This window comes from Haemorhous mexicanus, chromosome Z (genome assembly GCF_027477595.1).
Source record: "Haemorhous mexicanus isolate bHaeMex1 chromosome Z, bHaeMex1.pri, whole genome shotgun sequence".
In the NCBI taxonomy this organism is placed as follows: Eukaryota; Metazoa; Chordata; class Aves; order Passeriformes; family Fringillidae; genus Haemorhous; species Haemorhous mexicanus.
The window spans coordinates 16,719,178-16,789,872 of NC_082381.1; the positions used below are offsets into that span (position 1 = coordinate 16,719,178).

A 70,695-nucleotide genomic window follows, 5' to 3' on the forward strand; every position below is an offset into this window, starting at 1 on the left:
TGAGTATCCTGCACCAATCAGTGGCAGCTTTGGTTGGTTCAGTTCAAAGCTCTGGTGCAGTGCAGGGCTGCAAGTTTCAGAGCAGGCAGCACTTGCCCTTTGTGGCTGAAAATGCCGTGGGCTGGAGTCCTGCCATGACCTAGCTCTTCAGCCCAGGCACTGAACACCTGTGGGGACTGGCATCTGAACTTTCACATGCAGGCATCATTGTCCTGGCATTCTCACAGGACTGTGAACTTCCCTTGGTGTCAGATAAGCGGTAGCATGATGTCCTTTAGTGGTACTGGTATGAAAGTCAGCCCCTCTGTGCACTGAGTCTGTGCAGGCTCCCTGCTGTCAGCAGAGAGAGAAGTCCCATGGCGCAGTTCACAGCCTTGTGGGGTGTGGAGGAGCCACTGTTGCCTCCAGGGACCTGCCCCCCCTCCACGCCCTACCTAGGTAGCTACAGTCACTGCTTGGACTGCACCCTTCACTTTGACCTGAGCCAAGTTTGTTGAGAAGACTCCTGAGCAGCTCTGCATGGCAGAGACAAGGTCTGTCTGTGAAGGGCTGGAATGCAGTTCCTGTTGGCTGCTCTCTAAGGCCTGAAATCCTGAGGGGAATCCACTTGACCAGAGCTGAGCAGAGAAATGTTCCCTGCTTCTACTCAGACACTTCAAGAACAATTGCAGGCTTAGTTAGAACATAAACACCACATACATACCACATGAACAGCCCCACACAACAGCTTTTGCCTTCAGGTCAGCTGTATCTCTGCTTGCTGCTTCTGCCAGTTCTCAGGAGGACACTTCCCAGGTCCTTATTGCTTGTTTGTGCTTTTTCCCTGCCCATTCCTTGCAGGTCCCGCTAGGAGAGGTTCTTGCCACTCAGGACTCCTCGGCCCAGGATGGAAAGGCTCAGCAGCAGGAGAGCATGGATAGAGTGCGCGGCATCCAGGAGTTCAGGTGTGTGTTACGCTTTCTCACTTTCTCTGAGCAGGGGTGGGCCTTGCTGGGCTTTAGGAGGCCCCGTGTCAAAGAACAGATTTGGCTTTCTCATCCTTTGACTTGCTCAGCACTGACAGGGGAAGGCAGCCCAGGGCAGGTCTGGCTGCCCACCGACCTAGAGCATAGCTGCCTCCTGGGACTCTCTTCTTAAACCTTGACAAAAAGCATTCCAAACTAGACCAGAGTAAAAGCAAGGGAGGTTCAGGCTGGGCTTAAGGACAGCAAAGCATTGAACTGCAAAGGCAATCAGGCAGAAAGAAGCGCCTCAGAGATATCCTGCAGTTTCCACCTCTGGAAATTCAGAAGCCCCAGGTGGATAGAGCCTTGAGCAGCCTGTCCAGATGCTGACCCCAAGTGCTTGGAACTGACGACTGGGCTAGAGGCTTCCTGGAGTCTCTGCCAACCTAAAGCATTCTTTGATAATGGAATTTGAAAATCTTACCCACCTCCTCCCCAAGCTATAGCTTGCAGGCTCTTTCACCACTGAATGAAAGAAGGATGGGAGTACTCATCTGGACTTCCCAAGCTCATCTTAACCAAGGAAAACTTTTGCAAGTCAGGTATCCACTGTAATCAGAAAGGAGCAGGCAGGAAGCTCTGTAATCAGCAGGTAGGAAGCTCTGATGCTGAGAGTACCTGAGCTTTCTGAAAGCGTTCTGTGGGTTCTGGAGGCTTGTTTGAATTTCTCAGTGGTGACTCTTTCACCTGCATGAACAACAATGAGAGATACTGGCCTAGGGAGGGAATTGCAGAATTCTCTTGAGGTGGAAGTAGAGGGCTGTGGGAAGCCCCTGAGACTGCCTTATGTGGGACATGGTATATATAGTCCTGGTTTTGCAAGGAGACCGTGTTGCCATTAAAGGCTTGTTTGTGTGTCTGCTTGTCGTAGATGGAAGGAGTTGGCTGCATTTGAGAGAAAGCACCACTCCTCCCTAGAGAGGGCGTCTGCAGTGGCGGCACAGACAGAGGAGGTGTGGCAGCCTCAGAGGGATCTGCTGAAGGAAGAGCTTCCTCTGGCAGTGCCAAAGGTATGCTCACCTTGTTCCTAGGCAGCACTTGTGGGAGAGGGATTTGTCCTAGCAAGACCCCCCCAAATGCTGCTTCTGGCAGCAAGCTAAGACCGAGACTCTGCTGCTGTTGTTGTGATTCCTTTTGGAAAATGGTGCCTCCCCCCTTCCAGGTTTGCCGCCGACAGCGGCCAGCCCGCAGGGGTCTGGAGAAGCTGCTCCAGGAATTCTCTCGCCAAGGGCACACACTGTCCCACGTGTGCAGAGAGAAGGCGGTGCTGGCGCAAGAGAACGCTGCCCTGGAAGCCCGACTGGCAGCCACGGAGCGGGACCTACGAGGCCTTTCAGAGCAGCTGGCAGAGGCCAGGTAAAGGCAGGGAGGAGATCCTGGGCGTGACATTATTGAAGGCCTGGAATTACAAAGGTGCTGGGTATCTTGTCCGGATTTACTTCCTGCTCTCTGCTCCCAAGATGTTTCTCGGACTGAGAAGCAAAGAGACACCGGTCAAAAGAAAAGGATCCTCTGGCCTGAATATTTTTTTCTGCCAGCTCAAGCTCTCCAAGCTCTTTTGTAGTCACATGCTCGGGACCCCTTGCACATTCCTGTGACAAGTGCAAAGCAAGCCAACTTGGCATTGAATTGAGTACCAGGGAAAGCGTACAGATCCTTGCTGTAACCAGAAGTTTCCCTCTGTTTTGCTTTCTCCTTGGGTGCATCTGACCATCAATCTTTCCTTGCCAAGTAGTTGGACATGGGATTTTCAAAATTCAAGGCTCTTCCATATGAATGTTGTAGGTATGGTGCTGATGCTTCAGGGGAAGCTGGAGAGTCATGCTGAAAATCTTGAGACCCTTCAGAGCTTACTCTTGTGAAGTATGGTGCAGGACCTAGATCTGCTTAGAAACAGCAGCAGCAGCAGAAGGGAAAGGTCTTGTGACTTCTTGACAGTGTCTGGGGACTCTTGCTAAGCACCGAATCCTGCCCACTGTCCACCCACCTCTGTAACCAGTCAAGGTCCCTTTGGCTGTTGCTTCTTCCTTTTTAAAGAGTGCCAAGATATTTGAGCACTGCTTGTTTAGTTAGTCAAAAATAAAGGAAGTGAGTGGTCTTGTTCATCAAATTCCAGTCATTTAAATGGCAGGAAATGGTCCATCACCCTGAGACAGTTCTTCTTCAGATAAAAACCTACTTCTGCTTTCCTACTCCTGCTGTTGGAATCTGGAGGATTCACTGTATCGTTTGGTGAATTCCCTTAGTCCCTTTTATTCAGAGAGTGCCTGGCGAACAAAGAAACGATACGTACACTAAGAATGGCATGAAACATGGACGAGTCAGCCAGGAGTGCCCTGTTCTGTCCCCTGCAGAGTGACTTGGGAGTGCTGATGAGCTCAGGGCAGTGAGCAGAGGCTGGGCTTTTGCTCCTTTGCAGATACTTGGTGGGCGTACGCGTGTGTGATAGGTCGGGCAACAGCAATTTGAGCTCTGGCTGCTGAGATCAAACTCAGCTGGGCTAGGTCATGAGGAAAGGCTGCCCAGTCACCTGGAGGACCTTGCTTTGCTATGTAAAGTGGTAGAATAGTCAAGCTCTATCTGAGTTTCCATGCATGCCATTTTCCATACTAAAGCGTAGGGATCTTAAGGCACATCTTTCTGGAGAAACTGCCCCTGTGTGCCAGGAACAATTGCTCTTCATGTTCACAACTTGTAGGTCAGAGAAGGAGAGCCTGCAAAGCAGCCTGCTGGAGGCTCAGCAGCACATATCGGAGCTGGAGATCGCCAGGAGCCGTGTGCAAGCCCAAGTGCGCGCAGCCACGCAGGCCAAGGAGGCGATACTCGGTGAGAGCCTCGTGCGCTTTGTTTCTGCTGGTGGCCCTGCCCTGTGCAGTTGCTCCCAAGCCAGCTCTGTCCGCAGGGCTTCTGTGGAGTGAAGCAGCTGAGGGCAGGGCCCTCCTTGCCTGAAACTGAAAGGGCTTAAGGTCAGTAGATTCCTCTGCTTGTGTAGTCTCTGATTCTGGCTGTGTGTCATGTTTGCAGAGGATGTGAGGGGCCTTCGTCGTGAGCTGCTAGCTGTAAGATCTCTCAGCCAGCAGCAATGTGAAGACATGGCTCAACAGCTCCGCTGGGCAGAGGAGCAGTTCAGGAAGGCTCTGAGACTCTGGCAATCTGCTCAGGAAGCAGAAAAAAGGCAGCTTGTGCAAAACCTGGTAAGAAGCAATACACAACTAAAGATTTCAGGCAAGTTTGTAAGGCTGGCTTAGCAGAAGAGCGGCCTGAGTATGTGACATGGCCTCAAGCATCAGGTGTGGGCTACACCTTCCTGAGCCAGGCAGCAGGGGGCTTCAAGGGCACATACTCAACAGCCTGGGAAGATCCAGAGGCCAATGCTGGGACAGTATATGCAGCCACAGGTTCAGGATGGGCATAAGCCAAGTTCCCCAGGAGGCTGGGTGGTCACCACCCAAAGCATGGCAGCGAAGGGGCAGGATCTTCCCCACAGCCTCGTGCCATGCAGCAGACTGCTGCTGACCTTGCTTCCAACAGCAGTCCCAGCAAGTGGGCTCCTTGCTTTCTGTCCTTCCATGGGGGACAGAGGCCTTCCCTTAGAGCTTGAAGCTGATGCAACAGGCCCCATGGTTCTAGTATTTCAGCTGGTGGCCTGCCTTGTGACTGGGTCATCGAGGTGTGCTGGCCTTGTCCTCATCCCGCAGTCCATCTGTAGCTCTTCCATGATCAAATGGCAGGGGCACTTGGAGAACAGAGCCTCTGAGAAGAGGCAGAAATCCTGAGGAGAGAGGGGCCAGAGAACAGGGAGCCATCGGAGCAGGGGAGGGAGGTGGCATTTCCTTCCTGCCACCTGCTGACACTCCTGCTAACTTCTGGGTAGGAACAGCATTGCTAGAGGGCAACGGGGGGTAAGGACTACTTGCAGGCACTGGAAGCACAGAGCCTGGCAGGCTCCAGCATTGAGCACCAGGAAGAACAGCTAGCATGGAAAGGTTAGATCTGGGTAGAGAAGCAGAAGGGAGTAGAGGAATAGAAGTGCTTTCGAGCCTGGAAAAGAGGGAATCTGAGCGTGATGGCATGTGCCTGCAAAATTTCTTTTGACCAAATATCAAGGACAAGCTGCAGGCAGAACTGCAGGAAGCTCAGAGGAAGATGAAGGCAATGGAGAAGAGCCACCAAGAAAACATGGAGAGGATGCGCAAGGTCCTGCTGCAGTACAAGCTGGCTGAACTAAAACAGGTGAGTGAAAGAACAGGAGGCACTGCAGTCACTCAATGAGTGGTCTCTGCCCTTGTTGCCTTTGCCCTGCAGAGCAGCAGGTGGATGGGGGCAACGTGTCTGACTGCCACGCTCTGAGGTCTCCATGGCAGCTGGTCAGTAGGACACTTACTGGGCCACTGAATCTCAGCTGCTGCCCTAGGCAGCAGGGCTTGTGCTTTGGCCGCTGGGCCAGCAATCCTGTGAATGTATTTCTGCTGGCCTCTTAGAGCTTGCTTTGTGTTTTGAGGGGTTTGTTCAGGTGAGCATGGAGACCCACACAGATTCTGAAGCACTTGTCCCTGTCCATGGTGAATGCAGTCCTCAGAAAGGGGTGAAATGTGCAGTTGTTCTTTCCCTTTCCCAGTCTCTACTATGGCTGGCTGTGACAAGCTCTAGTCTCTGACTGCTGTTTGGGTTGTCCTTGAGGAGGAAGACTTGACAGCTCAGCTTGCAGCCTAACACCAGTGTTGTTCCTAAGGGCTGGCCTTTGAAATGCTGTGTCTGGGGCATCTCTGCCAGGCACCTCTCTGACACAACCAAATTTCTTGTCCCAGATGGAGGCAGGATCTGCCATCAAAGCTGCCGCTGCAGCTGCATCCTCGGAAGCAGCCTCCTCTCCGCAGCCTGAAAACCGGAGCATGAGCAGTTCGCCCCGCTCGAGCCAGGAGAGAGAGAAGCAGTTCCTGAAGCTGCTGAGTACGTCCTGGGGATTTCTTGTGCAATCGAGCAGTGTATTATAGTGTGTGTGCCTCAGCATGAGCTGTAGCACATGTTCCTCCTCACTCTGGTGTCAGACAGACATTTTGGACTCCTTACAGAAGCCAGGGTTGTTCTTGGGGGCAGCCAGGGAGCACTTGGGGCGTTTCTCTTGCCTTTGAGGAAAAAGCTGAGAGTGGGAGGACTTTGCCTGAGCTTCCCTGTGCAGTAAAGACAAAAGCAGGGATTGTGTCCAGAACAGCAGTAGGCTGTGACCTAGCCAATGACTCAGGGAAGGTGTGTGTGCTAGTCTGGCCAAACTGATCAGAACATTTGGCTTCCTAGATTCCCTTTAGACTCCTGACTTGTCACCAGTCACTGGAGACAAAATACTTCGAAGAAATTGATTGGCTGTGTGGCTGGTTTAATAATGGTGTTGTTTTCATGACTGTCAATACTTCTACTATTCTTTCTACACTGTGGTTTGATAAGAATTTGACATTTTGGTTAGCCTGAACTCTTTGAAGAGAACATCAGGCAATAGCACAAAGAAGAGAGGAAGAGATCTTTTTCAGTACACCCTACAAGTTAAAAAGTTACATTCTTAGAACAATCCCAATTTATCAGAGAGGAAGAGTTGTTTTCAAAAAGCCCCAAAAAAGGAAAACCAGGACACATTTGTTACAATCCCTGTTTAATATTTTAGTTCTGTGCTTAGGAAGATGCATCAGAGACACACATCTGTGTGGCATGGTCAGATAAAAGTGCTCTGAGGCATTTCTCAGAAGGAAGCCTGCAGCCTCTCTGCTGCATGTTCCTCCAGTACCAGGCACTTTGTCACTGCTTGTGCCCAGCTGGTAAATATTCTTGGAATACTGAGCATTGGCCTCAATCCCTGCACAGATTCCTGCACTCCAGGAAATCACACCAAGGCCTTAATGACTCTTCAGTAGAACTGAATTGCTTCTTACAACTAGGAAGAGCTGCCAGTGCAGTGCTGTCAGAGAATATGGGGTCAGGTTATTCAGAACAGGGCCCAGTTGACTCAGTGTCTGCCATCAGCTGTTGGGACAAAAGGTGGATTGATCGACTCCTCCGTGGGTCTGAATTCAAAGACAATCATGTTCTGTCTTGAGTGGGGTCCACTGTAGCAGCGAGGGGGTTTAGATGGTGGTTGCTGCTACCTATTTCCCAAAAGGCATTTCCTGTGGAAAAGCCACTTGGGTAAGCATTCAGGAAGGCAGTCAAGTCCACACACACCACACTCACCACTGCAAGCTCAGTGCACCAAGGCCAAGAGGCCTTTTAGAAGGTCAGCTCCAGCAAGGTTTATTTGAGCACGCCAAAGGGGAACTAGAGACAAAAGATGAGCCATGTCCTCTGCACAATGTTTAAGTAAGGCTTGGTGCAGTGGCGGTACCAAAGGGCAGGGCAAAGGGAATTGGCTCTCAGGGAGGAAAGGGCCATCCACCAGGGGCCACACAACCAATGAGGAAACAGGGAAAGGAGAAAGCTGGGAAAGTTGGGACATTCCCCTCAAGGCAGCCCTTTAAAGGAGTATGGGAGAATCAGACTCTGTACAGGCCAGAGCTGCCTGTCTTGCTGAGGCTGCTGTTGCTGCTGTTCTCGTTGATGGTATTGTTAGCCAAGCGACCATAAATTGCTCAAAGCCCCAGAGAGTGGAGCTGGGTTTCAGATCTCCTGGAAGTCAGGATCTATGTTTTGAAGTTTGCTTCTTGCATTTTGTTTCTTTCAGGGCATGTGGTGAGTGTGGGAGATCCAGAGAAGAAGTACGCCAGGTGGAAACGTATTGGCAGTGGGTGAGTGCAGCCACGCTGACTTCTGCAGAACCACAGGCCAGGAATTTTGGTGGTGCAACATCACATGTAAAGTTAGGCAAGCTGCAAGCATCTTCAGACCTTGGCTCCAGATTGTCCCTGTCTCTGTGCTGTGGCAGTACAAGGCATCATCAAAGATAACCGAATGCTGACAATGTCTTGGCTGCCTGAAGGAGCAGGACCTGGAAGCCCTCCTGTCCCTCCAAGATGTAACACCAGTTTGCCTGTTTTCCAAGGATACATGGTTTTGTATGATTCAAAGCCATATGGCCAGACTCATGAATGAAAAAAACCTGAGAGAGCAGCTTCCCACCTGAGAGCTGTCAGATAACAGCTCTCAGTAGAATTCCTCAGCTGTATTGTGCTGGAAACCATATTCGGTGGCCAGGAAAATAAGAAAGGCTGTGTGGCATTGCCTGAGTTTGGCAGGTAGGATCAAAAGAGAGCGGTGAGAAGGCCCAGCAGGACTGTGTGTCTCATTGCCTGGAAAGGCACACCATAGGCACCGACCCAGGAAGGAAAAGGCAAAGAACAGCCCTGCATGCATCATCTAGTGTGTACATTTGAGATTTGTAGCAGCCCTTTTTCTTCCTGTTGGACCCAGCTTTTCTCTTGGACACTCTGCAGGGCAGAGGGCTACTGGGCTGCTGGGCCATTGGCTGAAGAGCAGACAAACCCCGGTGTTTTAGAGGCACTGCAGGCAGCAGAGAGCTCCTGCCTGGGCTGCCTTTTGCTTCTCAGCACTGAACAACTTCTCTGTTCTTGCCACTGCTCTGTTTCTAGGGGTTTTGGCACTGTTTATAAGGCCTTCAACGCTGCCACAGGACAAGCGGTAAGTGCCCATGCAGATTTTGCAGCTCTTGAGTGCTTTCCCTTGGCATGTGATTTGTGGCCAGAGTTTTGGGCCGCCTGTCTTTGCTGCAAAGGCTGTCCCGCAGGAGCATCCTGTATAGAGGCTGGCTGCAGAATGCATTTTGGAGAGACTTTGTCCTTTCTACTTACCTGAATGGATGTGAAGATGGCAGTGGTGTATTTCCGTAAAAGGACACCCTAGCTTGGACTTACTGGATAAATATGCATAGATTAGCTGATGGCAAGAGCTGTCATTCTGGCCCAATTCCTCTTAAGGCCAGGTTCAGAGACAGATAGTATTTCCCATTGTTTTCCATCACGTGGTTCCGTTTGAAAATATAATGCAAGACCTAAAGAAGGAGAGATCTTGTGTCGAGCACAGTTTTGCCTTTTACTCCTAGGGAACCTAGTTCACATACACAGACACCCACACAAACACAAACACGAACAGATAAATGAGAAGTTGATGAAGAGCCTTAAGTAATACAACCTTGTGTTGATCCTGTGTTGGTGACATTTCACTATGGAAATGCTGTTTGTACTGAAAGGACATGGAGGTGTTTTAAAGAATCACGCAGCTCTTTGAGGCTAAAAATTCAGAGTTCAGAATTCTGGTTTTTGGCTCTCAGGAAATGCATTCCATCTTCCTGACTAGTAAGGAATTAGATAAGGTAGTTCCTTCTCCACCAGTGGTGCTGAGATCAGGTACTTCCCTTGGAGGGAGGTCCAGGAGGTGTCCGAAAGCCCTAAGCCCTGTACTTAAAAGCTGGGATGCATCCATCGTGTACCATAAAGAGGGTTATTCATTGCTAAACACATGAAATAATTTCAAGTCTAAGCCATGGTCAAGATTGACCTTCAGAGTTATAAAACCCAAACTGCAGAAGTTAGGATGTGCTAAGATTGTATCTTTACTTTGAGTCGCTTTGGAGTTCTGTTTTGGACAGCATTTTCCCCATCATGTTTGTGCGTGTTTATTTGGCACACAATAGGAATGGCAGCTGTCGCTGAAACGCTGCTCAAAGCCCCTAGAAATGCTACCGCATTTTCAGTGGTTTCAATTTGTCTTCACAGGACCAAAATTACTTTTGGCTTGCAAGACGTGTGCAAATGATAGTAGTAGTGCTAAACAAAGTCTATTTGAGAAGTCTGGGGGTGCAGAGAGTGCTGTTAGCGCTTTGTGGTTGGTGGTCTAGAGTCCCTTTTGACCAAGGTGACAAGGCATCCAGGCCTGTGAGTGCACAGAGAAAGAGGCTCTGGTGATGTCTGTCCCTAAGAGCCTTTAATGTCATCGTAGGTGGCCGTAAAGCAACTTAATCTCCAGCACCAGGGCTGTGAGGAAGTGTTAAAGGAAATCCTGGTCATGCGAAAAAATAAGAACCCCAATATTGTCACCTACTTTGAAAGGTAAGTAGTTCTGGCAGAAAATGGATCTTTCAATGAACATCAATCCACTCCTGTATTAGACATGGGAGGAGATTGCATTTTGTTGCCAGGAATGGTTCCTGGCATAAACAGCTTGAAGATTGATCTCAGAAACCTGGCTCTCTTACTAAGGCAGCAGCCTGTATGTTCACTGGCTGTATGTTGTTTTGCTCTTTTGGGACGTGATTTTTTCCAAGTGTCAGAGGAGAAGTGCTGAGAAAGCATCCGCGAAATTATTTCCCTTGCGCTGTTCCCACTATTTTCCATTGCCTTGCATGCCAAAAGACTAGCGTGGGAGTCACTTGCAAGGTCGCCAATAGTTTTTCCTGTTTCTGACTGTTCTTCCTGCAAGGTTTTCCAAAGGGTGATGGCAGTGCTGCACACCCACCTGCCCTGAGTAAAAGGCGTGAAATCTGTGTCTCCTTGCTGCTGGAGTTCATGGTGCAATTTGTGTATGAAGATGAGGAAGCAGCTGCTGGGATGTGTCCACTTCCAGATTTATCTTTGCCCTCACAAAACTGCCTTTTCCCCCTGCTTGCCACCTAAGCCGTCTCCTTTTCCGTGGATTTGCCTTGCTCATTGAGGCGGCACAGTTGGCAGGCACTGGGTAGCCTGGCTGGAGTGTGAATTCATTTGATTCTGTCTTCACTTAGCAGTGACCTGGAAACAAAACTCAGCTGTAGTCTTTCTTCCATACGGCAATTTAGCTGTGCACATTCATCTCCATGCTGTTGCTTTCATCTTGCAGCTACCTTGTCAATGAGGCTGTCCTGCTGGTGTTGGAATATATGGATGGAGGCTCCTTAGCTGATGTGGTCTGCATGAGAAGGATGGCTGTAGGACACATGGCAACAGTGTGTCGGGAGGTAAGGGATCCCGCTTGTGCTTGGGATGGCTTGCACGGGCTTGTCCTTGGAATGTGTGGCTAAGGCAGAGATTCCATGTTCAGAGTTTTCTTTCTGGGTTGCTCTTACGCTTCAGAGAAGAAGGAGCATCTGCACTGAACTGCCTTTAGGTGTCCTTGCCCTTACGGTAGTCTGTTCTTTTACTCTTATCTACCATTGTTGAACTCCCTGTCTCTTTTTCATTTTAATTTTCTGTTCTGCCCTGTTGCTCTCCAAGCCTTTATCCAGAACCTTTCTGCATTGCCTGCTTTGCCTGTAAGCACAAAGGTGCTGGTGTGTGAGTATAAAACCAGTGGCAAAGCCAAAGAGAGACTCATCTGTCACAGGTCTCCAGAGACGGCATGGTGCTTGTTGCTGAACACTGACAAATGAGCTACGTCTAAGTCTTCTGTTAAGGCAGCCATAGAAGCCCTGTCCTGCAGTCTCCCACCCAAGAGTGATCCCCTTTGTACCCAGTGCAGGGACTTTTTCTCCTCTGGAAAACCGTTCTTCGTCCTCTAGAGGGGAGAGCGCATCCACTACAGCAGTGGTCATTCTGACTGGCTTTGCAGGGGACAGTCTTGAGGAGAGACTGATGTTTCCCCCTCAAAATCTTATGTGCCTCCTTTGGAAAGATCCTGCTCTCCTAGTGTTGCAGCAGCAAGCTCTTCCTCTTGCCAGCACTCACTGCTCCTTTGAGATCTGGGAATCTTCAGGAGCAGCCTCCTTTTGCGAGTGATGTGATCAGATCAGGGTAACTTTTGGCCTCCCGTTTCTTTTTTCTCTTGCAGTGCCTGCAAGGCCTGGCTTTCCTTCATGCCAACCAGGTGATCCACAGAGACATCAAAAGTGACAACATCCTTCTGGGCCGGGATGGCTCCGTCAAGTTGGGTGGGTATTCCCAGTCAGGCGCAGCTCTCCAGGGAGGTGGTGTGGGGCTGCTTGGGAGTGGCTGCCGGGTGCCAGCAGTTGGTGCTGGTGAGAGGGCAGGGAGCACTCTGCAATGCCAGGGTGCAGCTGTATGGTGCTGAGTGGTCTAGAGAGCAACAAGGTGTCAAGAGTAACTTTGGTTTGTGTGTGTTCCTTCCAAAGGGAGGGAGTTACAGTGTAAAAATTCAGTGCAATGAGGATAAGCCACTGTGGAAATGGTGGGTGGGGTTTTTACATGGACAATTGCCCATGTCCTTGGCCACAGCCCTGCGGAAAGAGAGAGCCCAGCTGCGTTTGCAGTTCCATTCAGCACTGCATTCTGGGACTGAGAGTGAGGAACCCTTTTCCTTGGTTTCCTACTTGAAGCAGTGTTTGTTTTTCTCCTCAGCTGATTTTGGCCTCTGTGCTCTGCTCAGCCCTGAGCAGAGTAAACGGAAGTCGATGGTCGGGACCCCCTGCTGGATGGCACCCGAGGTGGTGAGAGGAGAGCCATACGGCCCCAAAGTGGACACCTGGTCCCTTGGCATCGTGGGAATAGAAATGGCCAAAGGAGAGGCTCCTTATATTCGGGAAACCAGTGACAGGGTAAGGTGCAAATAGGTTCAGATAGCTGTGCCCGTCTGGTCCCTGTCCATTAGACAAAATCCCATTCCCACAGCTTGAAGTGGCTTCCACCAGGGCCCAATTCTAAAAATTTTCCTAGGGCTCACATCAGCTGTCAAGGCAAGACCTGGTGCAGCTTGGAATAGCTGGAGCTGCACTGGGACTTTCTTCTTTTGGGAGAGAAGGCTCATCTCTAACCGTCTGCAAAGGCAAGAACTTGCCACTGCAGACTAGAGCTGAAAAGATGGGGTCTAGGTGAGCCCTGAAGGATATGGAAGAGTCACGTAGAGTCTCATGTTTCCTTTTGCTTCAGGCTAATTACCTGATAGCCAAGCGAGGGGTGCCAAATCTGCACAAGCTCAGGCTACCCCGTGGCTTGTGTGAATTTCTGGGCTGCTGCCTGCAGATGGATGCGGACAGGCGAGGCTCTGCCAAGGAACTTCTGCAGGTACAAGGCAAAGGGGCTGCCGGACAAACAGCTGTTGCTGTCAGGGTTTGCTCCTCAGCAAAACTCCAGGGAATGAGATGGGCCCCCCACGAAGTAACCTCCACTCCAGTTGGTTTTCAAATGGGAACCAAGTAGGATCCAAGAGTGCTTGAGGTTAGAAGGGATCAGTGAAGGTCATTAAGTCCAACACCCAAGCAACCAGCAAGGACATCTCCAAGTAGATCAGGTTGCTCAGAGTCCCATCCAAGCGGACCTTGAATGTTGCTGGGCTTGGGGCTCCTCCCAGCTCTCTGGGCTGTTTGTGTCAGTGTTCCAGCACTCTCCACATGAACAGTTTCTTCCTTAGAGCCAATCTGGATCGAGTGTCTTTTAGCTTAAAAGGGTTCCCTCTTGTCCTCTTGCAATTGGCCCTGCTACAAGATATGCCCCCATTGTTCTTAGAAGCCCCTACAATTATTGAGAGGTCTCTTTGGGGTTTGCTCTTCTCCAGGCTAAACAAGCCCAACTCTCACAGCTGTTCCTCAGAAGAGAACTCCCACCTTCTGGTCATTTCTGTGGCCCTCTTTTGCTCTCGGCTGGAGCATTCAGGTTTACATGGTAGTAAAGGAACTGAAGTATTGCAATGCCAGGGAAAGGGAACTTGAAGAACACAATGAAAGCAATCCCTGCCAAGTGGTTTTAGATTGATCTGTAAAAGGCAGGGGCTTTGCGGGGGCTCACTGGGGGCATCCGAGGGCACCCAGCTTGTCCCTCCCAGCCCACTCTTAGAGGTTTCTGCCAGGCAAACGGGGACAGCTGTGCAGGATTTGTGCCAGCCCCATGTGCTGCCTGGCCAGGTCAAGACGATGAGAACGGCTGTGGCTTTGCTGCCAGGTTTTGTGGCAAACAAGGAGCTGGTGACCGGGCCGCTTCCTTGCCTGTGCCTGCTGTGAAGGAAGATGCCAGCCAGCACAGGAGGGGGGGCATGCCGAGGCAGACGCCGCTCTTCCTGCAAGCCAGAGCTGAGCACATCTGCGCCCTGCTGCTTGTGTCCTTGCTCCTGACTTGCTGCTGTAAACCTGCATGTCCAGCATCCTGAGAACAACATGTGGGATCAATACTTTTCAGAGCTCTCGGGAGTCTCTTGAGGAATGCCTTATGCTCCACATCTCCCTTGGACACCCATATAGCCCATGTCTCAAATATCAAAGAGGAGTAAAAGAATAAGTCTGTAGACTTTCCTAAAAGGAACAAAACCTTTGGACAGCAAGCAGCAATCCCTCAGTGATATCAGGACCAAAATCCCAGGAAGTGATGACACCTTGAGGAATGGACTAGTGCACTTCTGGGCCATGTTTCCTGCAATAGCAGCATCCTGGACATGAAGGCAGATTGGCTGATGGTGCTCTCAGTCCGATGTCTGTGTATTTCTGGGGGCTAGATGAATTCAGCTTGACCCTGTTAGGAACTCAGATTTTAAAAGAATGGTTCCTTTTTCCTTTGTCTCTTTTAATTTGGGTTGTTTTGTTTCTTTTTCCCTTTGGGCAGCATCCATTTCTCCAATCAGCGGAGCCTCTCTTAAGCCTCTTCTGACCGGCTGATTGCTGTCATCCCTGCAGCAAAGTAATGCAGGAAGCAAAGGTGATGACAAGGCCACTTCAGCACTTGGAGACCAGAGCCTCTGAGAGCAGGTAGAAATCCTGAGGAGAGAGGGGCCAGGAAACAGGCAGCCATCAGAGCAGGAAAGCAGGCATCTTCTTTTCTCCCACCTGCTGATCCTCCATCTGAATTTCTGCTTAGGATAGCATTTCTGGAGAGCACAAAGTCACTACTGATGTGCACTTTTCAGGTGGGTGGTGTGAAGCTTCCACTGATTTTTTGGGGCAGCTTGGCTGGGACTTCATGTGGAAGTGCCTTCCTCCCCTCACCAGGAGCCGGAAGGGCAGCGTTTGGAGGCACAGCAGCGGCTGGCACAAGGGGCAAACTTCCTTGCAGAGGTACAGAAGGAGCAGGAGAAGAGGCTGCTTGAGATGAAGCAGGAAGTTGCCAGCATGCAAGCTGTACAAGAAGAGGTATGAAGCAGAGCAAGTCAAAAGGCAAAAGGTGTAAAAAGAGAGCTTGTGTGTTGTTTTGGACTCCTCTGCCCTCCTTATGGGCACTGTTTCTCTGGACACTGTCTGTCAGGGTGGCATTGTCTCTTAGCTGGCCCTTGGGAAACAGTGCTGGAGAGACCTTGGTGCCAGGAGGCGGGAAAGCACCGGTCAGGTGAGAGGCTACCAGAGTGCAGGTTTGAGGAAGGCAGGGATGGTGTTTCAGGCCCAAATGGAATGGGGAAGCCAGAGCTTTGTCTCAGAAGGAGGGAGGTCCCACAGGAACCCCCCTGCAGAACCAGGCTAGAGCTGTGGGAGCGGGCTGGCTGAGGAGGTGCCTGAAGCTGCTGAGTACGTCCTGTGTATTGTTCTTTGTCTGATTGAGTAGTGTATGGTGTGTGTGCCTCAGCATGAGCTGTAGCACATGTATCTCCTCTCTTTGGTGTTGGGAGAGACATTTTGGACTCCCTTCAGAAGCATTGTGGTGCTTGGATGCAGGCAGGGAGCACTTGGGCGTTCCTTTTGCCTTTGAGGCAAAGGCTGGGTGTGGCTGGGCTTTGCCTGAGCTTTCCTGTGCAGTAAAGTCAAAAGCAGGGATTGTTTTGTGAGTAGCAGAAGGCTGTGACCTAGCCAATGTGATGGTGTGTGTGCTTGTCTGGCCAAACTGATGAGAACAGTTGGCTTCCTAGATTCCCTTCAGACTCCTGACTTGTCACCAGTCATTGGAGACAAAATACTTCAGAGAAATTGCTTGGCTGTTGTGCTGGTTTAATCCTGGTGTTGTTTACTAAGACTGTGCTTCTCTTATTCCTTCTCCAGACCACGTTGGCCCCTTGCCGTCTAAATCCCCACTCTAAGGACTTTTCAAATGAAAACAAAGGAATGGAAACAAATGAGCAGGACCACTTCAGGATTGCTTTTTGCAATGGCAGCTTGGAGCTGGACTCACAATAGTAATCCTATACAAGCTCAAGCCTGTTGGAAGATTCCCTTCCTTGTCAGCCAGGGCATAAGGCTCTACACTCCCTTGAGAACTGGCCATTGATTCTTGAAGTTGGAAAGTCCACCACCCAAAGGGCATCCTTGTTTGGTTTGGAATTGGGAACGATCTCCATCCATTATCAGCTCCAACATACACTGCCTTTGGAATGCTGCCCATTGGCCAGTTTTTGCCCAGCCGTGGACTTGGGGATGAGGAAAAAAGTGCAATTGCATTTCCATTGAAAACCCAGTGAAGAGCAGGGCAGCCTGTGAGAGACGGTCTGAAGTTCCTCTCATTTGCCTCTCAACCGTCTCAAGGACAGGCATCGGGACCCTGAGGAGCCTGATGGGAATTCTGGCCTGCCAGTGGTGGATGAACGCCAAACATCCTGAGGCCCCTGAGCAGAGCTCTGACCTGCCGAGAGATTGTTCGCAGCTGTGTCTACTGTGACTGCTCCTAGCAGGGCCTGCCAGGGGGCGAGGCGCCCCATATGCTTGAACTTGCTTGGTGACAATAGCCCAGGAATTTTGCCACCTCTTGGCCTGGTTGGACTTTTCTGGGGTCACCTTTGGTGGTCCAAAGAAGACCCGCATCTACTTTTCAGCCAGCGTGGCAGACCGACTGAGATGGAAGAAGCCTCTCTCTCATGGACTGAGACATGAGAGCCCTAGACGGAGAAGCTCCCCCCTCCCAAGGACTGAGACTGAAACCCCTAACAAGGGGGAGGTGTGTGGGGGAGCCGACCAAAAAAAAGGGACATATTTGCCTGCAAGTGTGGCCATTGGAGCAAGAAGACAATGGTCCTTGCCTACTGCTCAGAACATGGACTACCTGTTACATCTCTTCTTCATTGTCTCTTTTTCCCCCTCAACGATTTCAATAGACTTACTTCAAGATCTCTTCCCCCCTTCAGCAATGGACTTTATTAGAACCTTGAGATAACCAGAACCTTTGAGATCTCCCCTTGGGAAAGGGCTATAAGTGGGCCTGTTAGCTAAGGGAGGGAGAAGAAAGCTGAGAAGCAAGAAAAAACTGGCAAGGATCTCTCTCCAAGGCTGTAAGCAAGGAGACCAGGAGAAGTGAGGAATGGAAGAAAGACAAGGAGAGAACTTTGCAGCTGGACAAAGTATTTTTAGAAAGTTGAAGTCATTGTAACTTTTCAAGAATAGTATTATGTTGATTTATTGTGGCCAATAGTTAGGGTAAAAGAAGTCTAAAGAGGTAGGACGTGTATGAAAGGTCAGCCATGTTGGTTAATGAAGAGTTGTCATCTGAGACTGCTTGTGGTCTCTGCTTTGTGTGGGGACTGCCTCGACAGAGACACTCCCCAGAGTGACTAGGCGAACTCCTTTGGCTGGACTACGAGGACTTTGTCTTTCTATGTTTGCTAGCTATACCCCCTCTCTGTATCTCTCTCCCCCTTTATCTTTTTCCTCTCCCTAAATCTGTCTATCGCATTTGCTGTGTTCATTCAATAAAGGTGCATTTGTTTTGATTAATACTGAAATCCCCAGTGTGTTGTGTTTTGCACTCTGAGATCAGTAAAAAGAACCATCATGACTGCTCTCTTGTATGAGTGGATCTTGCCACAGCCAAAACATCCCGTGCAGATGCAGGCTTTCAGCAGAGCACATCGATGCTTTTGGTTCCTGCTCCATGTAGCTGGCACATCCCCCCTGTGACTGCCCCCCCCCCAGGGGGCCATGGCTAATAGGTTCAAGGCTCTGCAAGTGCAACGAAGAAGGTGGGCATGTCTGCTGGCAGTACAGGAGAGCAGAGAGGAAAGCGCCTGGCAGGACCCTGGCCAGCAAGGCAAAGCACCTGCTGCACCTGCTCCTTTTCATCAGATAAGGACTGCCGGGTGACACCACGCTTGGGGTTGTCTGGGGCCCATAAGTCATGAAAAGTGTCTCTGCTTGAGTGGCTTTGTCCCTCTTCCTGTGCCTTGTGTTGCCCCTGTGCTCCGCCGTATTTGCCCAGGGTTGTGTAGCTGTGTGGCACAGCTAAAGTGCAGGAGAGCTTCATTTGTCTGCCCTTTGAGGTGGCTGCTCACAGCAGCCTTTTCAATCTGCAAGCTCCGTCTGGAGAGTAAATTCCCTCCATGTTTGGTCCCGGAGGCCAGGGCCTGTCGTGTGCTGTCCCAGGTGGCACTGAGGGCTGCCCGGTGCCTCAGGCTGGTGTGACCCCAGCACAAACAAGAGGAGACAGTGGCAGGTGCTTGTTTCCAAAGCCACATTATTCAGAGGCAATGCGCCGTGTGTGTCCTTTGTCCTGGCCAGCCCCAGACCTGGGGATCCGATGCTGGCACTGCTGCTGCAGCTGAAGGCAGCGAGGATTTGGTGGTTGGTTTCCATCCCAGCAGAACTGGTCACTTATGAAGCCGGGTGCTGATGGTACCCTGAAGATCTCTGAGCTGCATGGCTGTGAGGGAACTGTCCCTTGTTGTTATTCTCCATCAGGGAAAGCTGTGCTTGCCAGGTTTGAGTCAAGAGAGCAAACAGGGACTGAGTGAGTCTCTTCTATCTGTGTCTGCTAAGAGCAGTGACCTTTGAGATTAAGTGGCACAAAGTCAATTGCTTGTGGTCCCTCTGTGAATCCCCATGTTTGGTAATGCTGCTTCTTTGGTAAATCTGCCTGTAGCACAGTAGCAGGGCAAAAAGCCTCTGCACTCTGCAGGTGCTATAAGCTGCCATTGATGCACACAAAAACTGTATGTTGTCTTTATGAGGAAGAGAAGAACTGGTTTAGCAGTGAGAGACATGGAATTATTCCTCTGATCTTTCCTTCTGTCTCATATAGGCAGATCTCTGTGGGTCACAGGTGTGCTCCTGACTGGAAGCAAACGGGGAAATCCTTGGCACCATAGCCTGGTGGGGGCCATGAGATGCAGGGACCGAGCAGGAGCCTGGCCCTGGATGGGCTCACCTGCAAAGTGTGGGCAGGCTGTGTCTTGGAGGTAGGTGCCACAGGCAAATCCATCAGTTTTCCCTCTCCGGTGGCCAGGTCACGGAGGATGTTCTCCGGTTTGATCTCCTAGTGCAGGACCCCACAGCTGATGCAGTGATGCACGGCCTCAGCACCTGGAGGAACAGCCCCTGCACCACCTTCTCTGACACGGAGCCCCCAAGGCAGAATGAAATCAAAGAGGTCCTGCGACCACTCAGGGCACTCCATCACTAACAAGAAGTTGTTAAGGAGCTCACACCAATCCGAGAGCTGAACAACACCATGGAACCCAGTGGACACCTTGTCCAGCACCTCCATCTCCCTGGGTTCATGGGTTCCGTCGGGCCGCAAGAAGACCACAATGCCGTCCGTGGCGCTAATGCCGTGCCAGGGGTCTGGAACCCCTCACCCAGCCCAGGATGCTCCGAGCCCTCCACTCTGCTCACGCCTGCTCTCCCTCCAGGCATCCTGGCGGCTTCCACTCTGTCAGGCCTCAGTTTACCCTGCCCGTCACGTGCCGGTTTCTGCCACTGGCCCTGGTCACTCACCAGCTCCCCCTAATAGCGGATGGAATCCCGTGGAACACTTTTGATGGCCAGCCGCGAGCCAAGGGGAGAGAAGGGCTGAACGCAGATCTCACCCTGCCAAGCCCCGTCCTCCCCCTCTGCCGCCCTCCTACCTCCTCTGCCCCCCTGCCAGCCCCTCCGTGCTGTTACATTTTAGTTCAGTGTTACACTCTGTCTCACCCCTCGAAAATGTACGGTTTATTCTAAGTCTGTGATCCTCCCTTGAAGTATCATGCATCTGTAATCCCATTGGCCCAAGTCTTATTCCGTTCCCCCTTTGAATCTCCCTGTTAAGATCTGCGAGGCAGGCGAGACACGGCCTTGGCCCATTTTCTCCCCAGGCTCTCCCTCTCTCCCCTCCCTTCCCCTTCCCCCCTTCTCTCTCAGAAACCATGCTGCTCCCGGGGGTGGCACCCCCAATAAACGCTCATCTCATAAGCAGGCTCAGAAGCCGTGTGGAATCTCCTTGCCTGCCTGCTGCTACCAGCGAACATACAGCTTAGGGGGCGCCCCGGGGACTCCGCAGGGAGCCTCGAACCAACCGCAACACCCCTCCTCCCACCGGGGCCCCGTCCGCCGCCACGTCCCCGAGTAGACGCTGCCATTCGAAGGCGCGGCGCAGCAGCAGTGAACCCAGAGGAATCGCTCTTGCAGGGCCTCCTGCGCTTTCCCTGCGGGCAAGATGCGGCTGTCAACATTCGGGCCAGGGCCGGGAACGGTCCCCGACCTCCCCACTCCAGCCCCCCAAGCGCCCCGGGCAGGGCATCCCCATTGGAAGGGGGCACCTGCGGCTCGGGCGGGCGGCTGCTCTGTGGAGCGGCGGAGCTCGGGCCGGGGAAAGCGCTGCCGACTCCTCTATGGACTCACTTCACCATTTGAGCAATACTGCAGCAGCCCGCAGATCATGAAACAAAAAGGGAGAAATCACCCACTTGCAAGAACGCCCAGAGCGTGCAGTGAAAAGAGGAAAAAAATGGACCCTTGCACAAATTCCAGACTTAGATGAAACTCAAATGAAAAAATAAGGACGCTTGCATGAGTTTGCAGACTATGCAAAAAAATGATAATGAAAAAACACTTTCATGAGTTCTTAGATTGTACAGCAAAATAGGGGGGATAAAGGGATACCTGCACAAATCTACAGACTCTACAAGAGTAAAAGGCACACCTGCATGTGTTTGCAGACTCTACAATTGCAGAGAACAAAGAAAGGATGCCTACACACACCATGCTGGGCAGGAGACATCCACTTTTTAGCTGAAGCTGTTGGCAGGAGCTTTACCAAACATTTGGCATCTCCATGCCATTTTTCTTTCAATATGCTGCCCCAACAAAAAAACTTCTATACACCCATCGAACCATTAACAACTCTGCAGGATGACACCAACAAATAAGCGCTGCCAACTGCTCGATGCTCTCACTTTATCATTTTACCAGTGGTGCATGAGTCTGCAGGCCAGGAAACAAAAACAGAACAAGAACCCACTTGCACAAGTCCCCTGACTGTGCAAGGAAAGGGGGAAAAGGGCACACCCGCAGTAATTGGCCAACTGTATAGGAAGAAGGCAAAAATAAAAAACACCCGCACATGTCTGCAAACCTTACAATTGCAGAGGCAAAAAAAATGGATGCCTGCATTTGGCCAACGACTTTACAACATCAGGTGACAAAAAGGACTCCTTTGGCAGGACACACACTTCCTCAAAGCAGTGCTAAGCCCTCTTACAGTGCATAACCAATAGCTCAGAAGATCCAAGAGTAACAAAGAACAGGCACCAAGCCCACACACCCTGTACTTTGGCCACCAAGGCTTCTGACTAAAACTAGTTCCCTAAATTGCAATGCCTGTCATTCCTGCCCATTCCCTACATGGCTAACATCAACCATCGTAGGATTCACCGAAAGAAGAACGATTTTTTAGTGAGGAAAAAATGACAACTAACAAACCACCCATATGTGTTTGCATGACACTGGAGCAGCGTTTGTGTTGTCAATATGGCAGGGACACGTCCTGTGCACGGGGCAGTGCCCATGTCCTGTGCATGGCAGGGGGTGCCCTTGGAGCAGCCCTCACGGTGTGGGTGCAGCCATGGGTGCGTTTACCCGTTCTCTCCACTTCCACCAGCTCCCAAGTCAGCCCTTCTCCTGAAAAAGTTCTCAGTCCAGCACTGAGCTCCGGGTGCCTTTGCGAAAACTCACTCCCTTCAGCTTTTGGGAAACCTGCAAGTTCAGATTCCTCCTTGGATGTGGGTTCTAAATCTCTGTCATGCCCATTTTAGATATGTGCTGCACAGTACTGCATTTTTCAGTCATTTGCTGCACTCTCACTTCTGGCCTGCAGAAATGGAGAAAATTGATCCTGGTTTTCCTCAGCTAACTCAGGCTTTTCTTTTCTGAGCAGCACAGCTCACTGAAACACAATCCCACAGCCACTGCAGACAGTTGCAGGCACCAAATGGGGGAAACGATCCAAAGTGCAGGTTCCCAGGAATTTCCTCTGTTATTTCGTTCTAGACCTCCTCAGAACATGCCTCAGGTGCCAGCCTGACGGGTAACAGGAGAAGGCCGCAGGTCAAGAACAGGAGTTCACCTAGGGGCTATAGGAAGCAGAGGAATTTGCAAGGCAGCTGAGTGTGGCAGATGGTGGAGGCTTGCCAAGCTGCCTGCTCTTGTCTTGCTGCTGAAACCCTGAACTGCACTGCTCTTGGGAACAACACTTGGGCCTAAATCCCACTGGAATCAGCATTTCTTAGAGAGATTGGCCCTGAGGAAGGGCTTACACTGCTCAACCTTTTGGCAGCTCACCTGGGCCATGTGTTAGAAAGGAGGAAGCTAAGTGAGTCTCTGGAGTTTCCTGGCAGGAAGAAAGCCCTGTGACAGCAAGCAGCATTCTCAGGCTGTTCTCAGGGGAAAATCCCAACAAGCTGAAGACACCTGAGTAAAGGGGTGAATACAATGGTGAGCTACACTGGCCTGCAACAGCAAGGTCCTGGACATGAAGGTAAAGGGCACAGAGTGTTGCCTCCCGCTTGAGGCGTGGTGTCGTGGGTCAGGAACGGCACTGCAGCGACCCCTTTGCTACTCGGTCCAGTTACTCGCGTTCACCAATACGGTCGACGGTAAAAGGCCTTCAGTAACCATTGGGGAGGGGCTTTTATAGCAGGGGTCAAGGTACAAAGTAACGGTTCCGGCGGAGGGTCCCTGCCTGCCCGTGACATCGTGATATTTTGTACACACCAATCTCCCACATTTCCCCTCCTCCTTTATGATTAGTTAAAAACATGAAAAATGTAAAGGTTAAAACCGACAACTAACAAACATAGCCAACATATAGAACTGGTTAAAATGTACCGAAACTGATCAATACACCATGACCATAGCAAATTTGAACAAGCAAAACGATAACTATCTCCAACTGGTTTGTAAAGAACAACACAAAACATCTTCTTAAACTTGTTTAAACTGTAAAGTCCAAAGTCAATGTCAGGGGCTTAACAGGCTGGAATCAAGGGTGACCAGTCATGGGATTTTGCAGGACTTCTTCCTCAGCTTTTGCCATCTTCGCAGAGGTGCAGAAAACCTTTGGGCTGATCGTCGATTGTTCCATTCAAGTAGAGCCAGAACCTGGCTACACATCAGGACATGCTGTGCCTGTCAGCTTCCAGTCCTGAGAATCCATTCTCTACGTGTCTTGTTGGTGTACCTCTTGATAGCTGGTCTTGTCCCTCACAAGCTTTTAACTGTAAAGCACTGAATCCTGTACACAACGTAGATTTCTGGGATAGTGTCTATGTACACTTGCCTCAGGTTTCCATTGAGCCACAGGAGCTAGAATTGCTGGGATCATAGCAAATGGATGCTTGTGTAATGTTCGGTTACAAAGGGAAAGACAGGACAACAGGGGGGCAGTCTCAGGATGTAAATGCAACACCAGACATTTACAGGAATGCAAGCTTGTGGTGTAACTACACCTCACGTCATGTATCAACAGAGCAGCTATAGATTTCTTATTGTTATCTCATGGTCATGGATGCCAGGATTTTGAAGGTATGTGTTGCATGAATTTATCAGATCACAGTGAATCAATCTACAAAGGCATTGCAAACTTGAAGGAGAGAGTCAATCACTTACAGGTGGATGACGGATTGGGATGGCTGAACAGTTTTTCAAGAGCTGGGGCATCACTGGGTGGCTTAAGGCCTTGTTGAAGACAGGATTGTTAATTGGTTGGTGATTGTAATTATTGATCTGTGACTCCCTTCTCTGCTTGGATTTTTCCATCGGGCCCTGCAAAAATCCTTGTCAGCTGTGTTTGTCGCTCAAATATAAAAAGGAGGAAGTATGGAGGGGCTTGACAGCTGGCCTGCAAGCAAAGCTGAGTTAATAGAAGAAATAACAATTGATGATTTTTGAGCGCATCCATAGCAAGGAAAAAGACAAGGCCATCAGCATGAAAACCGATTAGAAAAGATCCATGTGAATTTTTGTAAGCTAGAATACATGCCTAAGTAGATGTGCATACGTTCCTTATTAAATTTCTGTAAAACTTTTGCCAATCATATTGACGCTAATTGCTTTGCACCAATGAATATAATAAGTTATTGTGATGCAGTTAATGACTTAAGATCACACTTTGTTAAGAGTATATAAACTGGAGAACAGACAGAATAAAAACTTTTTTTCTTCTTGGACCTTGGTCACGCGTGTATGTCACGACCAGACTAACGCTGACACTGGGTGACCCCAGTTTCCTCTAGGCTAGAGATCAGGGAGGAGTTTCAAACATGCACGGCTTACAAATCAGTCCCCAGAACCACACATACCGTTTTCTGCCCACCATTCACAAAACACTGCTGTTTCCTCAAAGAAAAGCAACAGAAAGCTCTAGCAGACTGCCCCCACCCCAAGAGTTTCCAACCAAGTTTTTCCTCTACTTTCTACGTCCTGTGTCTTGGCAAAAGTGCTTTCTGCCAGCAGAGTGAAGTGGAGACAGACCATTCATTCGTGTGACACAGCACAGGTTGCTGCTCCAGCCTGAGAGCTGGAACTCAGAAACTTGGGCAACTGTGCTTTCAGATGCAACCACAGCCAGAGAATGATGCTGGGGATGACAGCTTGGGGAGGAAGCTGGCCCAGCAATGGCATTGCACACAAGCTCTCAAGGAGGCACTATCAGCATGACAGCCCTAATAATGCCACACAAACCCTCATAGTAATACCCATTTATTGGATGCTGGTTGATCTGCATGTATGTCTACACTGCTGCCTTTATAACCTTTTGGAAATGGTCAGAGCTAGCAGGATTCACCCAGCATCAGGAGCTGGTGCAGCCTGGGAACCTGCTGATTTACAGAGGCTTCCTGCTTCCCAGGTGATGCCAAGGCAAGCCCTACTGCTGCTGCTGCTGCTGCTGCTGCTGCTGCTGCTGCTGCTGCTGCTGCTGCTGCTGCTGCTGCTGCTCTGCCAGAGAGCCCCGGCTGGGCAGGGATGGCACCACTGTGCTGCGGGCTGTTTCTCCTTCCAGAGCTGGACAGTGCTTTTGAGGCAGCAATGACAGCTGGTGGGAGAAGGAAGGGGCCTTTTCTGGAGCCAGCACTGTGGAGGCGCACTATGGCCACCTTCAGGGTAGAATGTCGGTGCCCACAAAGTAAAGCAGCTGGACACAGCTGGAAAAGGCTTCCTTTCAAGCCTTCTTGTCTCTTGGAAAAGAAGGGAGCCAAGGGCCAGGCCGAGCAGCAGGGCCCGAGCCCTCCTCCGTGCCTGCAGTGAGGGGCGGCTGCCGCTGGGCGGCGCCATGGGAAGGGAGCGCCCCTGCGCGGGAAGGGCGGGGCGGGGCAGCCGCCAGGGGGCGCCCGGGGCGGGGCGGGGCCCCTCTGTGAGGGGGGAGAGCCTCGGGCAGCTGCGGAGCCGCGCGAAGCCACAGACGGGACTGTGCGGCCGCAAGGCACAGCGCCAGGGCCATGGACAGCGCCAGGGCAAAGCACAGCTTAGGCGCGGGCTGACCGGCAAGGGAACCTTCCCATGGAGTGCAGCATTTCCGTGTTTTGATTGCCAGTCCTGCGCTGAGCTGGCAGGGCACAAAGCCTCCTCAAGCACAGGGGCCTCCTCTCCAGGCTTCCTGCACTCCCTTTGCTGACGGGGTCCAGTCAGGCAGGCAGAGGGCAGGCTCAGCTGGTGTTACAAAGCGCTGCTGTCCTAAAAGAAAAAAAAGACAAAAGCCAAAGGAGAAAGGAACTATTAGTTCTCAGGCTGAATTCCTCACAAGCGGAGGAGGATTCCTCTGGTTCCCAGAAAGGTGCAGAATCAGGACACGAGGACACTCTGTGCCCTTTACCTTCATGTCCAGGACCTTGCTGTTGCAGGCCAGCGTAGCTCACCATCGTATTCACCCCTTTACCCAGGTGTCTTCAGCTTGTTGGGATTTTCCCTTGAGAACAGCCGGAGAATGCTGCTTGCTGTCACAGAGCTTTGTTCCTGCAGGAAACTCCAGAGACTCACTTAGCTTCCTCCTTTCTAACACATGGCCCAGGTGAGCTGCCAAAAGGTTGAGCAGTGTAAGCCCTTCCTCAGGGCCAATCTCTCTAAGAAATGCTGATTCCAGTGGGATTTAGGCCCAAGTGTTGTTCCCAAGAGCAGTGCAGTTCAGGGTTTCAGCAGCAAGACAAGAGCAGGCAGCTTGACCGGCTGTTGCAGTTCCTTTGAGGATCCCTGCACAGTCCCTGGGGCACCCTAAGCTGTATGTTCGCTGGTAGCAGCAGCAGGCAGGCAAGGAGACTCACACGGCTTCTGAGGGTGCTAATTAGAGAAGGGTTTGTTGGGGGTCCCACCTCCGAGGGCACCATGGTTTCAAAGGGAGAAGTGGGGGCGAGACACAGAGAGCCGAGGGAGAAAAAGGACCAAGAGCATGTCTCCTTTCCCTCACAGAGTTTAACGGGGAGATTCAAAGTGGGAGGGGAATAAGACTTGGGCCAAGGGCATTACAGATACATCATACTTCAGGGGAGGATCACAGGCTTGCAAAAAGCTGGACATTTTCGAGGGGTGAGACTGAGCATACCATTGAACTAAAATGTAACACCACAGTCTGTCTCCACTGTGGTGGCAGAAACGACTTTTACTAAGATATAGGATGAAGAAAGTAGAGAAAAAAGAAATGATTGTAAATTCTTAGGGTAGGGACAGTCTGCTAGAACTTTCCGTTGCTTTCCTTTGAGAAAACAGCAGTGTTTTGTGAGTCGTGGGCAAAAAAAGATATGCATGGTTCACTGGACTGATTTGTAAGCAGTTTGAAACTCCTCTCTGATTTCTAGTCTAGAAGAAATTGGGGTCACCCAGACACAATAAAGCTTCGGGATTATGACACCAGGAAGGCACAAATGTGCTGTCTGTAGATCCAAGGTCCTCATCCAATCAGACATTTCTTGAGAATTGTCCTGACTTTCAGTTTGACACACAGAGGGAATTTGCATCAGGACAATACCCAGCCTCCCACATGTCACACGTGGAGTCTGACCAGCTGCTCTCTCCACTACACTTGCTGGGCTCATGCAAGTGGTGGTCCTGGGGCTGGGAAACACCTGGACTTGTGTAGAGCCCTTCCAAAACGCTAATGTGGCTGCAAGAGCAGGCAAACAGCAAAAGCCCAGATCCTTCTCCATTCTTTTTAGTTCTTAACTGAGAAAGAAGATCACCGGTGGTTTTCCAGGCACTTGCTGTGAATGCTCAGTAAAGTATTTTTAGACGAGAGAAAAAAACCTGGTTTTAAGGGCAGAGGAGAGTAGGGGGAAGGAAGCTTTTGAACTTTGAAAGGCTTGTGGTTACTCTGTTTTCCTGAGCCTGCCTTCCTAAGCTCTGCCCACCAGCTGAGCTCTTTTGTCTCTGCCTCATAACTCTCTTTTAGGTGGGACTTGCCCATTTTGGTGCACTGGTTTCCTCTCCCCACCAGCTTCTACGTTGTCCCACGTTGGGGTTTAACGTTCTTTTCCTTCTTTCTGTGGGTCCATTAGAGTCAGATCCCTGTGACTTCCAGATGCACACTCCAGGGAAGCTGCCAGAAGTGAGGCACAGCCCCCAAAAGGCTTCTTGGAGGTGCGGTAATTGAGCAGTAGCAGTGTGCTGTGTGTGCAGCAGGTTGGTTACTTGGCTTTTTCTCCCCACTTAGGTGTCATTCTTCCTCCAGGGAGGCCTACAATTTTCCAGATGATGTTAGCCATGCAGCACATCGCTGGGAATGGCTGGCATTCCAATGGAGGGAACTTTCTGGGATATTAGCAAAGCACGATTTCATCCACAGAATTTAAGCAAGTGTTCTTGGTTTTAGTCAGAGGCGCTGCTGGCCAAAAGGGCACGTTGCCTTTGCTTTCCTCATGTCCTGGCCCTTTCTCAGTGTTCAGCTTGGCATACAGGGTGCATGGGCTTGGTGCCTGTTTTGTGTTACTCTTGGATCCTTTCAGCTGTGGGTTATGGACTGCAAGGGGCTTTTGTTCTGCTTTGTGACAGAGGAGAACTTTCTGGGCTTTTCTTTTGTGTTGGCTGTGGAGAAGGTTTGGTTGCTATGCATGAATTCACAGACCAACCTAGAGCAGCTGCTATTGTGATGTCAGCAGAGGGCTGCCACGTCACAGCCTTGTCAGCAGGAGGTTTTCCTGGTGCCTGCAAGGCCTCAGCATCCAGAGCAGCTCTTGGCGTGCTCGATGCAGGAGGATCCCCTCGACTGAGCTGTTCTCAGTTTACAGCGGGTGTCCTTCTGTTTCTGTCTTTTCTTGCACAGTCCGTGTCCTCGTGCAAGTGTCCTGTTTTTTCCCTTTTTCCTCGCACCGTCTCTAGACTTGTGCAAGAGGGGGTTTTTTCCATTTTTGTTTCCCGGCCTACGGACTCGAGCAGCACTGCTCAAAGGATGGAGCGAGTCCGTAGAGCATTCAGCAGCGCCTTTTCATTGGCGGCTTCTTGGAAAGCTTTTCGTCGTTTGACTGGTAAATAGAAGGTTTTTCCTTGGGGCAACGTGTGGGAACAAAAATGGCATAAAGGTGCCATATGTTTGGTAAAGATCCTGTCAACAGCTTCAGCTGAAAAGGGGGTGTCTCTTGCCCAGCATGGTGTAGGAACTTCCAAAATGCAGACTGGGGGAGCTTTGCAGGTGTCCTTCAAAAAACTGTGCGCTCCTCTGCAGAACTGAGGAAAAGCATCTTTTCCTGCATTCCATCCTTAAAGGATGTGCCTGTCTAAGAGGACCCCTTCTGTGTGCTACAAGAGCCATTGGCTTTGCGCTGAGGGGCAAACTGCCGAGCAGTTTGTGTGTGCTCCTGAAGCCCGGAGCTGGGCCTGTGCTGTGTCCCAAAAAATCTGCAGGTGCTAAGAGGGGTTTGCTGGAAGCTTTTGTGGGGAATTGTGTACAGCAACCCCATAGGACATGATGCGTGCAACTTACAAAAAGCAAAAGCAAGACCAGGAAAGAGAGGAGAAAAAAGCTGCTTTAGCTGGACAATGAGCTCCCATGTATGCACTGACCTCTGAGAAACAATTTGCATAGGCACAACCTAGTTTCTAGTTCCTTAGTGGCAAAGCCAAGCAAAAGGCAGACACAGCCTCGGTTATTGGCCTGCAGTCCTGCTTGTTGTGCTAAAGAAGTGTTGCTCCTGGAGGGATGTTGTGAAAGGAAAATGCTCTCTGCTTGGTTGGGCCTGTTCTGTGAGATTCCTCAGCACCAACAGTTTTCTAATAGTACCTGTTCATTTTCCCTTGCCCCCGGCAGATCGCCTTAGACGTGGAAGGAATCAAGCGCACGGTTCGGTGAGTGGGACGGGCACCCTTGACATTGTTGGTGTCTGAGGATTGTGCAGCAAGCTGTGGGCTTGGCCTGTTGCACTAGAGTGCCAGCCTGGCAGGCCGAAACAAAGTCCACGCCAACATCTGCATAAACAGCCTCAAAAGGATTCCATCAGTTTCCTCCTTTTCCACTGAAGAGCTTTTAACTAATGAAGGTCAAGCTTTGCAGACAGGAGGCTGCATGCTGATTGTAGCCAGGCTGAAATATCTCCTTCAAAAGCATGTGCAGTCCTGTCTAAACATTAGTCTTATTAGCCCACTTGAATTGAGTTTTAATCACTTGAGTATCCAAATTTTATCTAAATTCATGACTTCTGCTCAGGACAGTTGGGGATAGAGCTCAGGAGAAATCAGGTACCAAATGACAGGTTACTCCCTGTCCCTCACACTGCTACCTGCCTGCAGGGCATAACAGCAGCAGCAGAACCTGCTCTGGCTCCCTCTCTTTCTCCAGAGGCTAAAGGGGAGGCAAAGGACAACAAACCTCCAGGTGTTGTCAGTCCAGGGCCTGAGTATCCTGCACCAATCAGTGGCAGCTTTGGTTGGTTCAGTTCAAAGCTCTGGTGCAGTGCAGGGCTGCAAGTTTCGGAGCAGGCAGCACTTGCCCTTTGTGGCTGAAAATGCCATGGGCTGGAGTCCTGCCATGACCTAGCTCTTCAGCCCAGGCACTGAACACCCGTGGGGACTGGCATCTGAACTTTCACATGCAGGCATCATTGTCCTGGCATTCTCACAGGACTGTGAACTTCCCTTGGTGTCAGATAAGTGGTAGCATGATGTCCTTTAGTGGTACTGGTATGAAAGTCAGCCCCTCTGTGCACTGAGTCTGTGCAGGCTCCCTGCTGTCAGCAGAGAGAGAAGTCCCATGGCGCAGTTCACAGCCTTGTGGGGTGTGGAGGAGCCACTGTTGCCTGCAGGGACCTGCCCCCCCTCCACGCCCTACCTAGGTAGCTACAGTCACTGCTTGGACTGCACCCTTCACTTTGACCTGAGCCAAGTTTGTTGAGAAGACTCCTGAGCAGCTCTGCATGGCAGGGACAAGGTCTGTCTGTGAAGGGCTGGAATGCAGTTCCTGTTGGCTGCTCTCTAAGGCCTGAAATCCTGAGGGGAATCCACTTGACCAGAGCTGAGCAGAGAAATGTTCCCTGCTTCTACTCAGACACTTCAAGAACAATTGCAGGCTTAGTTAGAACATAAACACCACATACATACCACATGAACAGCCCCGCACAACAGCTTTTGCCTTCAGGTCAGCTGTATCTCTGCTTGCTGCTTCTGCCAGTTCTCAGGAGGACACTTCCCAGGTCCTTATTGCTTGTTTGTGCTTTTTCCCTGCCCATTCCTTGCAGGTCCCGCTAGGAGAGGTTCTTGCCACTCAGGACTCCTCGGCCCAGGATGGAAAGGCTCAGCAGCAGGAGAGCATGGATAGAGTGCGCGGCATCCAGGAGTTCAGGTGTGTGTTATGCTTTCTCACTTTCTCTGAGCAGGGGTGGGCCTTGCTGGGCTTTAGGAGGCCCCATGTCAAAGAACAGATTTGGCTTTCTCATCCTTTGACTTGCTCAGCACTGACAGGGGAAGGCAGCCCAGGGCAGGTCTGGCTGCCCACCCACCTAGAGCATAGCTGCCTCCTGGGACTCTCTTCTTAAACCTTGACAAAAAGCATTCCAAACTAGACCAGAGTAAAAGCAAGGGAGGTTCAGGCTGGGCTTAAGGACAGCAAAGCATTGAACTGCAAAGGCAATCAGGCAGAAAGAAGCGCCTCAGAGAATTTCCTGCAGTTTCCACCTCTGGAAATTCAGAAGCCCCAGGTGGATAGAGCCTTGAGCAGCCTGTCCAGATGCTGACCCCAAGTGCTTGGAACTGAAGACTGGGCTAGAGGCTTCCTGGAGTCTCTGCCAACCTAAAGCATTCTTTGATAATGGAATTTGAAAATCTTACCCACCTCCTCCCCAAGCTATAGCTTGCAGGCTCTTTCACCACTGAATGAAAGAAGGATGGGAGTACTCATCTGGACTTCCCAAGCTCATCTTAACCAAGGAAAACTTTTGCAAGTCAGGTATCCACTGTAATCAGAAAGGAGCAGGCAGGAAGCTCTGTAATCAGCAGGTAGGAAGCTCTGATGCTGAGAGTACCTGAGCTTTCTGAAAACGTTCTGTGGGTTCTGGAGGCTTGTTTGAATTTCTCAGTGGTGACTCTTTCACCTGCATGAACAACAATGAGAGATACTGGCCTAGGGAGGGAATTGCAGTGCCGGGGTCTCTCTTTCTAGCTGGTCAGAGTGACCCCGACTAAAGTTCTAAAGTTTCTTTTCCCAGCCCGGTGCTTGAAGAAGAAGTCAGGGCTCTTCATTTTTTCGGTCTCAAGATTGTTTATTGCATCTTATCTATAAAGTTCTTTCTCCCTGTCCAGCTGAGATCTGTTTGGCAGGACAGCCAGAGGCACTCCCCCCTCCTCCAGGGCGGTGTTATCTTTATATACTACAAACTACGTGTACAATATTTACAGTTATTTTTCAATACCTATCATCTATATTAGACAGTGAGTTTTTACTTTAGACCAATCTAAAAGTGCCAACATCACCAGACAAGATGGAGGTAGAGAAGAAAAAGAAAGGCTAGACACGCCCAAATCCCTCCATCTTGTCACTAGAAACCCTTATACCAAAAATCTTAAAACCTACATTTAGACTCTGTAATTATTTATTCTTACACTATTTACACTATTGTGGCTTTTATCTCTTTCTGTAAAGGTGACAAGTTATTCCGTGGTTCATAATCGAACCCACTGGTGTTCTGGGCTGTGTGCCAGGGTCTCTGAGCCCCCTGGCAAGGGTCCCAGGAAACTCCGGACTCCCAAAGGAATGTCCTAAGTTCCGACATTGCAGAATTCTCTTGAGGTGGAAGTAGAGGGCTGTGGGAAGCCCCTGAGACTGCCTTATGTGGGACATGGTATATATAGTCCTGGTTTTGCAAGGAGACCGTGTTGCCATTAAAGGCTTGTTTGTGTGTCTGCTTGTCGTAGATGGAAGGAGTTGGCTGCATTTGAGAGAAAGCACCACTCCTCCCTAGAGAGGGCGTCTGCAGTGGTGGCACAGACAGAGGAGCAGTGGCAGCCTCAGAGGGATCTGCTGAAGGAAGAGCTTCCTCTGGCAGTGCCAAAGGTATGCTCACCTTGTTCCTAGGCAGCACTTGTGGGAGAGGGATTTGTCCTAGCAAGACCCCCCCAAATGCTGCTTCTGGCAGCAAGCTAAGACCAAGACTCTGCTGCTGCTGTTGTGATTCCTTTTGGAAAATGGTGCCTCCCCACTTCCAGGTTTGCCGCCGACAGCGGCCAGCCCGCAGGGGTCTGGAGAAGCTGCTCCAGGAATTCTCTCGCCAAGGGCACACACTGTCCCAGGTGTGCAGAGAGAAGGCGGTGCTGGCGCAAGAGAACGCTGCCCTGGAAGCCCGACTGGCAGCCACGGAGCGGGACCTACGAGGCCTTTCAGAGCAGCTGGCAGAGGCCAGGTAAAGGCAGGGAGGAGATCCTGGGCGTGACATTATTGAAGGCCTGGAATTACAAAGGTGCTGGGTATCTTGTCCGGATTTACTTCCTGCTCTGTGCTCCCAAGATGTTTCTCGGACTGAGAAGCAAAGAGACACCGGTCAAAAGAAAAGGATCCTCTGGCCTGAATATTTTTTTTCTGCCAGCTCAAGCTCTCCAAGCTCTTTTGTAGTCACATGCTCGGGACCCCTTGCACATTCCTGTGACAAGTGCAAAGCAAGCCAACTTGGCATTGAATTGAGTACCAGGAAAAGGGTACAGATGTTTGCTGAAACCAGAAGTTTCCCTCTGTTTTGCTTTCTCCTTGGGTGCATCTGACCATCAATCTTTCCTTGCCAAGTAGTTGGACATGGGATTTTCAAAATTCAAGGCTCTTCCATGTGAATGTTGTAGGTATGGTGCTGATGCTTCAGGGGAAGCTGGAGAGTCATGCTGAAAATCTTGAGACCCTTCAGAGCTTACTCTTGTGAAGTATGGTGCAGGACCTAGATCTGCTTAGAAACAGCAGCAGCAGCAGAAGGGAAAGGTCTTGTGACTTCTTGACAGTGTCTGGGGACTCTTGCTAAGCACTGAATCCTGCCCACTGTCCACCCACCTCTGTAACCAGTCAAGGTCCCTTTGGCTGTTGCTTCTTCCTTTTTAAATAGTGCCAAGATATTTGGGCACTGCTTGTTTAGTTAGTCAAAAATAAAGGAAGTGAGTGGTCTTGTTCATCAAATTCCAGTCATTTAAATGGCAGGAAATGGTCCATCACCCTGAGACAGTTCTTCTTCAGATAAAAAACTACTTCTGCTTTCATACTCATGCTGTTGGAATCTGGAGGATTCACTGTATCGTTTGGTGAATTCCCTTAGTCCCTTTTACTCAGAGAGTGCCTGGCGAACAAAGAAACGATACGTACACTAAGAATGGCATGAAACATGGACGAGTCAGCCAGGAGTGCCCTGTTCTGTCCCCTGCAGAGTGACTTGGGAGTGCTGATGAGCTCAGGGCAGTGAGCAGAGGCTGGGCTTTTGCTCCTTTGCAGATACTTGGTGGGCGTACGCGTGTGTGATAGGTCGGGCAACAGCAATTTGAGCTCTGGCTGCTGAGATCAAACTCAGCTGGGCTAGGTCATGAGGAAAGGCTGCCCAGTCACCTGGAGGGCCTTGCTTTGCTATGTAAAGTGGTAAAATAGTCCTGCTCTATCTGAGTTTCCATGCATGCCATTTTCCATACTAAAGCGTAGGGATCTTAAGGCACATCTTTCTGGAGAAACTGCCCCTGTGTGCCAGGAACAATTGCTCTTCATGTTCACAACTTGTAGGTCAGAGAAGGAGAGCCTGCAAGGCAGCCTGCTGGAGGCTCAGCAGCACATATCGGAGCTGGAGATCGCCAGGAGCCGTGTGCAAGCCCAAGTGCGCGCAGCCACGCAGGCCAAGGAGGCGATACTCGGTGAGAGCCTCGTGCGCTTTGTTTCTGCTGGTGGCCCTGCCCTGTGCAGTTGCTCCCAAGCCAGCTCTGTCCGCAGGGCTTCTGTGGAGTGAAGCAGCTGAGGGCAGGGCCCTCCTTGCCTGAAACTGAAAGGGCTTAAGGTCAGTAGATTCCTCTGCTTGTGTAGTCTCTGATTCTGGCTGTGTGTCATGTTTGCAGAGGATGTGAGGGGCCTTCGTCGTGAGCTGCTAGCTGTAAGATCTCTCAGCCAGCAGCAATGTGAAGACATGGCTCAACAGCTCCGCTGGGCAGAGGAGCAGTTCAGGAAGGCTCTGAGACTCTGGCAATCTGCTCAGGAAGCAGAAAAAAGGCAGCTTGTGCAAAACCTGGTAAGAAGCAATACACAACTAAAGATTTCAGGCAAGTTTGTAAGGCTGGCTTAGCAGAAGAGCGGCCTGAGTATGTGACATGGCCTCAAGCATCAGGTGTGGGCTACACCTTCCTGAGCCAGGCAGCAGGGGGCTTCAAGGGCACATACTCAACAGCCTGGGAAGATCCAGAGGCCAATGCTGGGACAGTATATGCAGCCACAGGTTCAGGATGGGCATAAGCCAAGTTCCCCAGGAGGCTGGGTGGTCACCACCCAAAGCATGGCAGCGAAGGGGCAGGATCTTCCCCACAGCCTCGTGCCATGCAGCAGACTGCTGCTGACCTTGCTTCCAACAGCAGTCCCAGCAAGTGGGCTCCTTGCTTTCTGTCCTTCCATGGGGGACAGAGGCCTTCCCTTAGAGCTTGAAGCTGATGCAACAGGCCCCATGGTTCTAGTATTTCAGCTGGTGGCCTGCCTTGTGACTGGGTCATCGAGGTGTGCTGGCCTTGTCCTCATCCCGCAGTCCATCTGTAGCTCTTCCATGATCAAATGGCAGGGGCACTTGGAGAACAGAGCCTCTGAGAAGAGGCAGAAATCCTGAGGAGAGAGGGGCCAGAGAACAGGGAGCCATCGGAGCAGGGGAGGGAGGTGGCATTTCCTTCCTGCCACCTGCTGACACTCCTGCTAACTTCTGGGTAGGAACAGCATTGCTAGAGGGCAACGGGGGGTAAGGACTACTTGCAGGCACTGGAAGCACAGAGCCTGGCAGGCTCCAGCATTGAGCACCAGGAAGAACAGCTAGCATGGAAAGGTTAGATCTGGGTAGAGAAGCAGAAGGGAGTAGAGGAATAGAAGTGCTTTCGAGCCTGGAAAAGAGGGAATCTGAGCGTGATGGCATGTGCCTGCAAAATTTCTTTTGACCAAATATCAAGGACAAGCTGCAGGCAGAACTGCAGGAAGCTCAGAGGAAGATGAAGGCAATGGAGAAGAGCCACCAAGAAAACATGGAGAGGATGCGCAAGGTCCTGCTGCAGTACAAGCTGGCTGAACTAAAACAGGTGAGTGAAAGAACAGGAGGCACTGCAGTCACTCAATGAGTGGTCTCTGCCCTTGTTGCCTTTGCCCTGCAGAGCAGCAGGTGGATGGGGGCAACGTGTCTGACTGCCACGCTCTGAGGTCTCCATGGCAGCTGGTCAGTAGGACACTTACTGGGCCACTGAATCTCAGCTGCTGCCCTAGGCAGCAGGGCTTGTGCTTTGGCCGCTGGGCCAGCAATCCTGTGAATGTATTTCTGCTGGCCTCTTAGAGCTTGCTTTGTGTTTTGAGGGGTTTGTTCAGGTGAGCATGGAGACCCACACAGATTCTGAAGCACTTGTCCCTGTCCATGGTGAATGCAGTCCTCAGAAAGGGGTGAAATGTGCAGTTGTTCTTTCCCTTTCCCAGTCTCTACTATGGCTGGCTGTGACAAGCTCTAGTCTCTGACTGCTGTTTGGGTTGTCCTTGAGGAGGAAGACTTGACAGCTCAGCTTGCAGCCTAACACCAGTGTTGTTCCTAAGGGCTGGCCTTTGAAATGCTGTGTCTGGGGCATCTCTGCCAGGCACCTCTCTGACACAACCAAATTTCTTGTCCCAGATGGAGGCAGGATCTGCCATCAAAGCTGCCGCTGCAGCTGCATCCTCGGAAGCAGCCTCCTCTCCGCAGCCTGAAAACCGGAGCATGAGCAGTTCGCCCCGCTCGAGCCAGGAGAGAGAGAAGCAGTTCCTGAAGCTGCTGAGTACGTCCTGGGGATTTCTTGTGCAATCGAGCAGTGTATTATAGTGTGTGTGCCTCAGCATGAGCTGTAGCACATGTTCCTCCTCACTCTGGTGTCAGACAGACATTTTGGACTCCCTGCAAAAGCCAGTGTTGTTCTTGGGGGCAGCCAGGGAGCACTTGGGGCGTTTCTCTTGCCTTTGAGGAAAAAGCTGAGAGTGGGAGGACTTTGCCTGAGCTTCCCTGTGCAGTAAAGACAAAAGCAGGGATTGTGTCCAGAACAGCAGTAGGCTGTGACCTAGCCAATGACTCAGGGAAGGTGTGTGTCCTAGTCTGGCCAAACTGATCAGAACATTTGGCTTCCTAGATTCCCTTTAGACTCCTGACTTGTCACCAGTCACTGGAGACAAAATACTTCGAAGAAATTGATTGGCTGTGTGGCTGGTTTAATAATGGTGTTGTTTTCATGACTGTCAATACTTCTACTATTCTTTCTACACTGTGGTTTGATAAGAATTTGACATTTTGGTTAGCCTGAACTCTTTGAAGAGAACATCAGGCAATAGCACAAAGAAGAGAGGAAGAGATCTTTTTCAGTACACCCTACAAGTTAAAAAGTTACATTCTTAGAACAATCCCAATTTATCAGAGAGGAAGAGTTGTTTTCAAAAAGCCCTAAAAAAGGAAATCCAGGACACATTTGTTACAATCCCTGTTTAATATTTTAGTTCTGTGCTTAGGAAGATGCATCAGAGACACACATCTGTGTGGCATGGTCAGATAAAAGTGCTCTGAGGCAATTCTCAGAAGGAAGCCTGCAGCCTCTCTGCTGCATGTTCCTCCAGTACCTGGCACTTTGTCACTGCTTGTGCCCACCTGGTAAATATTCTTGGAATACTGAGCATTGGCCTCAATCCCTGCACAGATTCCTGCACTCAAGGAAATCACACCAAGGCCTTAATGACTCTTCAGTAGAACTGAATTGCTTCTTACAACTAGGAAGAGCTGCCAGTGCAGTGCTGTCAGAGAATATGGGGTCAGGTTATTCAGAACAGGGCCCAGTTGACTCAGTGTCTGCCATCAGCTGTTGGGACAAAAGGTGGATTGATCGACTCCTCCGTGGGTCTGAATTCAAAGACAATCATGTTCTGTCTTGAGTGGGGTCAACTGTAGCGGCGAGGGGGTTTAGATGGTGGTTGCTGCTACCTATTTCCCAAAAGGCATTTCCTGTGTAAAAGCGACTTGGGTAAGCATTCAGGAAGGCAGTGAAGTCCACACACACCACACTCACCACTGCAAGCTCAGTGCACCAAGGCCAAGAGGCCTTTTAGAAGGTCAGCTCCAGCAAGGTTTATTTGAGCACGCCCAAGGGGAACTAGAGACAAAAGATGAGCCATGTCCTCTGCACAATGTTTAAGTAAGGCCTGGTGCAGTGGCGGTACCAAAGGGCAGGGCAAAGGGAATTGGCTCTCAGGGAGGAAAGGGCCATCCACCAGGGGCCACACAACCAATGAGGAAACAGGGAAAGGAGGAAGCTGGGAAAGTTGGGACATTCCCCTCAAGGCAGCCCTTCAAAGGAGTATGGGAGAATCAGACTCTGTACAGGCCAGAGCTGCCTGTCTTGCTGAGGCTGCTGTTGCTGCTGTTCTCGTTGATGGTATTGTTAGCCAAGCGACCATAAATTGCTCAAAGCCCCAGAGAGTGGAGCTGGGTTTCAGATCTCCTGGAAGTCAGGATCTATGTTTTGAAGTTTGCTTCTTGCATTTTGTTTCTTTCAGGGCATGTGGTGAGTGTGGGAGATCCGGAGAAGAAGTACGCCAGGTGGAAACGTATTGGCAGTGGGTGAGTGCAGCCACGCTGACTTCTGCAGAACCACAGGCCAGGAATTTTGGTGGTGCAACATCACATGTAAAGTTAGGAGAGATGCAAGCATCTTCAGACCTTAGCTCCAGATTGTCCCTGTCTCTGTGCTGTGGCCGTACAAGGCATCATCAAAGATAACTGAATGCTGACAATGTCTTGGCTGCCTGAAGGAGCAGGACCTGGAAGCCCTCCTGTCCCTCCAAGATGTAACACCAGTTTGCCTGTTTTCCAAGGATACATGGTTTTGTATTATTCAAAGCCATATGGCCAGACTCATGAATGAAAAAAACCTGAGAGAGCAGCTTCCCACCTGAGAGCTGTCAGATAACAGCTCTCAGTAGAATTTCTCAGCTGTATTGTGCTGGAAACCATATTCGGTGGCCAGGAAAATAAGAAAGGCTATGTGGCATTGCCTGAGTTTGGCAGGTAGGATCAAAAGAGAGCGGTGAGAAGGCCCAGCAGGACTGTGTGTCTCATTGCCTGGAAAGGCACACCACAGGCACAGACACAGGAAGGAAAAGGCAAAGAAGAGCCCCGCATGCATCATCTAGTGTGTACATTTGAGATTTGTAGCAGCCCTTTTTCTTCCTGTTGGACCCAGCTTTTCTCTTGGACACTCTGCAGGGCAGAGGGCTACTGGGCTGCTGGGCCATTGGCTGAAGAGCAGACAAACCCCGGTGTTTTAGAGGCACTGCAGGCAGCAGAGAGCTCCTGCCTGGGCTGCCTTTTGCTTCTCAGCACTGAACAACTTCTCTGTTCTTGCCACTGCTCTGTTTCTAGGGGTTTTGGCACTGTTTATAAGGCCTTCAACGCTGCCACAGGACAAGCGGTAAGTGCCCATGCAGATTTTGCAGCTCTTGAGTGCTTTCCCTTGGCATGTGATTTGTGGCCAGAGTTTTGGGCCGCCTGTCTTTGCTGCAAAGGCTGTCCCGCAGGAGCATCCTGTATAGAGGCTGGCTGCAGAATGCATTTTGGAGAGACTTTGTCCTTTCTACTTACCTGAATGGATGTGAAGATGGCAGTGGTGTATTTCCGTAAAAGGACACCCTAGCTTGGACTTACTGGATAAATATGCATAGATTAGCTGATGGCAAGAGCTGTCATTCTGGCCCAATTCCTCTTAAGGCCAGGTTCAGAGACAGATAGTATTTCCCATTGTTTTCCATCACGTGGTTCCGTTTGAAAATATAATGCAAGACCTAAAGAAGGAGAGATCTTGTGTCGAGCACAGTTTTGCCTTTTACTCCTAGGGAACCTAGTTCACATACACAGACACCCACACAAACACAAACACGAACAGATAAATGAGAAGTTGATGAAGAGCCTTAAGTAATACATCCTTGTGTTGATCCTGTGTTGGTGACATTTCACTATGGAAATGCTGTTTGTATTGAAAGGACATGGAGGTGTTTTAAAGAATCACGCTGCTCTTTGAGGCTAAAAGTTCAGAGTTCAGAACTCTGGTTTTTGGCTCTCAGGAAATACATTCCATCTTCCTGACTAGTAAGGAATTAGATAAGGTAGTTCCTTCTCCACCAGTGGTGCTGAGATCAGGTACTTCCCTTGGAGGGAGGTCCACGAGGTGTCTGAAAGCCCTAAGCCCTGTACTTAAAAGCTGGGATGCATCCATCGTGTACCATAAAGAGGGTTATTCATTGCTAAACACATGAAATAATTTCAAGTCTAAGCCATGGTCAAGATTGACCTTCAGAGTTATAAAACCCAAACTGCAGAAGTTAGGATGTGCTAAGATTGTATCTTTACTTTGAGTCGCTTTGGAGTTCTGTTTTGGACAGCATTTTCCCCATCATGTTTGTGCGTGTTTATTTGGCACACAATAGGAATGGCAGCTGTCGCTGAAACGCTGCTCAAAGCCCCTAGAAATGCTACCGCATTTTCAGTGGTTTCAATTTGTCTTCACAGGACCAAAATTACTTTTGGCTTGCAAGACGTGTGCAAATGATAGTAGTAGTGCTAAACGAAGTCTATTTGAGAAGTCTGGGGGTGCAGAGAGTGCTGTTAGCGCTTTGTGGTTGGTGGTCTAGAGTCCCTTTTGACCAAGGTGACAAGGCATCCCGGCCTGTGAGTGCACAGAGAAAGAGGCTCTGCTGATGTCTGTCCCTAAGAGCCTTTAATGTCATCGTAGGTGGCCGTAAAGCAACTTAATCTCCAGCACCAGGGCTGTGAGGAAGTGTTAAAGGAAATCCTGGTCATGCGAAAAAATAAGAACCCCAATATTGTCACCTACTTTGAAAGGTAAGTAGTTCTGGCAGAAAATGGATCTTTCAATGAACATCAATCCACTCCTGTATTAGACGTGGGAGGAGATTGCATTTTGTTGCCAGGAATGGTTCCTGGCATAAACAGCTTGAAGATTGATCTCAGAAACCTGGCTCTCTTACTAAGGCAGCAGCCTGTATGTTCACTGGCTGCATGTTGTTTTGCTCTTTTGGGACGTGATTTTTTCCAAGTGTCAGAGGAGAAGTGCTGAGAAAGCATCCGCGAAATTATTTCCCTTGCGCTGTTCCCACTATTTTCCATTGCCTTGCATGCCAAAAGACTAGCATGGGAGTCACTTGCAAGGTTGCCAATAGTTTTTCCTGTTTCTGACTGTTCTTCCTGCAAGGTTTTCCAAAGGGTGATGGCAGTGCTGCACACCCACCTGCCCTGAGTAAAAGGTGTGAAATCTGTGTCTCCTTGCTGCTGGAGTTCATGGTGCAATTTGTGTATGAAGATGAGGAAGCAGCTGCTGGGATGTGTCCACTTCCAGATTTATCTTTGTCCTCACAAAACTGCCTTTTCCCCCTGCTTGCCACCTAAGCCGTCTCCTTTTCCGTGGATTTGCCTTGCTCATTGAGGCGGCACAGTTGGCAGGCACTGGGTAGCCTGGCTGGAGTGTGAATTCATTTGATTCTGTCTTCATTTAGCAGTGACCTGGAAACAAAACTCAGCTGTAGTCTTTCTTCCATACGGCAATTTAGCTGTGCACATTCATCTCCATGCTGTTGCTTTCGTCTTGCAGCTACCTTGTCAATGAGGCTGTCCTGCTGGTGTTGGAATATATGGATGGAGGCTCCTTAGCTGATGTGGTCTGCATGAGAAGGATGGCTGTAGGACACATAGCAACAGTGTGTCGGGAGGTAAGGGATCCCGCTTGTGCTTGGGATGGCTTGCACGGGCTCGTCCTTGGAATGTGTGGCTAAGGCAGAGATTCCATGTTCAGAGTTTTCTTTCTGGGTTGCTCTTATGCTTCAGAGAAGAAGGAGCATCTGCACTGAACTGCCTTTAGGTGTCCTTGCCCTTACGGTAGTCTGTTCTTCACTCTTATCTACCATTGTTGAACTCCCTGTCTCTTTTTCATTTTAATTTTCTGTTCTGCCCTGTTGCTCTCCAAGCCTTTATCCAGAACCTTTCTGCATTGCCTGCTTTGCCTGTAAGCACAAAGGTGCTGGTGTGTGAGTATAAAACCAGTGGCAAAGCCAAAGAGAGACTCATCTGTCACAGGTCTCCAGAGACGGCATGGTGCTTGTTGCTGAACACTGACAAATGAGCTACGTCTAAGTCTTCTGTTAAGGCAGCCATAGAAGCCCTGTCCTGCAGTCTCCCACCCAAGAGTGATCCCCTTTGTACCCAGTGCAGGGACTTTTTCTCCTTTGGAAAACCGTTCTTCGTCCTCTAGAGGGGAGAGCGCATCCACTACAGCAGTGGTCATTCTGACTGGCTTTGCAGGGGACAGTCTTGAGGAGAGACTGATGTTTCCCCCTCAAAATCTTATGTGCCTCCTTTGGAAAGATCCTGCTCTCCTAGTGTTGCAGCAGCAAGCTCTTCCTCTTGCCAGCACTCACTGCTCCTTTGAGATCTGGGAATCTTCAGGAGCAGCCTCCTTTTGCGAGTGATGTGATCAGATCAGGGTAACTTTTGGCCTCCCGTTTCTTTTTTCTCTTGCAGTGCCTGCAAGGCCTGGCTTTCCTTCATGCCAACCAGGTGATCCACAGAGACATCAAAAGTGACAACATCCTTCTGGGCCGGGATGGCTCCGTCAAGTTGGGTGGGTATTCCCAGTCAGGCGCAGCTCTCCAGGGAGGTGGTGTGGGGCTGCTTGGGAGTGGCTGCCGGGTGCCAGCAGTTGGTGCTGGTGAGAGGGCAGGGAGCACTCTGCAATGCCAGGGTGCAGCTGTATGGTGCTGAGTGGTCTAGAGAGCAACAAGGTGTCAAGAGTAACTTTGGTTTGTGTGTGTTCCTTCCAAAGGGAGGGAGTTACAGTGTAAAAATTCAGTGCAATGAGGATAAGCCACTGTGGAAATGGTGGGTGGGGTTTTTACATGGACAATTGCCCATGTCCTTGGCCGCAGCCCTGAGGAAAGAGAGCCCAGCTGCGTTTGCAGTTCCATTCAGCACTGCATTCTGGGACTGAGAGTGAGGAACCCTTTTCCTTGGTTTCCTACTTGAAGCAGTGTTTGTTTTTCTCCTCAGCTGATTTTGGCCTCTGTGCTCTGCTCAGCCCTGAGCAGAGTAAACGGAAGTCGATGGTCGGGACCCCCTGCTGGATGGCACCCGAGGTGGTGAGAGGAGAGCCATACGGCCCCAAAGTGGACACCTGGTCCCTTGGCATCGTGGGAATAGAAATGGCCAAAGGAGAGGCTCCTTATATTCGGGAAACCAGTGACAGGGTAAGGTGCAAATAGGCTCAGATAGCTGTGCCCGTCTGGTCCCTGTCCATTAGACAAAATCCCATTCCCACAGCTTGAAGTGGCTTCCACCAGGGCCCAATTCTAAACATTTTCCTGGGGCTCACATCAGCTGTCAAGGCAAGACCTGGTGCAGCTTGGAATAGCTGGAGCTGCACTGGGACTTTCTTCCTTTGGGAGAGAAGGCTCATCTCTAACCGTCTGCAAAGGCAAGAACTTGCCACTGCAGACTAGAGCTGAAAAGATGGGGTCTAGGTGAGCCATGAAGGATATGGAAGAATCACCTAGAGTCTCATGTTTCCTTTTGCTTCAGGCTAATTACCTGATAGCCAAGCGAGGGGTGCCAAATCTGCACAAGCTCAGGCTACCCCGTGGCTTGTGTGAATTTCTGGGCTGCTGCCTGCAGATGGATGCGGACAGGCGAGGCTCTGCCAAGGAACTTCTGCAGGTACAAGGCAAAGGGGCTGCCGGACAAACAGCTGTTGCTGTCAGGGTTTGCTCCTCAGCAAAACTCCAGGGAATGAGATGGGCCCCCCACGAAGTAACCTCCACTCCAGTTGGTTTTCAAATGGGAACCAAGTAGGATCCAAGAGTGCTTGAGGTTAGAAGGGATCAGTGAAGGTCATCAAGTCCAACACCCAAGCAACCAGCAAGGACATCTCCAAGTAGATCAGGTTGCTCAGAGTCCCATCCAAGCAGACCTTGAATGTTGCTGGGCTTGGGGCTCCTCCCAGCTCTCTGGGCTGTTTGTGTCAGTGTTCCAGCACTCTCCTCATGAACAGTTTCTTCCTTAGAGCCAATCTGAATCGAGTGTCTTTTAGCTTAAAAGGGTTCCCTCTTGTCCTCTTGCAATTGGCCCTGCTCCAAGATATGTCCCCATTGTTCTTAGAAGCCCCTACAATTATTGAGAGGTCTCTTTGGGTTTGCTCTTCTCCAGGCTAAACAAGCCCAACTCTCACAGCTGTTCCTCAGAGGAGAACTCCCACCTTCTGGTCATTTCTGTGGCCCTCTTTTGCTCTCAGCTGGTGCATTCAGGTTTACATGGTAGTAAAGGGACTGAAGTATTGCAATGCCAGGGAAAGGGAACTTGAAGAACACAATGAAAGCAATCCCTGCCAAGTGGTTTTAGATTGATCTGTAAAAGGCAGGGGCTTTGCGGGGGCTCACTGGGGGCATCCGAGGGCACCCAGCTTGTCCCTCCCAGCCCACTCTTAGAGGTTTCTGCCAGGCAAACGGGGACAGCTGTGCAGGATTTGTGCCAGCCCCATGTGCTGCCTGGCCAGGTCAAGACGATGAGAACGTCTGTGGCTTTGCTGCCAGGTTTTGTGGCAAACAAGGAGCTGGTGACCGGGCCGCTTCCTTGCCTGTGCCTGCTGTGAAGGAAGATGCCAGCCAGCACAGGAGGGGGGGCATGCCGAGGCAGACACCGCTCTTCCTGCAAGCCAGAGCTGAGCACATCTGCGCCCTGCTGCTTGTGTCCTTGCTCCTGGCTTGCTGCTGTAAACCTGCATGTCCAGCATCCTGAGAACAACATGGGGGATCAATACTTTTCAGAGCTCTTGGGAGTCTCTTGAGGAATGCCTTATGCTCCACATCTCCCTTGGACACCCACATAGCCCATGTCTCAAATATCAAAGAGGAGTAAAAGAATAAGTCTGTAGACTTTCCTGAAAGGAACAAAACCTTTGGACAGCAAGCAGCAATCCCTCAGTGATATCAGGACCAAAATCCCAGGAAGTGATGACACCTTGAGGAATGGACTAGTGCACTTCTGGGCCATGTTTCCTGCAATAGCAGCATCCTGGACATGAAGGCAGATTGGCTGATGGTGCTCTCAGTCCGATGTCTGTGTATTTCTGGGGGCTAGATGAATTCAGCTTGACCCTGTTAGGAATTCAGATTTTAAAAGAATGGTTCCTTTTTCCTTTGTCTCTTTTAACTTGGTTGTTTTGTTTCTTTTTCCCTTTGGGCAGCATCCATTTCTCCAATCAGCGGAGCCTCTCTTAAGCCTCTTCTGACAGGCTGATTGCTGTCATCCCTGCAGCAAAGTAATGCAGGAAGCAAAGGTGATGACAAGGCCACTTCAGCACTTGGAGACCAGAGCCTCTGAGAGCAGGTAGAAATCCTGAGGAGAGAGGGGCCAGGAAACAGGCAGCCATCAGAGCAGGAAAGCAGGCATCTTCTTTTCTCCCACCTGCTGATCCTCCATCTGAATTTCTGCTTAGGATAGCATTTCTGGAGAGCACAAAGTCACTAGTGATGTGCACTTTTCAGGTGGGTGGTGTGAGGCATGAAGCTTCCACTGATTTTTTGGGGCAGCTTGGCTGGGACTTCATGTGGAAGTGCCTTCCTCCCCTCACCAGGAGCCGGAAGAGCAGCGTTTGGAGGCACAGCAGCGGCTGGCACAAGGGGCAAACTTCCTTGCAGAGGTACAGAAGGAGCAGGAGAAGAGGCTGCTTGAGATGAAGCAGGAAGTTGCCAGCATGCAAGCTGTACAAGAAGAGGTATGAAGCAGAGCCAGTCAAAAGGCAAAAGGTGTAAAAAGAGAGCTTGTGTGTTGTTTTGGACTCCTCTGCCCTCCTTATGGGCACTGTTTCTCTGGACACTGTCTGTCAGGGTGGCATTGTCTCTTAGCTGGCCCTTGGGAAACAGTGCTGGAGAGACCTTGGTGCCAGGAGGCGGGAAAGCACCGGTCAGGTGAGAGGCTACCAGAGTGCAGGTTTGAGGAAGGCAGGGATGGTGTTTCAGGCCCAAATGGAATGGGGAAGCCAGAGCTTTATCTCAGAAGGAGGGAGGTCCCACAGGAACCCCCCTGCAGAGCCAGGCTAGAGCTGTGGGAGCGGGCTGGCTGAGGAGGTGCCTGAAGCTGCTGAGTATGTCCTGTGTATTGTTCTTTGTCTGATTGAGTAGTGTATGGTGTGTGTGCCTCAGCATGAGCTGTAGCACATGTATCTCCTCTCTTTGGTGTTGGGAGAGACATTTTGGACTCCCTTCAGAAGCATTGTGGTGCTTGGATGCAGGCAGGGAGCACTTGGGTGTTCCTTTTGCCTTTGAGGCAAAGGCTGGGTGTGGCTGGGCTTTGCCTGAGCTTTCCTGTGCAGTAAAGTCAAAAGCAGGGATTGTTTTGTGAGTAGCAGAAGGCTGTGACCTAGCCAATGTGATGGTGTGTGTGCTTGTCTGGCCAAACTGATGAGAACAGTTGGCTTCCTAGATTCCCTTCAGACTCCTGACTTGTCACCAGTCATTGGAGACAAAACACTTCAGAGAAATTGCTTGGCTGTTGTGCTGGTTTAATCCTGGTGTTGTTTACTAAGACTGTACTTCTCTTATTCCTTCTCCAGACCACGTTGGCCCCTTGCCGTCTAAATCCCCACTCTAAGGACTTTTCAAATGAAAACAAAGGAATGGAAACAAATGACCAGGACCACTTCAGGATTGCTTTTTGCAATGGCAGCTTGGAGCTGGACTCACAATAGTAATCCTATACAAGCTCAAGCCTGTTGGAAGGTTCCCTTCCTTGTCAGCCAGGGCATAAGGCTCTACACTCCCTTGAGAACTGGCCATTCTTTCTTAAAGATGGAAAGTCCACCACCCAAAGGGCATCCTTGTTTGGTTTGGAATTGGGAACGATCTCCATCCATTATCAGCTCCGACATACACTGCCTTTGGAATGCTGCCCATTGGCCAGTTTTTGCCCAGCCGTGGACTTGGGGATGAGGAAAAAAGTGCAATTGCATTTCCATTGAAAACCCAGTGAAGAGCAGGGCAGCCTGTGAGAGACGGTCTGAAGTTCCTCTCATTTGCCTCACAACCGTCTCAAGGACAGGCATCGGGACCCTGAGGAGCCTGATGGGAATTCTGGCCTGCCGGTGGTGGATGAACGCCAAACATCCTGAGGCCCCTGAGCAGAGCTCTGGCCTGCCAAGAGATTGTTCGCAGCTGTGTCTACTGTGACTGCTCCTAGCAGGGCCTGCCAGGGGGCGAGGCGCCCCATATGCTTGAACCTGCTTGGTGACAATAGCCCAGGAATTTTGCCACCTCTTGGCCTGGTTGGACTTTTCTGGGGTCACCTTTGGTGGTCCAAAGAAGACCCGCATCTACTTTTCAGCCAGCGTGGCAGACCGACTGAGATGGAAGAAGCCTCTCTCTCATGGACTGAGACATGAGAGCCCTAGACGGAGAAGCTCCCCCCTCCCAAGGACTGAGACTGAAACCCCTAACACGGGGGAGGTGTGTGGGGGAGCCGACCAAAAAAAAGGGACATATTTGCCTGCAAGTGTGGCCATTGGAGCAAGAAGACAATGGTCCTTGCCTACTGCTCAGAACATGGACTACCTGTTACATCTCTTCTTTATTGTCTCTTTTTCCCCCTCAACAATTTCAATAGACTTACTTCAAGATCTCTTCCCCCCTTCAGCAATGGACTTTATTAGAACCTTGAGATAACCAGAACCTTTGAGATCTCCCCTTGGGAAAGGGCTATAAGTGGGCCTGTTAGCTAAGGGAGGGAGAAGAAAGCTGAGAAGCAAGAAAAAACTGGCAAGGAGCTCTCTCCAAGGCTGTAAGCAAGGAGACCAGGAGAAGTGAGGAATGGAAGAAAGACAAGGAGAGAACTTTGCAGCTGGACAAAGTATTTTTAGAAAATTGAAGTCATTGTAACTTTTCAAGAATAGTATTATGTTGATTTATTGTGGCCAATAGTTAGGGTAAAAGAAGTCTAAAGAGGTAGGACGTGTATGAAAGGTCAGCCATGTTGGTTAATGAAGAGTTGTCATCTGAGACTGCTTGTGGTCTCTGCTTTGTGTGGGGACTGCCTCGACAGAGACACTCCCCAGAGTGACTAGGCAAACTCCTTTGGCTGGACTACGAGGACTTTGTCTTTCTATGTTTGCTAGCTATACCCCCTCTCTGTATCTCTCTCCCCCTTTATCTTTTTCCTCTCCCTAAATCTGTCTATCGCATTTGCTGTGTTCATTCAATAAAGGTGCATTTGTTTTGATTAATACTGAAATCCCCAGTGTGTTGTGTTTTGCACTCTGAGATCAGTAAAAAGAACCATCATGACTGCTCTCTTGTATGAGTGGATCTTGCCACAGCCAAAACATCCCGTGCAGATGCAGGCTTTCAGCAGAGCACATCGATGCTTTTGGTTCCTGCTCCATGTAGCTGGCACATCTCCCCTGTGACTGCCCCCCCCCCAGGGGGCCATGGCTAATAGGTTCAAGGCTCTGCAAGTGCAACGAAGAAGGTGGGCAAGTCTGCTGGCAGTACAGGAGAGCAGAGAGGAAAGCGCCTGGCAGGACCCTGGCCAGCAAGGCAAAGCACCTGCTGCACCTGCTCTTTTTTATCAGATAAGGACTGGTGGGTGACACCACGCTTGGGGTTGTCTGGGGCCCATAAGTCATGAAAAGTGTCTCTGCTTGAGTGGCTTTGTCCCTCTTCCTGTGCCTTGTGTTGCCCCTGTGCTCCGCCGTATTTGCCCAGGGTTGTGTAGCTGTGTGGCACAGCTAAAGTGCAGGAGAGCTTCATTTGTCTGCCCTTTGAGGTGGCTGCTCACAGCAGCCTTTTCAATCTGCAAGCTCCGTCTGGAGAGTAAATTCCCTCCATGTTTGGTCCCGGAGGCCAGGGCCTGTCGTGTGCTGTCCCAGGTGGCACTGAGGGCTGCCCGGTGCCTCAGGCTGGTGTGACCCCAGCACAAACAAGAGGAGACAGTGGCAGGTGCTTGTTTCCAAAGTCACATTATTCAGAGGCAATGCGCCGTGTGTGTCCTTTGTCCATCCCAGCCCCAGACCTGGGGATCCGATGCTGGCACTGCTGCTGCAGCTGAAGTCAGCGAGGATTTGGTGGTTGGTTTCCATCCCAGCAGAACTGGTCACTTATGAAGCCGGGTGCTGATGGTACCCTGAAGATCTCTGAGCTGCATGGCTGTGAGGGAACTGTCCCTTGTTGTTATTCTCCATCAGGGAAAGCTGTGCTTGCCAGGTTTGAGTCAAGAGAGCAAACAGGGACTGAGTGAGTCTCTTCTATCTGTGTCTGCTAAGAGCGGTGACCTTGGAGATTAAGTGGCACAAAGTCAATTGCTTGTGGTCCCTCTGTGAATCCCCATGTTTGGTAATGCTGCTTCTTTGGTAAATCTGCCTGTAGCACAGTAGCAGGGCAAAAAGCCTCTGCACTCTGCAGGTGCTATAAGCTGCCATTGATCCACACAAAAACTGCATGTTGTCTTTATGAGGAAGAGAAGAACTGGTTTAGCAGTGAGAGACATGGAATTATTCCTCTGATCTTTCCTTCTGTCTCATATAGGCAGATCTCTGTGGGTCACAGGTGTGCTCCTGACTGGAAGCAAACGGGGAAATCCTTGGCACCATAGCCTGGTGGGGGCCATGAGATGCAGGGACCGAGCAGGAGCCTGGCCCTGGATGGGCTCACCTGCAAAGTGTGGGCAGGCTGTGTCTTGGAGGTAGGTGCCACAGGCAAATCCATCAGTTTTCCCTCTCCGGTGGCCAGGTCACGGAGGATGTTCTCCGGTTTGATCTCCTAGTGCAGGACCCCACAGCTGCTGCAGTGATGCACGGCCTCAGCACCTGGAGGAACAGCCCCTGCACCACCTTCTCTGACACGGAGCCCCCAAGGCAGAATGAAATCAAAGAGGTCCTGCGACCACTCAGGGCACTCCATCACTAACAAGAAGTTGTTAAGGAGCTCACACCAATCCGAGAGCTGAACAACACCATGGAACCCAGTGGACACCTTGTCCAGCACCTCCATCTCCCTGGGTTCATGGGTTCCGTCGGGCCGCAAGAAGACCACAATGCCGTCCGTGGCGCTAATGCCGTGCCAGGGGTCTGGAACCCCTCACCCAGCCCAGGATGCTCCGAGCCCTCCACTCTGCTCACGCCTGCTCTCCCTCCAGGCATCCTGGCAGCTTCCACTCTGTCAGGCCTCAGTTTACCCTGCCCGTCACGTGCCGGTTTCTGCCACTGGCCCTGGTCACTCACCAGCTCCCCCTAATAGCGGATGGAATCCCGTGGAACACTTTTGATGGCCAGCCAGGAGCCAAGGGGAGAGAAGGGCTGAACGCAGATCTCACCCTGCCAAGCCCCGTCCTCCCCCTCTGCCGCCCTCCACCTCCTCTGCCCGCCCTGCCAGCCCCTCCGTGCTGTTACATTTTAGTTCAGTGTTACACTCCGTCTCACCCCTCGAAAATGTACGGTTTATTCTAAGTCTGCGATCCTCCCTTGAAGTATCATGCATCTGTAATCCCATTGGCCCAAGTCTTATTCCGTTCCCCCTTTGAATCTCCCTGTTAAGATCTGCGAGGCAGGCGAGACACGGCCTTGGCCCTTTTTCTCCCTAGGCTCTCCCTCTCTCCCCTCCCTTCCCCTTCCCCCCTTCTCTCTCAGAAACCATGCTGCTCCCGGGGGTGGCACCCCCAATAAACGCTCATCTCATAAGCAGGCTCAGAAGCCGTGTGGAATCTCCTTGCCTGCCTGCTGCTACCAGCGAACATACAGCTTAGGGGGCGCCCCGGGGACTCCGCAGGGAGCCTCGAACCAACCGCAACACCCCTCCCCCCACCGGGGCCCCGTCCGCCGCCACGTCCCCGAGTAGACGCTGCCATTCGAAGGTGCGGCGCAGCAGCAGTGAACCCAGAGGAATCGCTCTTGCAGGGCCTCCTGCGCTTTCCCTGCGGGCAAGATGCGGCTGTCAACATTCGGGCCAGGGCCGGGAACGGTCCCCGACCTCCCCACTCCAGCCCCCCAAGCGCCGCGGGCAGGGCATCCCCATTGGAAGGGGGCACCTGCGGCTCGGGCGGGCGGCTGCTCTGTGGAGCGGCGGAGCTCGGGCCGGGGAAAGCGCTGCCGACTCCTCTATGGACTCACTTCATCATTTGAGCAATACTGCAGCAGCCCGCAGATCATGAAACAGAAAGGGAGAAATCACCCACTTGCAAGAACGCCCAGAGCCTGCAGTGAGAAGAGGAAAAAAATGGACCCTTGCACAAATTCCAGACTTAGATGAAACTCAAATGAAAAAATAAGGACGCTTGCATGAGTTTGCAGACTATGCAAAAAAATGATAATGAAAAAACACTTTCATGAGTTCTTAGATTGTACAGCAAAATAGGGGGGATAAAGGCATACCTGCACAAATCTACAGACTCTACAAGAGTAAAAGGCACACCTGCATGTGTTTGCAGACTCTACAATTGCAGAGAACAAAGAAAGGATGCCTACACACACCATGCTGGGCAGGAGACATCCACTTTTTAGCTGAAGCTGTTGGCAGGAGCTTTACCAAACATTTGGCATCTCCATGCCATTTTTCTTTCAATATGCTGCCCCAACAAAAAAACTTCTATATACCCATCGAACCATTAACAACTCTGCAGGATGACACCAACAAATAAGCGCTGCCAACTGCTCGATGCTTTCACTTTATCATTTTACCAGTGGTGCTTGAGTCTGCAGGCCAGGAAACAAAAACAGAACAAGAACCCACTTGCACAAGTCCCCTGACTGTGCAAGGAAAGGGGGAAAAGGGCACACCCGCAGTAATTGGCCAACTGTATAGGAAGAAGGCAAAAATAAAAAACACCCGCACATGTCTGCAAACCTTACGATTGCAGAGGCAAAAAAAATGGATGCCTGCATTTGGCCAACGACTTTACAACATCAGGTGACAAAAAGGACTCCTTTGGCAGGGCACACACTTCCTCAAAGCAGTGCTAAGCCCTCTTACAGTGCATAACCAACAGCTCAGAAGATCCAAGAGTAACACAGAACAGGCACCAAGCCCACACACCCTGTACTTTGGCCACCAAGGCTTCTGACTAAAACTAGTTCCCTAAATTGCAATGCCTGTCATTCCTGCCCATTCCCTACATGGCTAACATCAACCATCGTAGGATTCACCGAAAGAAGAACGATTTTTTAGTGAGGAAAAAATGACAACTAACAAACCACCCATATGTGTTTGCATGACACTGGAGCAGCGTTTGTGTTGTCAATATGGCAGGGACACGTCCTGTGCACGGGGCAGTGCCCATGTCCTGTGCATGGCAGGGGGTGCCCTTGGAGCAGCCCTCACGGTGTGGGTGCAGCCATGGGTGCGTTTACCCGTTCTCTCCACTTCCACCAGCTCCCAAGTCAGCCCTTCTCCTGAAAAAGTTCTCAGTCCAGCACTGAGCTCCTGGTGCCTTTGCGAAAACTCACTCCCTTCAGCTTTTGGGAAACCTGCAAGTTCAGATTCCTCCTTGGATGTGGGTTCTAATCTCTGTCATGCCCATTTTGGATATGTGCTGCACAGTACTGCATTTTTCAGTCATTTGCTGCACTCTCACTTCTGGCCTGCAGAAATGGAGAAAATTGATCCTGGTTTTCCTCAGCTAACTCAGGCTTTTCTTTTCTGGGCGGCACAGCTCACTGAAACACAATCCCACAGCCACTGCAGACAGTTGCAGGCACCAAATGGGGGAAACGATCCAAAGTGCAGGTTCCCGGGAATTTCCTCTGTTATTTCGTTCTAGACCTCCTCAGAACATGCCTCAGGTGCCAGCCTGATGGGTAACAGGAGAAGGCCTCAGGTCAAGAACAGGAGTTCACCTAGGGGCTATAGGAAGCAGAGGAATTTGCAAGGCAGCTGAGTGTGGCAGATGGTGGAGGCTTGCCAAGCTGCCTGCTCTTGTCTTGCTGCTGAAATCCTGAACTGCACTGCTTTTGGGAACAACACTTGGGCCTAAATCCCACTGGAATCAGCATTTCTTAGAGAGATTGGCCCTGAGGAAGGGCTTACACTGCTCAACCTTTTGGCAGCTCACCTAGGCCATGTGTTAGAAAGGAGTTAGCTAAGTGAGTCTCTGGAGTTTCCTGGCAGGAACAAAGCCCTGTGACAGCAAGCAGCATTCTCCGGCTGTTCTCAAGGGAAAATCCCAACAAGCTGAAGACACCTGGGTAAAGGGGTGAATACGATGGTGAGCTACGCTGGCCTGCAACAGCAAGGTCCTGGACATGAAGGTAAAGGGCACAGAGTGTTGCCTCCCGCTTGAGGCGTGGTGTCGTGGGTCAGGAACGGCACTGCAGCGACCCCTTTGCTACTCGGTCCAGTTACTCGCGTTCACCAATACGGTCGACGGTAAAAGGCCTTCATTAACCATTGGGGAGGGGCTTTTATAGCAGGGGTCAAGGTACAAAGTAACGGTTCAGGCGGAGGGTCCCTGCCTGCCCGTGACATCGTGATATTTTGTACACACCAATCTCCCACATTTCCCCTCCTCCTTTATGATTAGTTAAAAACATGAAAAATGTAAAGGTTAAAACCGACAACTAACAAACATAGCCAACATATAGAACTGGTTAAAATGTACCAAAACTGATCAATACACCATGACCATAGCAAATTTGAACAAGCAAAACGATAACTATCTCCAACTGGTTTGTAAAGAACAACACAAAACACCTTCTTAAACTTGTTTAAACTGTAAAGTCCAAAGTCAATGTCAGGGGCTTAACAGGCTGGAACCAAGGGTGACCAGTCATGGGATTTTGCAGGACTTCTTCCTCAGCTTTTGCCATCTTCGCAGAGGTGCAGAAAACCTTTGGGCTGATCGTCGATTGTTCCATTCAAGTAGAGCCAGAACCTGGCTACACATCAGGACATGCTGTGCCTGTCAGCTTCCAGTCCTGAGAATCCATTCTCTACGTGTCTTGTTGGTGTACCTCTTGATAGCTGGCCTTGTCCCTCACAAGCTTTTAACTGTAAAGCACTGAATCCTGTACACAATGTAGATTTCTAGGATAATATCTCTGTATACTTGCCTCAGGTTTCCATTGAGCCACAGGAGCTAGAATTGCTGGGATCATAGCAAATGGATGCTTGTGTAATGTTCAGTTACAAAGGGAAAGACAGGACAACAGGGGGGCGGTCTCAGGATGTAAATGCAACACTAGACGTTTATAGGAATGCAAGCTTGTGGTGTAACTACACCTCAGGTCATGTATCATGTGCCTTTGATGTGTCCTTGCAGCTACCAAGAGGTGTGTTTTTAATCTGTGTTGATCGAGCTTGGGGTTGTATTCCAAAAAAGATAAGAGGGGGTCCCTGCAGTTTAGGGCGGTTGACTCTAGACACCCAACATAACCATGATGCATCAAAAATCAAGAAGCAAGCGGTGACTATGACATAAATTTACTTCTCAATGCAGGGATGAGGTGGCTTTTTGGGGACATGGTTCTATTGCTTCTGCATCAATTTTTGCACCTGAAGTAGCTTCAGCTCATGCTCTGTCTTCCTTAAACAAGCTTGGTTGCTGGCTTGCTAAGCAAAGCAATGACACATCTGTGCCTTTAAGTGGGCTACTGCTAGATATAAACAGCATTAGGCATGCAACATTGCAAAACAGAGCAGCTATAGATTTCTTATTGTTATCTCATGGTCATGGATGCCAGGATTTTGAAAGTATGTGTTGCATGAATTTATCAGATCACAGTGAATCAATCTACAAAAGCATTGCAAACTTGAGGGAGAGAGTCAATCACTTACAGGTGGATGATGGAGGGGATGGCTGAACAGTTTTTCAAGAGCTGGGACATCACTGGGTGGCTTAAGGCCTTGTTGAAGATAGGTTTGTTAATTTTGTTGGTGATTGTAATTATTGCTCTGTGTATGCCTTGTCTGCTTGGATTTTTCCATCGGGCCCTGCAAAAATCCTTGTCAGCTGTGTTTGTCGCTCAAATACAAAAAGGGGGAAGTATGGAGGGGCTTGACAGCTGGCCTGCAAGCAAAGCTGAGTTAATAGAAGAAATAACACTTGATGATGTTCGGGTGTATCCATAGCAAGGAAGAAGGCAAGGCCATCAGCATGGAAACCGATTAGAAAAGATACATGAGAATTTTTGCAAGCTAGACTACGTGCCTAAGTAGATGTGTATATGTGCCTTATTAAATTTCTGTAAAACTTTTGCCAAATATATTGACGCTGATTGCTTTGTACCAATTAATATGATAAGCTATTGTGATGTAGTTAATGACTTAAGATCACGCTTTTTTAAGGGTATATAAACTGGAGAACATGTAGAATAAAAACTTTTTCTCTTCCTGGACCTTGGTCACATGTGTATGTCACGTCCAGCCTAATGGTGATAAGCGTGGGAGTGTGGGAGAGCTGTTTTTCTCCATATGTATTTTTGTCTTTGTGGTTTTTTTCCCTAAATGATCTTACTCACTTCAGAGAGAGGATTTTGAAATACCAGAGACAGGTGGCACAGCAGCCAGGAAACCCCCTGTTGTGAAAAATTACATTTTCAGCATTATTATTACTCCTAATCTGTTGTTAATAAGAGGATTGTCTTTTTATCCTAAGAAAATGTGCTGGGCTGAATTTATGATGCTGGTATTCCCATCATCTGTCTTTTTGCTCAGAAATGGCTCCTGTAGCTTTAAGCTAGGCCCACAAAGAGAGAGATGGGGGAATGGTGGAATTTTTTCGCAGTTTGTATTCAAAACACAGAGAGATAAGGAGTGCAGTGCTGAAAAGAGTTCTCAGCTTTTGCAGAGGGAGAGACAGAGAGATTTTTAGGTTTTTTTCACTGGTTTTCCTTGTTAGCTATGGCAAGGAAGGTTCCCCCAGGACGGTGTCTTTTTTTCTGGAACTTTTCGGCTTCTCTCCAGTCCAGAATACCAGGATAATAGCCCGGGGGGGTCCTCCAAGCTGCTCTGTTGCCTGGACACTGGTCTGTGCCTGGAGGGATTGAGAGAGGCTGAAGAGACTGAGACATACTCACAGAGGACTCTGAACTACAAAAGGACTCTCTCTGGATTTGCCATCTCTTCAGAGCAATGGTCTTACGCTGTCTGTTTCCTGTTTCATTGTTTACTATTCTTATTTTTCATTCATTTGAGAATACTTTGCTTGTTAAATAAACAGGTTTTTAACACTTTTCTCCAAGGAGATTTTTCTCCCGTACCGGTTGGGGGAGGAGCTGCTGGAATTTGTTTATTAGAGGAGACCCCTTAGGGAAATTTGCTCTTACATTTTGTCCCAAAGCAGGACAGAAAGGTAAGTTTTTCTTAACTGTCTTTAGTGATGGATATGTTAAAATTTGCTTTAATATGGGAATAATATATTATCTTGTTTTTGCATTATTGCAATCATTTCTCTTTTTTTTGTTATATTTTCAAACCGTTTCCCTGGTAAGTAAACTGTTATGAACAAAAAAAAGTTACGTTTTTTTTTTAAGAGAAGGGGCTGCAGAGGAGTTTTGAGTTGAGCTGGGAAACTGATCGCTGGCCAAGAGTTCTTTGTTAGTGAAATGCTGTAATCACCTGTTGAGTGTTATGAATTGAAGCAAACTCTAATAAGCTTAGTCCAATTGGAATTTATTAATTACAGCAAGCAAGGCATAAGCAAAATCAGCGCTGGACGACAGGGGAGCCTCCGCTCGCCAAGGACTGCCGCACCCACTATTCGATACAGTCTAACTTTTATACTGTATCTCTTCTCGTTGGTGACGTGTCCAGAAAGTACTCTGCGCCTGTGTCTTCTTGTTGTTAAGGGGTCATCCTCTGCTGGTAGTCGTCTGATGAAGGCTGCTAGTCTTCCTCGGTCGTCCTCTGGTCGACTTCTCCTTATTTAGTGGTCATGCCTAAAATTCTAGAACTTATGGTTTATTGAGCAAGCATTTATTAAGCAAGCATTTATTAAGCAAAAATATACTTGTGATTGTATGTGGTTTTGGTTACACGTGGTTTTAGGTCTAAGTGTTTTATTCTCTCTATCTTTAGCCCTTTAGTGAACAGAACATGAACAAAACACACCAGGTTCCACCACAATCCCCCCTTTTTCTCTTGTTCATTTTTGTTCACTAAATCTTCGCAACTCTTGTTTCGCTAGCTCCAGTGTCTCGTCTTCTGGTACCTGTTCATACTCAGTCTTAATAAACATCAGGTGTGCAGCCTCCAGTCGTCCTTTTACTATGTCAACTAATCTACTAAATATACAAGGTCCGAAAATAAGTGCAAGTATTATTAAAATCAATGGACTTGCAATGGGTGCCAATAGAGTGGTTAGCCATGGGGAGTAATTGAACCATGATTCATACCAATTTTAATGTGTTTCCCTTTCTTTCTTTCTTTGTTCTAATCGTCTCCTTAACTCTGCCATAGTAACTATGACTACTCCTGTATGATCAGCATAAGTACAGCATTCTTCTTTTAATGTCGCACATAGCCTTCCTTGCTGTAGGAACACCAAATCTAGTCCCCTCCTGTTTTGCAAAACTACTTCTGACAAAGATCTTACTGACTTCACTAATTCGTTAATGGCCTGTTCTATCTTACTGATATCTTCATCTACAGTAATCCTTAACTCTCTAAACTGTTTATACTGAGTCACCAAGGAAGCCACTCCCATACTTGTTCCTACTCCTCCTAGTGTGAGAAGAGTAGCTATGGTCAGAACTGTGAGGGGTTCTCTTTTTGTTAAATGGTGTTCTGTAGTGCTAAGTTGTTCAAGCACATAATCTTTGGGATGGTATGTAATTCTGGGTATAATAGTTACCTGAATACAGTAGTCATGTGAGTAGTCAAACAATTTAAGTGACAAACAAGGAGTTACTCCCATGCTCTGGCACATCCATTTGGTATTTGCAGCTGGCAGAAGCCAGTTGGCTGGTTTTTCTTTCAATTCTTTCTTTGTTATAGTTATGTTACACAGGTGTTGCTTGTCCTTGGGAACTTCTCCTACACATCTCCCCTGGCCGGTGACTTGTGAAAGTGTTATCCCTTGAGAGATTTCTTTGTTCTGTTTCTAAAGACACCCTGCAGGATTAGTTCTATTAACTCTCTTTATCTTAGTGGCAACTCCTATGGCCTCATAGAAGGGAGGCCAAATATTGTAACACAGCCAGCATTCCTCAGCTAACTCTGGGTTTGTTTTGTTCAAGATATTGAAGCTAGCTTGCATTATTGTCCATAAAGACTCTGATGTTACCCTTGAATCATTTGCTTGCACCACATTTTCCCATGTGTTATTCCCAGTACTATCTTGCAGTACTAACTCTTTTTTTTTATGAGTATACATCCTCCCCTATCAGTTCCCGATTCCCATAATAAAATTCTCCACATCTTACCAACTAACCATGCAGCATTATCTGGCTGAGTTATGTTAAAATACAGATACTGACACCATCCTTTAGTAAAGCTGCCCTGATTTTTCTTGTGTGCTATTGCCGGATGATCATGGACAGGCTGTACACACCCTGGAGGCCCCCTCCCCACTTTCAAGAACTTGTCTTCCTGTATCTCAGTCCATGCCAAGGCAATTGTCTCACAACCCCAATACTCACAGAAATTGTATCTTGGGTAATTACAATATCCCTTCCCAGGGTTTGATGCTGGACACATATAGAACGGTGCATATTTCATACCAGGGTATTCCCAAAAGGTGACAAGCTCTGGCAAAGTGACTCGGAAGGATGGGCTTCCCGGGGTGGTGATTGTTTTAACTACATGTTGGTTCTCCTACCTTATCAATGACCATTTAAACGGTTGATGAGAAATTTCAGCACTACCCCCTTTCAGACACAGAACAAAGAAAAAGAGGGTAATATAGGTAGTATGCCAGGTCAAGTGTAGGATGTCATTGAAGGCCCAAGGGTGTGATTTAGTTTTTCTTTCCTCTAAGCCCCACAGCTTGCTTCTTCACCAAGGATCTTTATTTTTACTCTCATTCTTGAGGCAATTCCATAAACATGGCCTTGTTATCCCACTTTGGGGATTCTTTCCTCCACAGTTGTTTACTCCTCTGCCTCGCTCGTCGACTCGGTTGCTTCGAGTCACGAGGGGTACCATCTTCTCGGCAGCAGGGGTATTCTTCAGGAGGCCCTTGGAAGTGGGTTTGCCGTGCCCTTTGCCTCGTAACATAGGAGTCTCAATGGCAATTCTTAATGTCAGGTGCACCACATCGGATTCCCTTAAGACGAGTACGACAGGTACAATTGACTATATCAATTACAAAGGGGATCGGTTTGTTTGAGTGATAACAATAGTATTTTGGCTCGATCCCGTATGCAAAAATTTTTCACCACTCTTCTGATTCTTTAACTAAGTTCTCATGAGAAACTTTATAAGCTAAGACCCAATCTGTTATATCTCGCTGAAGCTTCCAGCAAGGAGTGCAAACTCCCCTCGGTGGTATTCCTCAACTACAATGACCCCACTACTTGGCCCCGCATACTTTACAAGTGTAACACATAAAAGAGGAGCAATTCAGCAGTGGGAATTTCAGCATCTATTTTGACATTCAAGTTACAAATTAACCCTTCCTTAGTTAAAAATCCCTTTTAGACTTAAAAAGTTTAGTAACTTAATGCTTATTTCTATGTTTATTCTCAATTCTATAATTAGGTTCCTTCCCAGAATATTATGGTCCGCTTCTGGTACTAATAAAAGATTGCCAATCCCTATTTTGGATTCTGTTAAAACATTCTTAATAACAGGAACCTCAAAAGGTTCATCTTTTGTGCCAACTACTGTGGCAGTATCCCGGGAGGGTCTACACCCAGATGGTAAGATCTGAATGGTTGATCTCTCTGCTCCCGTATCTACCATAAATTCAAATTCCCGGCGCTGGGGACCCACTCTCATTTTTATCAAGGGCTCTCGATGTTTCCGTGTCCCCAGTAAATAGAGCCCTTGACCCCTCTAATCTTCTTTAAACATCTGTTCGTCCTTCATCCTCTTTCTGCAGTCCTTTTGGAAATGCCCTTTTAAACCGCAATAAAAACAAGTGTCTGCACTTCTCCTTGCTATCCCCAGGTTCCCTTCCCTTGTTCATGGAACCATTTCTTGCCTGTGGAGGGAGTTACGGTTTTGTTTTCTAGTTTCCCTCATTGCCATTGCCATTATCCTTGCTTGTTTCCTTTGGTTCTCATCAATTCTTCTAACGAACACCTTCTGGGCTTCTCTCAGCAATTCATCCAATCCCCTATCTTCCCAGTTTTATAACTTCTCTAATTTCTTCCGAATGTCATCCCATGATCTAGCCACAAAATGCATTTTCAGGAAGGACTGGCCCACTGAGCTTTCTGGATCCAGCCCTGAGTACATTTGCATATTTCTCCTTAGTCTCTCTAGCCATTCTGTAGGAGTCTCATCTTTCTTCTGCCTTTCATTTATGGCTTTGTTAATATTCTGTCCTCTTGGAACTGCCTCTCTAACTCCTTGAATTATTATTGTTCTTAGATCTTGCATATGAGTTCTATGTGCCGGATCTTGGTGATTCCAATTGGGATTTTGTAGAGGCCATTTTGTATCTGCCGGCGGACCCTGAGCATGTTGTGTATCCCAAATGCGCATGCCTGCCCGCCGAATCATATTCTTCTCTTCTATAGTGAAAAGAATACCCAAGATTGCTTGTAACTCTTCCCAGGTATAAGTATTAGGGCCCAAAAACTGATCTAATCTTTCTGCAACTCCAAGGGGGTCTTCCAACAGTTTCCCCATTTCCCTCTTAAATTCCCTTACATCCCCTTAGTTAAGAGGAACAGAGATGAAGACTATTCCCGGTTGTGCTCCTCCCATAGGTATTTCCCTTAAAGGATAGAGGTTTAGGTGTCTTGTTTTACTCCTTGTTCTTGGCCCTCCTTGTTCTAAGACCCCTGAATTCTCCTCTCGAAAAGGAAGGGGATCCTCTTCTAATCCTTCTGCCTGATCTTGTGCAGGGGGTGCATTGGGAACTTGCGGGAGTACATATGGGGGTGGAATGCATGGAATGTCCTCCTCCCTCTTATTCCGTTTTCTGGGCTCTGAGTTTCCAATTTTCTCTTTTAAAGTAAATAAACGTACTTCACTACCAGGTTTTTCCAACCAAACTTTTGCATAATCACTCTCCTCCTGATTAAAGGGAGTCTTGTCGTTAACCCACACATTCAAAAATTGTCTCACCCAATCTTCGACTGAACCAAATATAGGCCAGTAAACACCTTTTGAAATTTGTCTTCCTCCCCATATTTCTACACAATAGTGAATCATCTTTACTTTGTCTTTATCCCCTGTGCTAGGATAATGTTTCCAATTGTCTAACATATATCTCAGTGGACTATCTCTCGGCACTGGGGGTAACTTCACAGGCGCAGAGGGCTTGCTCTTCCCCTGTCCCATCTTCTGGAGTGCACTCAGGCGCTGGTGTGTGCAAATTCACTCGCTTCCCCTGGTTCGTGGCCCACGCCCTCGCGGGCAATGGGAACCGCACTACTGAGGGTCCGCACTCACTTGGGGAGTCCGAGCTGCCGGCTCCCCTCTCACGCACACCACCACTCGCAACACTCCAGGATACCCGGCCCAGACCAAACAGATCCCCTGCACAGATACTCACTCATCCTGCGTCTTCGTCCGGACCTTTGTGCACAAAGTTTAGAGGGCCGACCGGTTTCCTTTGCTTACTGCCTTGAATTTAGGTTCGTCGGTGGGAGTGGGGCAGAGTTCGGAACTACTGAGGCCACCAGAACCAGTGGTGGGGCGCCTCCTCGGCAGGTCGGTTCTACCGAAGCTATCCCATCCAAGTCACGGCACCAAATTGTTATGAATTGAAGCAAACTCCAATAAGCTTAGTCCAATTGGAATTTATTAATTACAGCAAGCAAGGCATAAGCAAAATCAGCGCTGGACGACAGGGGAGCCTCCGCTCGCCAAGGACTGTCGCCCCCACTATTTGATACAATCTAACTTTTATACTGTATCTCTTCCCATTGGTGATGTGTCTAGAAAGTACTCTGCGCATGTGTCTTCTTGTTGCTAAGGGGTCGTCCTCTGCGTGTAGTCGTCTGATGAAGGCTGCTAGTCCTCCCCGGCCGTCCTTCGGTCGACTCGTCCTCATCTAGTGGTCATACCTAAAATTCTAGAACTTATGGTTTATTGAGCAAGCATTTATTAAGCAAGCATTTATTAAGCAAGAATATACTTGTGATTGTATGTGGTTTTGGTTACACGTGGTTTTAGGTCTAAGTGTTTTATTCCCTCTATCTTTAGCCCTTTAGTGAACAGAACATGAACAAAACGCACCAGGTTCCACCACACTCTCAGGTGCATGGTATGACACTTAGGGATGGTGCTATGCAGTGCCAGGAGTTGGACTCAATGATCCTGATAGGTCCCTTCCAACTCAGCATGTTCTGTGATTCTATGAGAGGCTGCATTGCTTTTAGGAGAGGAGGACAGGACTGTGAAGACACCCTTGTACAGTCTTTTAGATTAAGAAAAAGGATCCATAGTATGTATTCCCGAACTTGCATTTAAGAATGAAACTGCTTAACTTCTTGTGTCCTTACTTTTTGATTGCAGTAAAGCTATTAATTGCCAAAGCAGTCTGAATATACATTTTTTGACATTCTACTGCCTTTGTTTATAACTTATATTTTTTAATACCTCAAAAGAGAAATTGGCATTTTACTGCTTTAAAATGTAAAATTATTATTTCAAGTGTAAAAGGGCATGAAAATTAAATAATGTCTAATAAAATAGAAACATCAAATGAAACGCACAACACATCTCTCTCCAATCCCTAATCTTCCCCATTCAGCTATTGCCCTTTAGACATCTCATCCCTTTTGGAATAAAATTTAAGTAGACAGCATACAAAAGTAATGTATTAGATAATTATAATTCTGTATGTTATAGTTGAATCATCTAAAAATCTTACCTGGCAGATGTGGATTTATGAAAGTTTACTTTTATGCACAATACTATATGTAAAAGGGAAGGTTCACTGTGTATTGACCATCGTAATCCTTTTAGCAATTAGGGAAGATGTCACACTACCATTGAAGGTTAAAGGCTAACTTTCTTTTTATATCATTTCACTTCATAGAAAGCAAGCAGCACGCATAATGGAAAAAAGTTTGGTAAAACAGAGGGCCAAGGTAAGGGCCTTACCACTGATAGGGTCACATTCCAGTATAAAAATGCTAGAAAGTTCTGTTTTTCAGTGGGTCAGCACTAGGGATTCAATGGCTGAGCAAGCTGTAATCCTTGCTTTTTACTTCTTCTGGCTTTTCTCTACTGTCAGTAGAGTTGAAATCCACCAAGAGCCTGTCTGGCAATATCGTTCCTGCTGGTTGTCTCCAGCTGTCCCCTGTCACTGGTCTGTGCTGTCCCCTGTCCCCATCACTGTAAGGCTGCATCCTGACCTCCTGCCTGCTCTGTTGTCAGCACCTGCTCCCCAGCTCCAACATAGTAGCACGCTCTTGGTTTTGTTGAGTACCTATCCCTGACAACATTTCTGTTGCTGATGGTACCAACCTGGCAACCTAAATCCAACTAGAGCTGGTAAAAAGCCTGACTTTACAGGTGCCAAAGTTCAGTGATTATCATAAATGACTCAGGACAGGTCTTTCAAGCAAATGCATTGGACGTTCATCCAAAGGCCTTCTACTCATCTTAATGCACTTAAATCCACCCGAGTTCCAGGTCTGACAATTTCTGTTGAAAAATTACATGTGCTTGTTGTCTCAGCTAAGTTCAAACTGCCTGGATTCTCTGCAGGGGAAAGAAAGCCATGTCCTTTACCTGCAGTTTATAAACACCTTCTGTATTTATCACATATGTAGATCCTTGACTTCCATCTCTTGTAGAATTAGAATTCTCACATTTTACTGTACTTTGCTGTTAAGGATCAAACCCAAAATATAATCCTGTTCACCTGGATGGCACAGTGCATGTAGATATTTCCTCATGATACAGTTTGTTCACGCAGCAATCAATGCTGGAAATAACTTATTGGTGGTTTACTAATAAATACTTTTTCTGGTTTACCCGCACCTCCCTGCTTATTTCATTTAGTGATCCTTTTGGTTTATTTCATGTAATCAAGCAACACAGTATATAAATTGAAACTCATGCAAAGGAATTAGAAATTTCCTGATTGTCTCCAATCAAAATCTTATGAGAAATTTTTATAAAAAATTGAAAACTAATACAATACCCATTATATTGACATTAAATCATACCTGATTAATGTCTTGTTATTTGCCTCTCAAATTTAGAACAATTATTAGTGTCCAGATGCACCATGGTCACTATTTATTTTTCTACAGAACCTAACAGGTGAAATACCCATTTTTGATGAGGAAATGAAATCAAAATGTCAATTTACTGGTTTTTAGTAACATTACAAAATCTTTTCGGTACTTCTCAAGAGGTTAGTGCTGCTACCAGATGCAAAGAAATGTGATCTCTCTGTGCAAGGCTTTGTAAAAAAAAGTCAACAAAAAGGCCACAGATATATTGGATATGTATCCTGATATTTATTACACATGCCTCTGCAATCCCACCTCTTCTTCTTTCCCCTTCCTAAAGCAGGGGAAAGCCTAAAGCAAGAATCACAGTGGAGCTAATGGAATCTTCAGGAGTCATGGAGACAAAAGAAATCTGCTGTAGAGGAAAGCTTCTAGTTCAAAACAAATAAATCTGTACCTGCAAACTCCTTCAAATTTTTTCAGTCTGCATGGAAGACACAGAAACCTACAGGCAGATAAAACATGCACAAAAAATTTTCTTTTAGAGTGCAGTAAAATGGAGAATACAGAAGGAAGGAAGAGGAATTATCTAGGTGTATGTGTTGTTCCAAAAATTGGCCAGATACCCCAACTTTCCCCAAAATTCCTATTGTGAACACATTTTCTTCTGCAATAACTTAGAATATGTCTTTTACAAGAAACTTTGTTCAGTGTTTTGGATCTTAACATTTATTGAGAGAATTAGAATATTTTGAAGTCAGAACTGCACTTAAGAAAATGCACTGGAAATACTTCAGCCAGAACTTATGTTTCTTTTCTAAATCCTCATCCACAAGAAAGATAAAAGTATCTTTTATGTAGCAAAAATCTTTTAATATACAGGCTATTTTTGATATGTAATACATTTATTCATCCATTATGTAATTTATTCCCAAGCTCTTTCCTTACTCCACATCTTATCTTTCACAATTAACCTAAAACACAAATGGTGGAAACAGTTCTGTTCCTAATCTGAGTGACATTTAAACAAGAATTATGCTTTGTATGTTCTTGAATCTACAAGTTTGCTCCTCCTTATATCTATCCTATTTTGTAATTTGTATACAATTTTGCTGTGGATTTAGGATTAAATTTTATTTAGTGTTTTTGTTGAATAACTTGTGTAGGCTTATATTAGTAGCTGTGTTAACTGTGAAGTGCAAGACAAACCACACCTTTGTACAGTGAATGAACATTTGTCGGTAAAATAAACTTTTGCTTTTGACTGAGTAATTTTTCCAGGTATTAAGTAAACATTAAAGAAAACTAGGGTCTTCCATGAGCAAATGTCAGATGACATATTTCAAACCACACACTGTAGATAAACCCATCCAAATTTGTTTTCCTAGATGCATTGGTCTCAAGATCAGAGAAAATAAATCAGATTTTCACTGTCACAGCATGCTAAAATTCATGTGTTCTTGTTTCTACAGAGACAGCCACTCTTCACAAGGAGTGTCTACCAGTTTACTATCAAGTGCAACTACATCTTCCTCTGGCCTGTATTATTGCTCTGAACTACTTTTTCTTTGTACCTACAGTCTCAAACTTCACATACAGATTTGCAGAGAACCACAAGCTGAGGTAATTCACTAGTTAAAAAGAACAGTGGCAGTCTCCCTAGAAGAGTTAGTAGAAATCTAAAGAGAAGTGTAGTCTTGTTTTTCTAGCTTTTGGCTTTCTATTCCTTTTCCCTTCAATGCAGCTTTTTGAAGTTTCTTACAGTAAGAAAGTCAATTGCTTTTATACTCCCCTCTCTCTGCCTTCACCTCTTACTTTCAGCTATGTTGTCCATGACATTCAGCAGAATTATTTGCCCCTTTTTATCAGTTCACTTCTTATCAAGTTCAATCAGCTCATATTTAGGTTATAAATACCATGCAACAATAAATACCATGCAGTACTGTTTCATAATTTACCTGTGACATAGATGATGGGATCAAGTACACCCTCAACACATTTGTAGTGGACACCAAGATGACTGGAGCTGCACCTGAGGGACAGGATGTCATCCAGAGGGAGGAACTCAAGAAATGGGGTTTAGGGAGGTGATCCTGCCCTTTTATTCCACTCTTTGAGATACAATCTGGTGTAATAGTGTTCAGTTGTGGGGTCCTCAGCTCAAGAAGGACATGGCCCTGTTGAAGCAAGTTGTGAGGAGAGCCACAAAGATGATAACAGGGCTGGAGCACTTCTAAAAAGACAGACTGAGAGAGTCAGGGTTGTTCAGTCCGGAGAAGAGGTGTCTTTGGGAAGACTTCAATGCAGCATTTCAACATTTAGAGGAAGCTTATAAGCAAGATGGGGACATTCATTTCAAACTGAACAGGATACAATATGGGGTTATTATTTTAGACTAAAAGAGGGTAGATTTAAACTAGATATAAGAAAGGCGTTTTTCACAATGAGAGTGGCAAAACACTGAAACAGGTTTTCCAGAATTGTGATATCCTGGAAATATATAAGGTCAAGTCAGACAGGGCTCTGAACAACTTGATCTAGTGGAAGATGTCTCTGCTTATTGCAAGTTGATTGGACAGGATGTATTTTGAAGGTCCCTTTCGAAAACTGTTCTATGATTTTTTTAATTTTTCTGTTATTTGGTCTATTTCTAGCACAGACAGCCACCTAGCAATGTCACTGCTATGTTTCATCAATTCTTCTTTTCTATACAATAGATTAGGTGTGCTGATTTAAAACTCAGCAAGAAAATTAACCCTGCTTAAGCTCCCTTTGTTCCCCCATGCCCCTCCAACAGAGGAAATACTATGAGACACAATTGAAGAAGACATTAAGCAGGAAACTTAATGTCTATTAAGCTATTTCTATTGGAATTTTTAGGGTTTACTCAGAAGGAAATTTGCAGCTCTTTGTAAGCTTGCTGGTTACACAAACCATTATATCTGACCAAAATTTCAGGTTTGATTTAGACAAAGGGTTTTAATTGAGGCTACCACTTCTATGAACGTGTTATTACTCAAGTACCACTCAACAGTCACTATTGGTATCTTTCAGTAATAATATCAATAATGTTAACACAATTTATAACTAACTTAAATAATTAATAATCAAAATGCTAATTGTGATACTACTGTAAACTAAGAAAGAAAAGTGTCATATACATGTATAGACATATGCTGAGGGCAGGTTCAAAAATAATTGTCCTGAAAGAAATAAAAATCTGTAAATAATCGTCTTGAGGCAGTGGATCTGAAATGAGAATGAAAATAAAACAGACACATCAGATGGACAGTAGGAAGATGCTTGAGACACAGAAGAGTTCTGAGGCCTATACTAGACAGGATGGGATATATGCAACAGAAATGACTGACAGATGCTACTCTGTCAGCGCAACCAGGCCAGGATCCGACAATATGTTACATAGACTCCATGCATTTACAGAAGGTTGATCATTTATTTATTTATTAAGAAACTCATTGCTCTTTTATATCCTAGTTTGCTACAGGTTGACCTAATTGGTCCTTTACTTAAAACACCATCACCGTTGGCTACTTAAAAAACCACCCTTTCGTAAACAAATCTCCATAGCACATTCCACATGTTCACAATACTAGGTGCAGCAAGTTAAGAATTGTTTCTCATTCTTTTCTCTAATCTTCTCACAGACTTTCCCAGAACGGTGCCTGGGAAAGTTGTCTGTTTCTCTCTGTGGCCAGACACTTGCTGCCACACTACTCCTCAACCAAATTTATTGGGAAATTGGAAGAATTCTAAAAGGCAACAGAGTAACATTAAGATCAAAGCACAATTACCATAATAGAAAAAAGATGAAAATTTATGCTCAAGAGTCTGACATTTCTAGTCCCTTCATTTGAAAGACCTAATGAGGAATTGTAACAGCAATACAGTCTTCTTATGGGTTAAGTGTTGAGATCAACTCAGTTGGCTAGAGAATGATACTAAGACCAAGGTTGTATGGACCATTCACTCAAGACTTGGACTTGATGACAAAATGATTTTTGCTTTTCTATATTCTTCATATATATTCTTCTTGTATTGTACAGTCATGTAGTTACTAGATAACTCCAGTATTTTTCCTATTAGACAGAACACATTTGAAAGACCCTCTCCTAACCTTGCTTCTTCTGGCAACCAAGGAAAAGCCACTCTCCTAAGACCCTTTCTCATAAATAAACTAGAGCTAATAGCAAGAAGTGGGCGAGCTCCTGAAGAGGTTCAACCAAGTGGAAGAATTACTTCATTAACTGTGTTTCCATCTGGGGATTGTCAATATTGCTAATTTGCTAAATTTAAAAAACTGTGCCTACCTGATGTCACATGGTGCCCCGGTTTAAGGCAAATTTGGGAGGAAACCTCCAAAAAGGGGCCCCCCTAAAAAGAAAACCCAAATGACCCCTGCCCCCAGCCAGTTCAGAAAAAATTTCCTCAGAGTCAAGTGGAAAAAAACCTGTTTATTTAAACAGGCAAAGCACTCCTCAGCACAAAATTGAACAATACCAGATGACAAAACTCATTCACTGCTCTGAAGAGATGACAAATTCAGAAAATCTCTCCGGTGGTAGTCACTCTGTTATCAGTCCCTCTGGCACTGGGAAAGTGTGCAGTAAGCTATGAAGTGTGAGCTCTTGCAGATCCAAGAAAAGGGAAATAAAACCAGACCAGGGAACTTGCCCAGGGAAAACTTCTCTGCCTGTTAGCTAAACTAACTAAAAAGGAATGGAGGGTCCTGTTCTGCCCCGTCTGTCCCCAGACAACACAGTCCAGCTGAATGTAGAGGAGTGAGTGCAGACTGATAACAAACTCCATGCTTCTTCTTCCCTCCACCTTCACTCTCAGAGCCAGTCTTGAAGGCACAGAATATAATATCCAGCATAAACAGAACACATGACTGGGGATACAAGCATCATAACATCACCCTAGGACACATGGACATATTTCCTTATTTCCCCCTGGAGGCCTCCAATTCCAGCTCTTCCCATACTTCCTATATTAATATTATTATATTTCTTTCTATTAATATTGTTTCAAAAGAGGTGTTATTTTGTTTCTAGATTTTTAGCTGCTATGATCCTTCTGGATCCCTTCTAACTCATTATTCTGCGATTCTGTTCAGCAACTTCTATTATCTTCTGCTAGTGGTCAATGTCTAAAATGAGTTTGGGTAGTTTGGGAAAAACCCCAAAGCAATACTAAATACTCATAATTGCTTTTAACTGTGTCATTAGTTACCAACAAGCTTTGTGAACCATTTTGCATTTACTTTCATTTGGCTTCATATTTTGAAATGTACTTTGGCAAAATTTTGCAGATGCGATATTTTACATTTCCCACTACTGAGTGGCAGAACAATGCCAACTTTCGTAGCCTTTCTTCACAAAAGAGGTGCTTCAGCTCTCTGATCATCAGCATGGCCTCTTCTAGACACGTGCCAACTAGTCCAGGTCTTTATTGAATTGAGAACCCCAGAACAGGATGCAGTACTCCAGGTGGGATCTCACAAGCACAGAGCGGCAGGGAAAAATCAACTCTCTTGACCTGCTTGCCCCTCCTTCATTTTAAAGAAACATTGAGAAAACGCTGCTGCAAGGGACAAATATTTCATACCATCTTTTCTCCATGTACCTAAATTATCTCTTTCTCTCACTGTCACTTTCATAAGATTGATCAATATGTGATTGGTAGAGATTATTTTTTCCACAACTATATAATAATAAAAGTACTTATAAATATTTTCTTTTCATCCATTCATTAAGAATTAATGGTAAACATCTTGATCTTAGGTACTCCTTTATATCTCATTAACAATTAGTTTTTACTCTTTAATCTCTTCCTCAAGAAACAGAAAATTAATTAATCCTCATCCCCACAACCTCTTCAAGAAAACAAATTTACATTATTGGCATCAAGTCACTAAGTGTGATTTGTTTCACACTGGTTAGAATCATGGGGGAAGACAATTTACTGGCATGTAAAAACACTAATGTGACCTTTTTAGACTGCCAGAACTTTTACATAGAAGTTTAAATCTACTTTTTATTTCGACTCTAGGCCTCTGGTAATGGAACTTCTGGAAAACAAACCCAAACATCCACATGCACACAAAAATTTCTACAAGGGTTCTTCTGAGCTTATGCCTCCTTGACATAGAGCTAGCAAAGCATGGTTAGTGTCTCAAGATCACCACAACTAAAAGCAGAACAAAAGCCATTTCCAGTGCTGAATCCTTAGGCAACTGGAAGACTGAAATTCTTGTTCTGTACTCCCTTGAATTACTTAATGATGATCTCAAGTAGTGATAGTGAAAAAAAACAAAATCTTTCTGCTGCTCTGGAGTAGGAGAACCCTCAAACCCTGAACATCTGGAACACTTGAAGCCAGAGTATAAGCCAGTTTCACAGCTTGTATGACTAGGTTAGGTATTTACCAATTGAGTTAGGAAATAGCAGTGTCAAACTTGAAATGTCACTTGGAGTGTTCAGATCCTCATGACACAAATAAGGGCTTCACCTGCCCAAAATGATACAGAATCTGCTTCTGTAGGTTATAATCAGTGCTTAAAATACTATGTGTGCATAAAAATTAGAAGTACACGTTGCTGTACTCACTGAGGTTGAACTTCACCACAAAATACTTTCACTAAATATGAGCTTTCCAACATCTGCCAATATAATGGAGAGATCCACTGTTTACAAAAATCTTATGGCATGGACT

The 70,695-nt window shown here is 48.0% G+C and overlaps 1 protein-coding gene across 1 annotated transcript; it reads left to right on the top strand.

Moving 5' to 3' along the window:
• Positions 1-5,159: 5,159 nt before the first annotated feature.
• On the top strand, positions 5,160-34,391 carry LOC132322438 (uncharacterized). Its single transcript, XM_059836931.1, has 16 exons — positions 5,160-5,237; positions 5,813-5,954; positions 7,711-7,774; positions 8,576-8,624; positions 9,942-10,051; positions 10,818-10,935; positions 11,781-11,839; positions 12,300-12,468; positions 12,800-12,934; positions 14,845-14,985; positions 29,249-29,286; positions 30,175-30,319; positions 30,672-30,775; positions 32,344-32,482; positions 32,635-32,828; positions 34,172-34,391. Exons 1-16 carry the CDS (start codon positions 5,160-5,162, stop codon positions 34,389-34,391), a joined length of 1,905 nt encoding a protein of 634 aa, XP_059692914.1.
• Positions 34,392-70,695: the final 36,304 nt, after the last annotated feature.

Bases quoted from the DNA above. Each gene is read 5' to 3' on its own strand.
- LOC132322438 (XM_059836931.1), top strand. From the start codon at position 5,160: ATGGAGAAGAGCCACCAAGAAAACATGGAGAGGATGCGCAAGGTCCTG. The intron at 8,625-9,941 runs GTAAGTGCCCAT...ATGTCATCGTAG, and splicing joins ACGCTGCCACAGGACAAGCG to GTGGCCGTAAAGCAACTTAA. The intron at 32,483-32,634 runs GTATGCTCACCT...CCCCACTTCCAG, and splicing joins TTCCTCTGGCAGTGCCAAAG to GTTTGCCGCCGACAGCGGCC.